This window comes from Apus apus, chromosome 16 (genome assembly GCF_020740795.1).
Source record: "Apus apus isolate bApuApu2 chromosome 16, bApuApu2.pri.cur, whole genome shotgun sequence".
NCBI lineage: Eukaryota > Metazoa > Chordata > Aves > Apodiformes > Apodidae > Apus > Apus apus.
The window spans coordinates 6,104,687-6,175,574 of record NC_067297.1 but is presented as its reverse complement, the minus strand read 5'-3'; the positions used below and the strand labels follow the sequence as shown (position 1 = coordinate 6,175,574).

The 70,888-nt window shown below is 45.4% G+C and overlaps 2 protein-coding genes across 7 annotated transcripts; one reads left to right on the top strand and one right to left on the bottom strand.

Moving 5' to 3' along the window:
• Positions 1–44,043: 44,043 nt before the first annotated feature.
• On the bottom strand, positions 44,044–48,607 carry SDF2L1 (stromal cell derived factor 2 like 1). The gene is made up of 3 exons (XM_051634484.1): positions 48,399–48,607; positions 47,503–47,699; positions 44,044–45,397 (listed from the first exon to the last, which is right to left on the bottom strand). Exons 1-3 carry the CDS (start codon positions 48,565–48,567, stop codon positions 45,119–45,121), a joined length of 645 nt encoding a protein of 214 aa, XP_051490444.1. The 5' UTR covers positions 48,568–48,607; the 3' UTR covers positions 44,044–45,118.
• A 230-nt stretch (positions 48,608–48,837) lies between these two features.
• Positions 48,838–70,601, top strand: YDJC (YdjC chitooligosaccharide deacetylase homolog). 6 transcript variants are annotated; one of them, XM_051634477.1, is made up of 9 exons: positions 48,838–49,061; positions 51,139–51,361; positions 55,179–55,538; positions 56,556–56,728; positions 65,025–65,184; positions 65,879–65,978; positions 66,840–67,017; positions 67,808–68,164; positions 69,083–70,601. In XM_051634477.1, exons 4-9 carry the CDS (start codon positions 56,571–56,573, stop codon positions 69,402–69,404), a joined length of 1,275 nt encoding a protein of 424 aa, XP_051490437.1. In that variant the 5' UTR covers positions 48,838–49,061; positions 51,139–51,361; positions 55,179–55,538; positions 56,556–56,570; the 3' UTR covers positions 69,405–70,601. The 6 variants fall into 6 exon arrangements, with proteins under 6 accessions (XP_051490437.1, XP_051490436.1, XP_051490438.1 ...); XM_051634476.1 differs by having other exon boundaries at positions 55,179–55,968; XM_051634478.1 differs by lacking the exon at positions 55,179–55,538.
• Positions 70,602–70,888: the final 287 nt, after the last annotated feature.

The window sequence follows — 70,888 nt, the reverse complement described above, 5'->3', positions numbered from 1 at the left end:
TTTTAGCTTAAACTTTATTTTCCTTATTAATTTGCTGTTATGAAGAAGAATTTTCTAAAGTTTTGAGGTTTTTTGTCTCAGATATTAAAGTTTTTGTTTGGCTTTTTTGGTTTTGTTTTGGGGTTTTTGTGTGTGCATGCTCAAAGAATATGGGTTGGCAATGCAAATCCCTTTCTTGTAGAGAGAGAAGGCATCAGAGCAGCAGCTCAAGTGACTTCAGGACTAGGTTATTGTCAGAATCTCTGCTGATACTACAAAAGTCCAACCAGCAATTTACACTGCATTAATTCATGCACTGTTTTTGTTAACATAATATGGGCAATAAATCCTTCCATTTCTCTCTCCTTTCTTTCCATAGTTAAGAATACAGGGCATTTGCTTCTGCAACAGCAACAAGCTGCATCAGTTGGTTGCAGCCAAAGCTCCTCTAAATGCTACTTACCAAGCACTGACCATGGATCTGTATTGCAAACCACATTTGTTTGCAGTGTTCTTAGTGAAGATACTGTCTCACTTTAAAAAAGTTTCACATTTCCCTTCATTATCATCTGCTGCTTCTGCCCATTTCTGGAAGAAGCCTCCATCCTGGACTGCTCTGGACTTTTCCTGTCTCCAGCCCAGTGCATGCTTGCTTTCAATGTGATTTCAGGTATGAGTGGCTGATTCAAAGGGAGGTGCACATGTTGGCCCCATCCCCGAACTGGCGCCTCTCTGCCTGGGAAACCTGAGAGTTTCTGTCCTTGCTTATGAACCGTGACATCTGCGCATTCCTCGGGTGCTGACCCCCGGGGGCCAGAGGTCATCCCAAGGTCAAGCAGTTTCCTCTTTCACCACCAATAGAGACCTTGACTAGAGGTAAATTATGTTGCAGTTTAAGGAAATAATTTGAAACACTCTTGTAATTATAATAAATTTTGCTGTTTACATTTTAATCTTCAACCCTTTCACCCTCTGGTTCTCTTGTTTAAGGGGAGGAAAAAAAAAAAAAAGTGGGGAATTATATATTTAACAGAAAGATTCCTGCCATGGTGGATAGTTGAATAAATAACTGTAGTTCAAACAGCTCCAGTTCAACAGCTCCAAGGTCTTTGTCTGCCTTCAGCATGAGCATGCACTTTTCAAAGTGCAAGATCTACCTAATCTTCAGATAAGTATGTCCATGCCATAAGAATGGAAACATAATATTGTGTTAGGAATGTCACGTGATTCCCAGTTCTCCATGTTGAGTAACTGTAAAGTTATTTGAAGAAAAATCTCGAGCACCTTACGCAGGCAGAATTCCAGTTGACGCCAATGAAATTTTGCAGTAAAACAGACTTTGACTCATGGCTATAGAAAAAGCAGCTGTTCTGCTGAGCATACACTGTCATTTGATCATTTCTGATTGCTGCTCATGAGTATTGGTGGGCTTGGAAAAAATTTAATTCAAAGGAAAATGCTCAAATAATCACAAGAATGCCCCCTTAGTTTTCAGCTGATTATCATTACTCCATTTGATATTTTAAAACAAGACCCTGCATACATACAACCATTCCTCATGTATCAAAGACACACCATTATCTGAAAACTGAATTTGGAGCAACACATGGAAGCAGCAGAATGACTACAGCTGTAAGGTCTATGGTGATGCTAAAAGCTCCAAGAACGAGCACTTGAAGAAAGCAGAGAAAACAACAGAACTACTTGGCACAAAACATGAATTTTCAGGACTGAAGCATAAATTTTTCCTTCCAAGGATACCCAGACTTTGTGCCCAACATCACTCCTAATGAGAGTGAACTAGAGCTCCCCTCTGTAGCTGTCAGGAATTCTGCAATCCTACCTCACTCCAAGGACCCTGTTTGTGTTGCTACGTATCATAAGCACAACACAATAAGACCAAGGGAGCAAACAGAGCAAGTGCAATTGAGAACAGTCCACGCTAATCTTTGTTCTGTCACAGATGAGATGTGTGTCCTAGGGCAGGCAACTTAACTTCTCTCTGCTTTAGCAATGACACTTGCAAAGCAGATAAAACAGTTACTTTCATAAAAAGCCCTGAGATTTACAATTGCGAGATGCTACTCTTAGCAATAGCATGTCTGCCTTAGGTATTGTTACAGAGTGCCACACTTTTTGAGAGCCTTGGATAACAACAGCTTATGAAGAGATAAACATTATCTTCAAAAACAGAAAAAAAAAAAGAAAAAAAAGAGAAATAACACAGGTTAAAGGTACTCACTCACCAGCAAACCAAGAGGAACCTGCAGCATGAAACAGTGACCCTCAGAATAAGAGTGAAATGCCCTAGACCTGCCAAACTTAAAACCTAACCCCAGTGCAGCAGGGGTTTCTGGGGAGGGAGTTCCTATAATGGGAGGCTCAGTGCAGCTGGACAAGTGCTAAGGGGGTTTCCCTGCTGTAATGAATAGCTGGCTAACACCAGGTGATCCTAAAACATGGGCAAGATAAGGCACAACACTTGCTCACTGGAAAGAGGAAAGGCAATATAAGGAACCACTGATCAGTCTATTTTTTGCATATTTATGTACTTGCTCCTGGGCTGGCTCGTATGAAAGTTCTCTGTCCCAGGAAACTCCTACCTGACTGATGATGCAGCTTTCTGCAACGCAGAGCCAAGAGGCAACTTCAGTTCCCCCCTTCCCAGAGCACAGCTCTGCTCGGGGCAGCAGCACAGCTCTGGCTCCCCCGCTGCTGACCCCACTCCAACCTAATTCAGTGAGTTACCCATTTGTTGGAGGCACAGGCAGCTGCCTTGCTGTCCTCAGCCAATGTAATCCTGTTTTGATCTGAAGGGGTAACAGTGGCAGGGAGTATGAGTGGACCTATTCCTTACAGGGCGAATGGGAGGAAGGTGTCTCTGCTTGATCGCACAGAGAGCAGCAAGACGCTGCTTTGAAATGTGGCAAGAGTCTGTAGCTGGCAAGCACCATCTTTCTGTTGGCAGGGCATGATCTAAGCCTCTTTATCCTTTTTTTTCTTCCTGGGGAGCCCTTCCTCAGCCAGCTGGAATAAGGTACCAATATCTCGGTCTCCTGTTTTGGCACAAAAATAATTCTCTTGTTTCAAGCATTGAGGACAGTGTCCTGTGCCTTTGAATATGTACTGTCCCATGAGACACACACACACCGGTTTCAGGTTAGCCAATGAAAACTGTAAATTTGTGTCCAGAAGCAGAATTTCAGTCCTCACACTGATCCATATAAATTATTTCAACAGAGGATGCTGTTGGCTGCATAGGAACTGGAAGGTCTCCAGACATCAGTTCTGGGCTTTACTGGAAAGTCTGTTTCTTTAGCACTCTGGTGCACTTGTACTGCACCAACTCAGCCTAATAATGTAATTCTACCTGCATTCAAAGTCAGCAGCAGAAGTCCAACTGCTTTCAGATGGAAACTGTTCCAAGCTCTTAATCTTCTTGAAGTGTTCAAATTAGAAATGAATCAGCCTTCCATATTCAAAGAGTTGAAAACAGTGACAGTCTTTGCCTTCCTGAAATATGACAAATGAACCATTTCTAAACACTGCATAAGACACTGCATAACACTGCACTGAGCTGGTACACAGATAGTAAAATAGAAACTTCTCTATGTTGAATGTTACTACTAAACTTAGTCAGTTCCCAGACCTGACCTTACTGGCAGTCCATATGCAGTATGGGAAATGAAACTTGGCTTCTGCACTGCTTGCTTTTCATTCATAATGCCCAGCTGTTCCTGAGAGATTTCTTGAAAGCAATCTCCATCTCTCAGTGCAGAGGACCTCCCAGCAATAGTTGCAGTTTGTCTACAGGGACTGTGAGAGGTTTCCCCATCCCTAGTTTCTATGAGTAGATTAAATTAGATTAGCATCTTGTTTTGGGACAAACCTAGGTAGATTACTCTTTTGATGTACTGTGGCCATGTCTGTGCTCCTCTAATGACAGGATATCACAGAAATTATCATCCTCCCAAGAAGTAGCAAGTATCTGTCATTCCTACCAGCAGTGCTCAGAGACCCAACAGCAGTGCTGATCCAGAGTCCCACTTCACAGATGTACAGCAGTGGAGGCAGCATCAGAACCAACAGCACAGTGAGACATTTTATTGTTTAACTTCTATGAGGCTTTAGGAAACAATACAAAGCAAGAGAAGGCATGTGAAAACCCGTCATTAAATAGGCTGGAGCACATTTTTGTCCAGCCCTGAGCTGAACCCAGAAACCCTCAGACACTTTCCCCAGAGAAGCCAGTGTCTTAGTCACATTTTAGAGACAGGTTTATCTGGGAATTCAGCCACAGGAATCCTGTCCCACATTAGCCCCGAACATGAGACAAAAGGATGCAATTGAAATCCACGAAGCCTGGACTAGGAACACACCAGATTATGAAAGCATCAAGGTACTGTGGTCATCAGCAATTTCAGTGCCATGTGCTAAGAATATATATTTAAGCAGATCCACCTTCTGAGGATTCACTCATTTATCTCCCTGTTGACCAAGAGAGAGTTTACAAGGCTCATGCTCAAAACTTAGCTCCTTCTCCCATTTTCTCTCCAGAATGCAGAGCTGTATGCCCCACACACAGCATGGCTATGAGGAGAAGAGAACAAGATGTTTGCTTTGCCAAGAAATATGTAAGTACAGGATAGATCAGGGTAAGACTTCTGTGATTTTAACTGCTGAGAAGCAAGCAAACATCCTAGTGACCAACTCCCAGGAATCCAGCACTACTGAGAGCATTTTCTCATCTTGCATCCAACACAGATGGTCATGCACGACTAAGCTGTAGTCATCTTGCAAGAGGGATGGAGGGACAGGAGGAGAGACAGGGAAACATTCCCTTGCAGAACCTCTCTACCCAGCTGAGCCAGGTGCAAGGTGCCAATGATGCCTGTCCAGCACAGGAAAAGGCAAACCAAGCTTCCCTCCAGGGAGTACCCAAGTTCTTCTGCTTTCTTAGGAGAACAGTTATAGGAACCTTCTCCTTCCTTCTGTAAAGACATTTAAGTCTATATTCTCCATGTAATCGTGTGAAAGTTTTTTGGCTGGTCTGGAAGAAATTTCTCAATCCCTCCTTCCTGAGCATTTCCTTCTCTTGCTTATGCTAGTTTGGATTCTTTTCTTACAACTGATTAGTGTATCTCTGACTTTCATTTTAATTTAGTGATTACAAGTCCAACAGGAAGGTCTTTGCACCATGGAGTTAAAAACTTAATCCAATTTATTCTAGCTACCTCCTCTTCCTTGAAATAGCAAAGTTAGCTATTAAAATATTTTGGTAGATATTCAAGCAAACCCAAAACTCATCTGGTGCTTAGGTAACCCCGTGAACCCCTGCAGAGCACTGCGAGGCAGCAAAAGGAGAGGGCAGCTGATGCATCTTTCTAACCTCTGCGTTTCTGTAAGTGTCTGGTACTCAGATGAGAAGTAAAACATGCAGCCTGCTATCCATGTGCTGTCCTGCTCACCTGAAAAGCAAAAAGTGGTAGTGCTGGGATGAACTCCTTGCCTGAGCTTTAAAGCAGTCCCAGGAGTGGGAACGGTTGGTCCCAGCAAACAACTGAAGGAAAACCAGAGTGCAGAGTATTCACCCAGGCACAGAGGAGCAGAGCTGACACACCTCATGTTCTTCTGACTACAAATGGACACTTTGCAGTTTAGCCAAGAGTGCTTGTGACAATAAACGGGCTCTAACCCCTGTGGTGCTTGTACAGTATAAACTGTGCCCACTATGTTATTTACTGAAACTACTGTTGTTCTCCTGAACCAGTAGAAGTTATTTGGACTCTGACATTTCTCTCACTTACTCTTCCTGCATGGCACACAGTTCACAAGCCCACTTCTGCTTCTGCTTGGGCAGTGCAGATTATTCACATCTCCATTGCCTGACTTAACCCTTTTTAGCTCCTGTATTTGTTCTGCTGTGTACAACAGTGCCGGCAGGAACCAACATCTCCTGATGCACTTGACATCTAAGGAAGGAGGGAACTGCAAATTTTCATAGGAACTGGAGAAACCACAGTAGAGAAAGGAAAGATTTCAGTCTTACAATGAACGTGTCAAGCACCTGGCACCAGAAGCCCCCACCTCATCTGCTGCTGGGAGGCACAGTGGTGATGCAGGAATAGTGGAAATATCACCAGGACAGATATTGATGCGAGTGACCTGTTCAGCCAGTGAAATCATTTTGAACATCAAGACAGCTTTTTTCAGTCTGAAGAAATCGGAACATTCACCCCAGCCACTATTTATTTTATAAGTGTCCTGCATATAATGAAAGGAACAATCTTTCTTACCATCTGCCTTACTGAAAGGCACATTCTGTGTGTCGAACAGTTTCAGAGAGCTAATGGCAAAGTGCACATTACTAGCCAGGCAGTGAAAGCATTTGTAAACATCATCATCATCATCAAAGAGGCCTAGAGCTGCAAAGGCTGTTTTTTGCCTTGTGAGTTTATGTCTGTAAATGACTAATTGGTAAAGTTTTATCTGCAGAAGGTGGTTGGTGGTGGAAGATATTTACAAGAAAGAAAAGCAGGAAATAATTCATCTTGAGAAGCTGAATCTAATCTGAGATGTTTGTGAATCAAAATGGGCTTTAAAAATTGCTTCATTTTCTTAAAAAAAAATAAAATTACAATTTTATTTTTTAAGAAATGGAACTGCACAGCCAGAGGGTGTAAAAAACTGGAAGACAGGTGAGGGTAAGACCATCTGCCTCTGACTGCTAAACCATGCAGGAGTGTTTTGGGATGCAGGAGCTGATTACTTGCACTCACTTGCTGCACTTGCCATTAATTTATTAAAAACAAACAACATACCAGATTTCTAATAGAACAATAGCCCAACTGTGGAACACAACCACTTGCATTTTATTGCTTTATTTAGTATAAACCTCCAAAACTAATTCTTCTTTGAAACAAAACCAAAAGGAAAAAACCCAAACTGGTCTTGTAGGGTGGAAAGCAGTACTTTCCTTTAGGCAATAAAGTTGTTAAAATAATTTCAAATGAGCTTGGTGTTTAGTCTTCACTGCAGGAAACATTGCTCTACCTGTCTGAAACAGCTCTTATCAGGAAAATAATGCTCACTACCTCTGCTGAAAAATCAAGGGGTGACTCTTTAAAACAGTTATATGACCTTTAAAAAGTATACAAAATAAAGGAACAACAAAGATGCTGGAATCCCCATTAGTTAAATGGCCTCCTAGGCTTTCATTGGGTTATGGATGTATTTAACTAATAGAAAACATCACCTAGTCCGATTCCTGTCTTAGAAGCAAAATAGGGATAATTTAGTATCAGGAGTGATTAATGTCATTTACTTACCCATTTTGTTATAGCTGTTACTGAATTTAAAATGCTACTCACAAATTAAATATTTTACAACCATTTTGCTCCTAATTGGTTGCAGATCACAGATTTCCTTTAAACATAACGGCTGTTTAGGTGGTAAGTTTGCAATGCACATTGTTTTTTTACAATCACTTTTGACATTTTCAGAATTTGTTTAATTTTGATTAATTTCACGTAAATGAGACAAGAGCCCATGATATCTTTGTCATGGTCTGATATTTCAAAGTGTGATTTAAGTTTGAAACATCCTTTAGCATATTAATTTGCACACTTTGCATACACGTGTTGGCCTTTAAGAGATGAATTAATGTAGCTTACAGAGATGCTAATCTTGATTGTTATTTGGATCAGATAGTTTAACATGCCCTGAATAAAAACAAATACTCTGTCAAAAAATGAGCCTAAAGTTTTTAGAGACTTCTTTTGATGATATCTGTTAATGAAATGTTTAATTCAAATGAGAAATAGTGAAGTATCAAGTGCACATACTTCATATGAGCAGCAGAACAAAGCTGGTTACTTTTTTCCATCAGGCTAACAAATTGCAATTTTTAGGATGCCAGTGACTTGTGAAAATGGTACTGAAACCAAGATAGGTTTGCCAAGAGCCAGGTAAGAGCAGTAGATAAATTTGAGGCTGTATTTGAGTCTATCCCATTAGACAAAGCTTATATGCCTACTTGGATGAAACCTTACTAGTTTGTTTTAAGTAATATCAAGGTGTTCTTCCCGTGTGGCTTGTTTTTGTTTTTTTAAATCACAGTTGACCTACACCTTTTTTCTCTTAAATTGATACATAGGAAAAGAAAAAAACTGTCTGACCTGAAACATATGGATGCCTGAAACTTCAATTGACAGGTTTTAACAGGGGATTTTTAATCTTAAATTCTTGACTTTTGAAAGGATTCTGGTGGTGTTCACAGCACGAAAGTAGCTTCATTCTAAGTTTTGGGTTAAAAAAAAAGTGCTATCTCTGGTTTCTGCCACAAAGTGCAAGTCTGCCTCTCTGTTGGTAATCTGACATCAAGTTTTTGGAAGAACTGGTGGAACTGATTCTGCCCTGCAGCCACTTGTCCTTTTCTCTAGTTCCCTGTTAATACTGTCCACAGAAAACCAACCCCTCCCTAATGGCACGGTTAATTCTTCCTAATTTTTCTCTGCCCAGTGAAATTGCCCCGTCCTTGAATCCTTCAGACATCCTCAGACCATTTGAACAGTGGTCCCTCCCCTGCCTTCCTACACAGCAGCTTTGCCATGTGACATCTGCCCACCTCAAAACATGTGATGTGCTACAGCAACCATGCACAGGCTGCATGTGCCCCTTCCTTTCCAAATTCAAACATTTGCTCCCTGATCATCCAAATATTGATTTAAACAGTCTTTGATGTAATTTGGGGAAACACATTTGAATGCTTAAAATGTGGACTCAGCCCACTAAAAGGAATACTCAGAGGATTGAGTCAAACAGGGACCCTTTGCACTCTGTTAGCTAATGTCACATTCCCTGAAGCATTTACTAAAATCATTTAGTCACAAAGATAACATCATAGATAAGGAATATTTTTTAAAATGTTTTGAAAAGACACTGTTGTCTGTTTGATCTTATCAGATTACTTCTACAATTTAAATTCCATCTTCACCGATAGAAAAAGCTCTTATTCTGTAATAGAGTGTTGATAGTGAACCATGTTTGAATTTGTCCTGGGTTTGGTCACAGGCTCCCAACGGGTTTGGGCTCTCATTGAAAAATTATTTCTTCTTGTGAGTTGTTCTTTTCCAGGTACAGATTTCAATTAGCATGAAGAAGCTCTCGTTCTAGCATAAATGTTCCCAGCTACAGATTGGTACATTTAACCAGGACTTCCCAGCTTCTAGGTGTATAAACACCAAAATTTCATTGCTATTTTCCCCCACTGACATGGAAAGAACACACAAACATGCTCAAGACCAAGCAGTGCCGACTGAAATATTTCTGAAGGGTCTTTTACACCTTAAGCACCCGCCACTTTCCTGAGGTTAAATGCACAATGTGTGTGAGACAGATATTAACGAAAAAAATTCTGTAATTGCAAAGATATTTTTTCAGTGTTTGTTAATTCATTTTCTTTCCTCTCCCTCTCATGCCAACAAAGTCTTGCTTAAATACTTCAGTATCTTTTATTATAAGTGATGAGGAATGTTAGTTTATAATTAAAGGTAGGTGCTCTGTTCGGTTAACCAGAGCTGCCTGGAAACTGGATGCAAATTAACAAGTGATATTTTAAATATAATTGAGCCACTAATCCTTGATGGATTTGAATAATTGGCATACAGCTTCAGATAAAATAATTTAACAAAATGCCAATATGAATTATTTCAGATTTGCAAGAAGAGCAAACCACACAAGTTTTAAGGTAAGGGGAAATTAATCTTGAAACAAAGTTTTTAATAAATGTTGTTTAAAAGTAAGCCTCGTTGGTGCTAGTGAGCAATAAAAAGATTAAATTTAACTTTGGAAGTATTCACGAAGGCTGCGAGCTTAAAATGAAGTTATATTGGTTAACAGCTAAACCCAATGGAAATGAGCTTTCAACTCATTTCTAGGATGCAATTTGGTAGCCATGCCAAGCAAAACTGTGAACGCTTCTTTCTGCAGTTTTCTATTTCATTTGAAAAGACAGTTTATGGGATTGTCAAACTAAGAGCACAGCCACATGTTCACCCCTCTCAAACCCCCAAATTTAAATTGAAGCTTCACAAGCTTTTTGAACTGAACTGTTTGTTTGATAATCAAACCATAATTTCATAATTCCGTTTGTGTAGAGCAGCTCCTTTTAAATATATCAGCTGCATCTGCACAAGTGTTTACTGGTGGTATTTCAGAGTTAAAAAAGGAAAGGCTGTTTTCAACATCTAGCAGAGAAACTAACAGCTCTGCTAACCCTGCCCAGAGACTGCACTCACACCTCAACACACAACTACCTTCATGTTTAGCACATATTTTACAGCTACCATAAGAAATCCTTTATCATGTTTTATTTTCATATTAAATTCTTAACTCAGAAGTTAGGTGTGATCCTTAGATAAATCTCCCATCATACCCTGCTGATTCCTTCCGTTTGGTCAGGGCTAACAGAATCATACTAATTGGCAACTCTGCTGTGGGGGTAAAGAAATGGGGTTTTTCTTCAGTTATTTTTCTTGAATGTCAGACAGATTAGTGCACTAAAATGTCTGGGACATAAACATGCAGCAGATTTCAAACAAATGAAATTCTAAAATTGTTCGTTAAGATGAATTCAGTGAATGAAGGAACTAACTCTCCTTTTTTCATGCTCTCTGAACTGCAGGTCATACAATTCTTTTTGTTTCAGGCTGAACTTTTTTGGTAACTATTTGGAAAAAAAAACTAAGAAACAGATTTTGAAAGAAGGAAAGAACCAAATCCCAGGTTTTGCTTTTGATTTAGTTTTGTGGATTGTCTTTATTAAAAAAAAATAACCTAAATGTTCTTCTTGACCCTAAAACAAAGAGTGAGATCCTGAAATACTTTTAAGTGTAGGTTTTGTAGCTGTAGTGCACTCCTAAAAAATGCTTCTAATCTTTCACAGCACAAATCTCTCCTCTCTCTGCATATCTGAAAGCACATTTTGTTTGATACAGCAAAATGACCCTTTTACTTTTATCCCAAAAAGCGTTTAAAGTACAAATGCACAGAATTTTGGAGATGAGCACATCCTAGATGTTTGAGGAAGGCATTTTATTTTGCAAATATTTTGTTTTAAAATGTACATGAAGTGCTTGTACAATGGTGAAAGGGTGAACTTCCTGAAATTAGCTAATCCTGGAAAAGATAATTTCTATTTAAAATGTTGGTTACTAGGAAACCAAATGTTCTCTAAAATTAAAAAGTCCTGGAAACCTTCCTATTGCATATTCTGGACAAGCTAGAAATTAGTGTTGCATATTAGTATGAATTAATACAAAATGTTTGGGCAGTTTGCTCTAAATAAAAACCACTTAATAAAATTAGTAAGCATTTGAACTGTAATTTAAATAAATGTTTACACTAAACTATCTAGAAATACATTCTCCTTAATTTTAATGGTGAGTGTAGGTACAAAAAATAATTCAAAGTACTCTTTGTGGTTTTGTTTTTTTTTTCCCATGTACAGCTCCACCTAAATTATCTCATTCAAAGTAGTGCACTTTTGAACCAGTAAACTCATTCTTAAGTTAGGGTTACACTGATAAACTAATTTCAAACAAATGTAACTCAGTGCCAACACACAATTTCAACAAGAAGCAGAATTACAACACAAATATCAAACAAACTGTTTGACTGTTTGAGCCTGTGTGAAATCTGAGAAAGGTGGATTTCTCAAACAATTATAGGAACTCGGTGTTGTTTGTTGGTTTGGACCTTTTTCTGCTCGATGAAGTGACATTACATTTTACTGATGAAACACTTCCAAGTTGGACTTTGTTTCTAAATTTTGGACTGAAACGAAGCTTCAAGGCACAGCTGGTAATTTTCTTTTCAATGATGACTAAGAATTACTTGCTTTCTAAGGAGAGAACACAACTATTTGCTTTTATACCCATGCCAAACCTCTGCAGTATTACTTTGAGCTAACCTTTATCCCCTTTCTGGACTTGTATTGGTCTCTGCTAGAAAGCCAGTCAGCTGTAATTACTTACAGGTGAGTTATTCCATACTAATGAAATAGCTCTATGAAAACGATGTTATTGAATTGAAACGTAGATGGCAGAAACACATTGATTTATTTTGCATGGATTTTTAAACGCTTAACAATCCCTCCCTCTCCCCTCAGTGCTAAAGAAATTAAGATCCAGCAGAGAGAGATGTGAACATGAAGTTCACTTGTAAGTTAGACTGCTATCATTTTTGCATGGTTTGGGGGCAGAATGAAAGAGAAAATTCGTTTCAGTTTTCTAGTCAAACGTTTCATTTTTTTTATTTCCAAAAGCTCGGTGCTGGACACGGCATTCAAAGCACAGCACCCTTGCATTCTTACCTTCCTCCTGACACTAACTGAAAGATGAATTTGTTTACTTTGTTGTGCTTTTTTTAAAAAGTGTGGGTAACTCCACCCATAGTTCTGCAACTTCCCACTCACCCAGTCCTTTTTAACCTTTTAAGAACTGCTCCTGACCCTCCATCCTCCCTGCCACTAGAGCAGGCATTTTCAAGCCACATCCATTTTTATTGACCAGAACCAGAGTGAAATCTCCAGCTCCCAACTGCAGCCCCCTCTGAAAGTGCCCCCAGCAGCTGTAAAAATAGGGGCTCTTACCACACCGGCCCGAAGTTGCTTTGGCCCTGGGTTGGCAAAAGGAGCCAACTGCCCCTTGCATTTGTCTGCAGGGAAGGGGTCGCTCTTATGGGGCTCCTTTTTCCCCTCTCTCTCCTTATATATATACATATATTACAATTTTTTTGAGGGGGAGGGACAGGATTTTGTTTTGTTTTTACAGCAGCCATCCAGAGCCCTGGGTATTGATTTTCGGGCACATGAAAGGAATTTTTTACAGGCCTTCCCTGTGGAAGGGAGCAGCAGTAAAAGGTGATACCACCCACTCCGAAGGAATGCTGTGCATGCAATTAGGAGCAAGCTCCCAGCCAGGGGGTTAGAATTCAAAGCAAGGCAAAAGCTCCCCACCTCCCACAAACAACAAATCCATTAAAACTACCAAAGCCATCAATACTAATCAATGCATCCAGGGACCATTAACTATTTCAGTGCTCGGGGTTGCTGCGTTTTTGTTTGTTGTTTTAATTCCCCCTCACACTCCTGGCTCCACATCCGCGGGGGCTGCATCCCCCTGGTGAAGCCCCCCCCCCGCCAAAGTTTGGGTCGGTAGCTCTTTTGGTTTTACCACTTTTTTCCCCACGCTCGGACACTCCCGGCACTATAACCAGCTTCATTAAATACCATTAAGTGCAACTGACTTCAAAAAGGACTGGTCAGGAGCAGGGGGGTGGCGGCCGGGGCTGCCCCGGGGAGGCTTCCCCGGTGCCCGGAGCCGCTCACGCCGAGGCTGGGGAAGCTTTCCCGGGGCAGCCCCGGCCGCTGTCCCCGGGGCAGGCGCGGTGCGGGGCGGTGCGGGGCTGGGCTGGGGGAGGCAGCGGCTGTGAGAGCGGAGGGGTAGCAGCGAAGTGGTTAATCAATACCAGGGCTGCAGGCAAGGGAGGGGCGGGGTGGAAGGGGGATAAAAAATGCAGAAAGGAAGGAAATGGAGGGAGTGAGAATTAGACTCACTATAAAACCTCCTCATTCTGATTTACAGAAGAGGGAGGGGGGAGAGATGGGGGACAAGTAAAGGCGGAAGGGGGGGAAAAGAAGAAAAAGAAAATGTGAGCCAAGAAGCACAATGCCCCTCTTTCCTCTAGCGGGGATATTTACTAGGGTTTGGGCTAGAGATGTTTTTAGCTACGAGTCCGCAGGGGCGGTGGGATCTGAGAGAAAATCAATATAAAACCTATGGAATTTAACTGATTTTTGCATTAACTGTCTCTCCTCTTTTCTCCTCTTTTTCTTTCTTTTTCTCTCTCTTTTTTTTTTTTCCCCTTTTTTTTTTTTTTCCCCTCCCATCCAATCCCTCATTCATAACTTGCATTTAGTGACTGGTTTTCTCATTCATGTTCCCCTCCCTCTCGGACACTGTCAAACCGAGCACAAGAGCCTGCTTTGTAGAGGTTTGATCAGCAGAGATTTGAGCTCTTTGGGCTGACTGCATTTTGGTGACATGCAATTACTTTTGAAGCTATCGATTGGATATGTTTATGGAAACACGTAAGGTATTTTTGGCCATCTGCTACCTAGGAAATGATCAACAGTGTTTATTTTTAGCAAAAGGAATTAGGAGATTTCTTTACCTTTCTTCTTTTCAATCCTGCAGATAGGAAAATGTTCTTAAGAATATATTGCACTTTTATCACATTAAAACGATTGCTCCACCTAAATAAAGATGAGGGTGGGAGGGGTGAGCTTGGGTGCATTTTAGGCTTTTAGAAATCGTTTCTGACGCTTTTAAATTACTAAAACATTTCAGAGGATGCCTTTCTGTTATGAATATTGCTTTTGTTTGTATTTGATAATTTAAAGGAAATCCTTTAGTGCATTTGCTGAAAAACTATAAGAATCTGGGAAAAAATAAAGAACAATTTGAATTTCATATCTATATGTAGATAGAAATACACATACATAGGATAATTTTAAACTGTTTTATTCTCATGTGTCTGAAAACCCATTCAAACATAACTTTTTTTTTTTTCTTTTAAGTACTTGGATAAAAATATGGGGATGGTGAAATCTCACACATTTTGGGGGCACATTCAAATCAGTTTTTAATTAAAAGGTCCACTTAATTTTTTGAGTTTGTGTGTTAAAAAAGAAAACTCAAGGTAGATGTGCTATATGAGAAGAGAATTATGATTTTATGTGAGCCCAGAGGTGACTTTGATTTCCAGCCTCTCTGAAGGAGTGGTAGTGATTTTTCTGAAGTTGAGGCAAACCAAAAGTCCAATCTGTTTAAGTTTAAACATTACTACTCAATGCTGCCCTGTGAACATTTTACAAATCTTTTTGTTCCTGTCTCCCATTCAATTTTATCAATTCATTTTGAATCCAGCCTTATAGTTTTGTCCCCAGAAGCAAATGTTTCTAGCTAGGGAGCTGGGAATAAAAGAGAAAGCATAAAAATCAAATCTATGCTTTCTAAAGGTAGCAATCTTCCACGAGGCCAGATTTTAAAGTTAATTTATAACAGCCTCTGTAAACAGCTTTGGAAACTTCTGTGAAATTTGTCTTGGTCCCCTCTCTTTGTTTCTGTCTGCACCCACATTCACAAAGCATGTGCATGTTCAAGACCTAATTAAGAAGGTTTGATAGGAGTTTGTACATGTGTTTTCACACAGACGATCACAGTGAAGCGTGTTACTGTGCTCTTCGTCTGGGACCATGTTAACCTTGTAGATGAGAAGAGTGTTATTAAAGAAATCGTAATTAATAGCATTAAGAAGCTGATTAAAATAAAAAACGCGTTATTGCAGCAGGGGTCTCATTAAGGAATAGTCATGCCTGTCTGCCACAGATTTAAGAACTTTCAGCCACAAGGCCTTGAGCTGAGGCAGCTCCAGTTTAAGCAAACGCAGCGCAGACTCCACCCCCAGTGACATCAGATTGAGTTACACTGCAAAACCACCCCAAGATCTGGAGGAAAGAAAAAAACTAAATAAAAAAAAATCGGCCTTTCTCCCTCCCCTCCTTGATGTTTAAAAATGATAAAAACGCCATTCTTCTCCAGCATTGGACGGTCGCAAGGAACCCTTCTTTAAAGCAAACCAACAGCAGAACTTCTCAGCCTTCCCTTCCAAAGGGAGGGGAGAGCACAACTCCACATTTGCAGCAAAACAACACAACTTCCCACCACCTCCCTCCCCTCAAAACCTCAAAGAATTCCCCAACGTTCCCCAGCCCTGAAACGCAAAAATCAAATCAATCAATCTGGCATTACAGCAGAGCGATCCTCCTGTTGCAGGGCAGGAAGGAGCCTCGTGGAAAGGAGTGTGACACACAGCGACAGATCCGGGGCTGGGGACCAAGGGCTGGGGAACTTTCATTAACTTTATTTGCAGTTTGGCAAAAATCAAAATGACAAACCCGTTCAGATATTGCTGTAAAGTTACATATTTTTCACGTAAACATCCAAGGCAGTCGCCTTTCCCTGGGATGTGTCATTTCCTGTGTAGCTATAATAATATATTAAGTAAAGGGATAGCAATGATTTTCCACATTTACATATGTATGGACGCTGTGCATATGGAAAGATAGCAGGATGCTGTGTATATACAACAGTAGAAATCGGCAGAAATAATTTCTTTTAAAAAGTTTGGGAAATGACCACACTGAAATAAGGAACATGCTTCAAATATTCTTGGCATTCAAGAAAATGTTGGCAAGGAGAGATTTATGGACAAGTCGGTGTGGGACAGGAAAGCTTCTATGTTGAAAGATTCGGGGAGGTGGATGTCATGCTCAGGACACAGGTCACCAAAAAGAACTACAAAACCAACTTAGTTCTTACCTGCTCCCCACGGGCTTTATTTTACTCTGAATCGTGCAATGATAAACATTTAGCAAGGCAGTCATAAGGAGACTCTCTGGCGACTGATAGCAAGCTGAAGGCATTAACTGTGGGGATACAGGGGTTCACCTTTGCTCCAGGAAGGACATCTTTCTTTTTGCTGCAAGATACTTACTTTTTTTTTTTTTTTTTTTTTCTCCCCCCCAGCAGTAAAGTGTCAAACCCACAAAGGAAGCGATATAATTAGTGCTGGTACTACTACAAACTCGGATCTCTGAAGAGAGACCAGTGCAGCTTTTCAAACGTCTACCATTTTGAAATCAGAAAAACATTTTCTAACAGACAGAAGAATCCCTCTTGAATCCCCCCTGGCCCTTTTGAATTCACGCCCTGCCTTACATCAAACGCTTTTTTGCTGATTAACTGCACAATCAGGTCCCTGCAGATCAGGGGAAGAATGGAGAAGAGAAAAGCAACCTCTTTTCCAGAGAACAATACCATTATTTCAGCTCCATTGGACAGGAATGTGTGATTTCACAGCCCACTGCCCTTCTCTCCCATCTCCAAAAACACTGCCAGAGATCCACTGCTCCATGTCCCCACCCATTAGTACCCAGACCCAGAATTTACAACTTGAGCTCAATATTTGGGGGGCGAGGGGGGGCTAAGCACACATATGCATACATATATGGAGAAAATATCCAAATCAGAACCAACTCCCAAGCCCAAGAATAGATACAAAGGAAGTTTAGTTTATTTTTAAAAATAGCTAATATCCTTTTTCTTGTATAACGTAAAATTCACAAGCACACGAGTTATATCTTGGGGTTGGATTTGGTAGGAAGGTAGTTAACAAATGAAAGGCAAAGATATTTTAAAACTAAAAGCAGTCAACAGTTTAGAGAGAAAAAGGATTTTTGTTGTTGTTTTTTTTCCCCTCAAGACCGATTACTTAATAAAATACCACTAAATACAGTTTAAAACAATAAATACAAAAGCCTTTTTAGCCACAAAAGTCTATCGCTTGCTCACAGCTTAGCCGGTTCCTTTGCTGTTAAATTTGTCTCATTGGAGTATGAAAACATTTTCATTTTACAAACATCTGTTGAAATCAATTGTCGATGAGCTGATTCCACAGGAGCAACTACGTGTTTTAAACGTGGAAGCAACTGCAGAGTTGTTTGTTAGTTAACAACACGGCAGAAATCTTTGAAAAAAAGAAACTCACCAAGACACTTCCCTGTAAGAGAGACTGTCAATGACTCTCTCAGCCTTTGTTTATTCATTTTTCAACGATTCCTGTGTTTCAGAATTTGCATGGCAAGAGAAATACTACAGAGCTTCTTTCCCTAGCCCTTAAACTTTGGTACCGCCTGACTCCAGCCCAACCGCGTGTACAAAAGGAGAAGCTCTCGTCATGAAAGTGCACTGAAGTGACCTGGTGTGTTTTAGTCGGTCACAATTAAATCCCTCTCCCCGCGGAGAGCGCGGCTGCGGGAGGAGCGGGAGGGAGCGTTGCTGCCCACGCCGCTGCCCGCCGGCCGGCGAGGAAGAGGAGCCGCCTCTCCCGTGGACACGTACCCACCGAGCCCCCCCCCCTCCTCCGGCGCAAACGCTCCCCCATCTACAGCAAAAACTATTCTAAAGTTGATCAATTTAGCGATTCATTTCGCCCGGGCTGGACTTGCTTTTCTACTCTCGGGAAAAAGGCTCAACCTTTGAAACAGAAATAGACACAAAATAGCTGTAACCTCTGGGGCAGCGCAGCCCCCCTCCCCCCCCCCACGACCACACCTCTCCCATCCGAGACCACTGGGGATCAGTTCTGTTCCCCCAACACCAGCGCTGCCGAACAAAAGAGAGAGAAAATAATATTTGCTCAGGTCCCCCCCTCTGTTAGCCTTTGATTTATCTGTTTACAACCGGGACCCCCTCAGTTGAAACAAAAAATCAATGAAAATGTAGTTGGAGAAAAGGCGGGCAAAGTACCGAGGGGGAAAAAAAAAAAAAAAAATTTGTGAATGGAAGAATGTGTTTGTGCATTCATTGTTAAAATAAAGAGCGTGCCGTGACGTCGGCAGCCGGCAGCCAATGGGCGACGGCATAATATTTTTAAATATCCTCCCCGGGAGCCAATGGGAGAGGCGGTGGCAAAGACTAGCGCAGGGGCGAGCCAATGGCGGGGGAGGTATGCTAATGAGGAGTTGGTCAGGCAGGAGCTGAATGTCAACTAGTCAAAGATGGAGGCTGGAGCGGGGAGGCCATGAGGTTGGTACGGGAGGATTTCCCCACGTTTTGATCCATCCGGGAGCCACGCCGAGGCGGCGGCCGGCGGCGCGGGGCGGCGGGAGGCGGGTTGGGGGGGGGGTGGTGGGGGGGGGCACAGCCGCGCCGCTCCCGCCGCCTCTTCTGGCAACTTTCCCCCCCGCGGCGCGGGGATCCGTCCCTCCCGCCGCCAGGTACCGCGCAGCGAGCGGGGCCCGCCGGCCCTGCCGCCGCCCGGGGGCCGCATCCGCCTGCCCGGGCGGAAATGGCGGGAGCTGCGGGCCTGGGGGGGGGCGGCGGGGCGCGCCGCCGCGCTGACAATGGCCTGTGGGGCGAGCGGCCGAGGGGAGCCCCCCGGCCGGGGGGGAGCCCGGCGAGGCGGGGCGGAGGGAGGGGGGGGGCGGCTGCCGGCGCCCCTCGCCCTCCTCCCGTGCGGGGCTCTCCGCGCCGCCGGCCGGGCGCTGCCCCGAGAGGTTTCCCCGCGGATCGGGCGGGTGCGGGAGCCGGATCCTTCCTTCCCCTTTCCGAACTGTAGCGATTTCCCCAGCGAAGTTCTCGCTGGTCGGTTTTGCTTTCTGGCGTGTGATCGATCCGCGGTGTTGGAATGAGCCGGCGGCCGGAGCTGCCCGGGACGGCAGCGGGGCTGGGAATAAAACTTGGGAGCAGCAGAAGTGGCAAAGAGCTGTCGGTGTGAGCCGAAACGGAGGGGAGAAGAGGGAACGGGTGCGGGTGCGCATCGTCCGTGCGCGAAGTACCGGAGAAGTATTGGGAGAGACGGTGCTGGCAGGCTTGGCTGAAAACCTCTAGATAGTGGTGAGCTAGCTTTTTTTTTTTTTTTTTTTTTTTTTTTCCCCCTCCTCTATCAAACATTTCACCTATGCAAACACTTCTGAGAAATCGAGTGTGATCCCGCGAGTCACATTTTCGCCGGAGCCGAGCCCGCTCCCTCCCCACCCCCAGCCCGCGCCGAGGATTGTGTTTCACGGGAGGGTTCGCGTGCGCTGCCCGCTCTCATTGTGCCACATCTCCCCTTCGAAAATACTGTTCCCTTTTCTAAATGCAGAAAAAACTCCTCTCTCTCTAGGTACCGCGTAGACCGGTTTGGTTTTTTTGTTTGGTTGGTTGGGGTTTTTTTTGCCAAGAGATCCTGCCTCAGCACCCTCTCTTTTTAGGCTCAAAACTCCCGAAGAGCGAGGCAATAAGTCACATGCTATCTCCAGCCAGTATTTCTATTGGCTTAATATTTAAATCTCGTAAAACTAATGCTTTGCTTAAATAGTCCAGAGTTTTTGCAATAAACCAGGGTGCGCAGCCCAAAGTGTTTCTTTGGCATTCTTGCACTTTGCCCCAATTCCGCTCCGTTTCCCTCCAGTGTGTGGTCTTCGAGTTGTGTGAGGAAAGCTCGTACCCTCGAACACAAACCTTGGGCTCTGGAATTAGAAAACTACTTCCTAAAGCTTAAAGTACATTCTTTCTTCTGGTGTTCTTTCCTTCCTTCTTTCTTTCTCTTCCTTTTTTTTTTTTTTTTTTTTTAATTTATTTAACATTTCCAAACTAGCCTAGGTTTCTAGGGATAAATTATTGTACAAAAAAAAGGAGGAAAGACTATTAAATCAGAAAATAAGAATAGTACAGTTTTGGATTCTAATTGGGTGGGGACATTTCCAAATAAATTGGCTTTTTGTTAATACTAGTCAGAAAAATTGACAGTCAGAATTAATTTTCGCACTCAGCCCAAACTCGCCCAGACCCGAATCAGTTTATTTCATTTTAGCACTTGGTACGATTCTTACTTGTCTGTGCAGTTTATGAAAAGTTCCTTTCAAGTTTGAATTTCTTCGCATAGAATTTCTTGACACTTTTGAAGTCTGAAATCCAAGTATTTTATAATGTCTCAAGTGATTCTGATTTAACAAGTAGTTAAATTTTCCAGGTTCAACTTTTAAATTGTTTAAAGAAAGAAATGGTAAACAGTATGAAACCTAAAGACTAACAAGTTGACTTGTTACTTATTGCTAAAGTTATTCGGAATGTCTGATTTGTAATGATTAACTGATGTTTTCTCCTTACTACCCATATATTCTTTTAGAAAAATGAAAAATTAAACCAGTAATGTTTTCATGATGCAAGGAAATGATTTTTAAAGGTCTCTCAACTCCTGGATGGCAGTTGTTTTGAAAGCTTGCTTAGATGCTTGTGTAAAATAGCAAGACTTCCCTGGCAATTAAAAATAAATTAAAAATAACTACTAGCGAGCATGTATGTAATAAATATCAAATATTTTAGCAGACAATTCAGATGAAAGCAATGGAAAGGATATGAACTTCTCCATTGTGTCTTTACAATAATGTTTAATCTAATTCATTACACTTACTGTTGTAAAATACTGGGGTGCTGAAATGCAAGGAGGACAATCTCAATTTTAGTCTTTGATTTCACATGCTCTGATGCAATACAGTTACAATTAAGAAGGGGGAGGGGGGAAAAAAGTCCCTAAAAGAAGCTTATCTAAATTCTTGCTGAAGTTAACTCAAGATACAGTTGTGAAATATTAAAATCTCATTTTAAAAATGGCATTGAATCAATGTGGTTGTTGAAGAAACTCCTTTTTTTTGAATGTAACAAATCTCTTTTAGAATAAATAATGCACAGAAGGCCATCTCTTGGAGAAGTTTCTAACTGATTTATCATTTATTTTGGAAAGTCTCTGAAGTATGCTGTTGTCCAGAGCCCTTTTTCTGTTGTACTACTGGCAATTATGATGAGCAGTGCAATATTAAAAGGGCATTGGCTGGCAGAAACATGACCCCCTTTAGCAGCCCACCCTCTTCAGAGTGGGCAAACAACCCTAAAATAGATGCCTCCTCCAGTGTATTTATGCACGTGTGTGAAATAAGGTTTTATACATGTGGGAGTGGTTTTAAATAAGGAGAGAGATTCTGGGTTATATCTCTTTATATGCCTTTCTATAGAAAGGGGCTGGAATAATTTCAACACATCCCATTTAAAACACAAGCTCCAAACATTTCTGGGCGTATTCAGGGCATCACATTACCTGATTTGTTTACCAATAACTTGTAATTAATTATTAATTTCTACACACTTCCATGCAGTATCTACATTGAAATTTTTAATAATTTCTTTCTAGTTTTTCCCACATAGAAACTTTCCCCATCCTGTTTAAGGTGGTCCCTATCAATGCCTACAGGGATTTAATGCTGTTGTTTTGTTTCTAAGAATCTGTGGTATTTACACTGATTTTTAAGAGGTGACACACACGGGGATGGGGAAGACTGAAGCACAGACACTAAGTATTTTTGTACACAAGTCTCAGAATTTCTGTAACATTTTTCACAGCAAATCAAAGCACTGTGTATTTATACCATTCTATACACAACACACAGTGTTTTTCATCTGTACTGGTCAACCAGCACAGAATACACAGCACAGTTAGCAAAACTTCTGAAGGCACAGGAAAGGGCTGGCACTTTCTGTGATTTATTTAAATTCTGTAGTTCAGATTCATTGACTGACCAGTTTGGTTTTTATGGAAACATACGTTTGGGGATTGTGAAATATGTCCCTTGTTCTTTTTTTCTCCATTACTGTAGCAAAAATGTTTTATTGTATAAAACCTTTATAACATACCGTGCCTAGATATACTGGGCATGTAGCAAAAGACTTGGATGGTTTGTTTAACAAGCCATACTAACAGTGGTCTTTCTCTCACTCTCTCACTCTCTCTTCCTTCTTTTCCCTTTTTTGTCTTTTTTTTTTTTTTAGCTAACTTTTTGTTTGGGTTTTTGTGTTTGTTTTTTTTTTTTTACCTTGTCTAATTACGATTGCAAATAAACTTTGTCATGCAGAGTTTTATTTGAGCTAAACATAAAAACGTTATTGTGGTTAATACTGTAATGTAACAGTCCCTTACAAAAGGATGCAGGGACAGCTGTGCAGAACGTGACAGTGGCTGCTGGTATCGCTGGCTCTGACAATGTTGCACTACTGTCTGCACAAATAAAGCAGTGCAATAATATTGTCAAAGCATTTGGTTCCAGTCCTAATACATCCTTTCTGATGAGTTACTGTTGCACACCCAGCCCCTGACATTGTGGGATTCTGTAGTTACTTAATGCATTTTAGTAGGCAGCCAGCCCCCTACTCTGATTTCTTCCCCCCACTGCAAAGGCTCGAGCGAGTGTTAACATGTCAAGATCATGTAGAAATTGCCTTAATATCCCTACCCTTGTGTTTGTTTGTTTGTTTGTTTTGTGTTTAGGTTGAGTGGTCTGTATGGAAATTCCTTGGGTTTTGTTCCCCATTTTGCCTGCTTCAGTGTACAAAATGGATTGCCCTTTCTGCCACTAGCGTGGGTTTGTGTGTCCAAGTTGTAAAATAAAAAGCTGGCCTATTCACATTTTAAAGCCCTCTTGTCCTCCTTTAGAGCAATCACTACTTTTTAAAATATCCTGACTAGGTTTGAATATTTTCTTACTATTGCTTTAAAAATTAGAGTTTTATGAACCTAAGGATGTTATTGTTGTGCATAGAATTCAGTGACTTTAATATATACACATGTATTACAGGCAATTTAATTTTTGCTTCATATTGATGTATTTTTCAAATTCCATTGTATTTCACTTTTAGATGAATTACTGTTTAGATTAAAGCAATATTGATACCTTCATTTAAAAAAAAAAAAAAATAGAAGCCACCTAAATAATAATCAATAGGTTTTGAAAGACAATCTTCCCTTGCACTTCCCAGTAGCAACATGGAGTGAGTCGCAGAGACACAGGGATGGTGTAGGCCTCGGAACAGGAATATTGCATTCAGAATTGATCTTTAAATAACAATATGTTGGTGACTGTCACTCGTGGTGTAGGTTGGAGGCAGATGTGGTATTTTCGCTTGCAGCTGCTAAGAAAGGGGTTTGGAGGGCTGGGGGATGGGACCTTCCTCTCCCTTTTTTTTTTTTTTTTTTCCTGAAGCCTTGAGCTGTTACCTTGGGAGCAAAGGGTGGGGGTGGGGAGAGCAGTCATATTGGAAATCAAATCTAGGTAGAGGAGCGTTTTCAGATTGCACTGCACATCCCAAGCCAGGCTGGGGTGTGCTAGTGAGCGAGCCATGGGGAGGCAGAAAATGGAGGACCACATCCTGGCGGCGGGAGGTGTCCCATTTTTGAGGGATGAGGGTCGGCCAAATCCTCAATTAAGCACTCCAGTTCTTCAATGAACGAGGGAGCAAACAAAAGACACCTTTTCAGACCTTCTATTTCTGGTGAGGAGCTGGAGCCTGTCTCCTTTTCACACCCAGAGAAGACTGAGGCTCCACGCCCAGAGCCGAGGCCCGGTGCTGGCAGGGGATGTGGTGTGGCTCCCAGGCCCCAGTGAAGGTAACCCGAGCCGGCATGGCTCCCTGTCTCCTTAGCTTTTCTTTTCATCCATCCCTCGGCATTGTAGCACGGTTGCCATTTTTACGTGCGTTAACGAACAGGGAGGCCTGTTTAGCTTTGGCACTTTCCTCTCCTCCTCCTAATATCTGACTAATTAAAAAGTAGGAGAGTGTGAAATCTCTAAGGGCTCTGATGGGGGGGTGTCACCCCCCCTTATCCCCCCCCCCGCCATCAGTAGAAGCACAAGAATGACCAGAGTGGAAGGATGAGGGGCCCATCGATGTCCCTGGCCAAGGAGCATGGGAAGGAGGGTGGACCAGCAAGGAGCTGGAAGCCACCCTGGAGCAGGGCAGCACTTTGCTCAGTGTGCATGTGCTTGTGGAGCCCTTCAGCGTGTGGAAATAAGTGCCAGTGAAAGCCTTGGTGGGGCTGATGCCAGGCTGTAAGATGGCCTCTCAGACATGTGAGCCTGCCTTGTCTGGAGGTGGAGAAATCACGGGGGGAATAGCTGCATACTTGTTTCTGTGTGTAAAGTTATGTCTTTAAAAATCATATGGTCACTACGCTTGAAAACCTCCCTGGGCACGGGGGGGATTTGAGACTGTGATACATGGAAAGGCCTTTGTGGTGACAAGGACTATCCCGCTCACAGAGGGCGAGGTGACACCTTCCGAGGCCTCCTGGCTCCGGCTGGGGCGGATGGAGCCCACAGAGGACCCTTCGCTGAGCACCAGCTCTGGAAGGCAGAGCCAAGGGGATCAGGGGGCGAGGACGGGGTTCCCTGCAGATTTGGGCCTGGGATGGAGGTTACACATTCCAAACCCTCCCTTCCCCACTCTTTTTTTTTTTTTTTTTTTTTTTTTTTTTACCCTGCCTGGCTGAGGAATGTAACAGTGAGGGGGGAAAAAAAAACACTGGAGGAAAGCAAAAAAAAAAAAAAAAAAGTTGGGGGGGGGGGATTCGGAAGCAAAGGCCCCTTCAGGAGTCTGTATTTGTGCAAGGGAAACCATTTGCATGTGTGTGGAGATGCCAGAGTTTGTCTCCAGTTGGGTCGGAGGGGGAGGGCGCGGGAGGAATGCGGGGAATCAGGTCGGGCTGCGGGGGGAAGGGCTCCGGCAGAGCCTCCATCCTGTTGTTGCATAAACTTGTTAAAAGAACCCCTCCTCTGTGGAGGCAGCACACACAGGGTATTAGTGTGGTGGAGGAGGCCAGACCTGCGCCCTGGCTACACAACCAATTGGAGCGGAAAGTGAAATCAGATGGTTTAAGTTTTCAGAGGGATTTTTTTTTTTTTTTTTTTTTTTCAGGGGGACTTTTTGAGTCATTGCAGAGTGCTGGAGCTGTGTTAAGGTCGCTCCCTGCTCTCGCTGCTCCTGGGTGGTTTGGGAAGGGAGGCGGCCGGGCAGGGGGGCAGGAGGTACCGCTTCCCCTCTGGCCGTGCCCCTGGCCCGGCCGCCCCGTGGCAGGCAGGGGGGCTGGGCAGGTTGTGGGCAGCTGGGGGAGAGTGTCCCCTGCCGTGGGGGAGGAGTTACTTGGGGGACCCCTAGATCAGCCCCACACATGCTCCTTCCCCAACCAAGGCGACTAAAAAAATCTTCCGCTCGCTGAGCTGTACATGCAGGGCCAGAAGTGGGATCGGCACTTCCAAGGTGATAGGATGTAGCCCTATTTTGCTCCTGCATTTAGTACCACAAGTCTTTTTTTTTTTTTCCATCAGACAGCAGAGCGCTGGTAAACACCATGCAGAAAAGCCGTATTGTGGGGTTACAAAGTCTAGGCTGTTTAAGGAGCTCTGTCATTCCTTTTAATGGAGCTCACTGACGCAGATCTGGCTTCTGCCAGCTGAGGAAATGTTGCTGCTGAGAAAAGGGTTATTGAAACCCACAAACTAAATATTATAAGCAAGAATCAAATGGCAGGATGTTCTGGAGTGTAATCCCTCCTGATTTCAGGAGAAGGGGAATGTATTGATAAGTGGCTGTGGGTGACAGAATCCCCAAGCTTGGTGGGTGAAACGTGCTCAGGAAGGTGGTGTGTTCAGAGAGGATTATCAACCTGGACAGGTTGACTCTTGCATGGAAGCAAGAATCCCCTTTTTCTCTGAATGGATTTGTACAAACTTGCTAGATAGACTTAAGGAGCCAGGACTGGAATGCTAAGAATTTTCTCTCTCTCTTAAAAAAAAAAAATAGAAGGGAAAAAAAAAGAAAAAGGGAATTAAAAAGTCAACACTTCCCAGTTTTAAAACAATGATAAAATTATTAAATAGGATGGAAAACTCTAAATCAGCTCTCAGCCTACAACTGTTTCCAAAGTGTTTGCTCAGACCTTTGGTAATAGTGTCAATTCTGCTGCAGAAAATACATCGTAGACTACAGAATGTATTTAATTGCAAGATGGCTTTTAAATGGTCTCCTTTCCTCAGGCTAGCGAAATGGCTGTGACCAGGGAAACAAGGCTGGACTGAAGCTTTGTTGCCCTGCTATGTTTTGTGAGGTTTCAACTGATGAAAATTTAAAACCCCACTTGCCCGAAGTAGCACCTTTAACCACAAGAGAAACAAACAAACAAACAGCAACAAAGGGAAGGGGAAAGGCTCCCTAAACTAAACCAGGTCTGATCTCACAAGGCCTCCAAGCTCCCAAGAGTCAGCTCACTACTTTATTTATCGTAAAGCTTCATCATAAGGACACTTCAGTCTGTTTGTCTGCTAACATCAGAAAAGGGGAGCTTCAACATACAGCAGTGACTCCACTACAGGAAGAAATTCCCACACACACTTTGCCAAAAGAAAAAACACTTCCATTATTGCGCAACATATAAAATGGTATTTCCATACTTGTCTGGGTGACATTTCCATTTAGTTTCTATAACTGATTAAAGGCGAGAGAGGTTTCTAAACATATCTAGAGATGCTGAGCCTCATGGTGTATAAATAGCATGCATTTCATAATCTCGTGTTTAAACATTTATTTTAAAATAACCCCCATATACATTCCAGAGAGTCTCTCTGCTATAGGACATAGTGCAACCCAGGCTTTGCATATTGTTTGCAAACTGGGGGACTCTTAATGGAGATTGATTCAGTCCTTATTTTTGTCTTATTAAAAAAAAAAGAGAAGGCAGCAGCACAGGGTGTCCTCTGCCAAAACACCACTTGGAGATAAGGGAATTTTTGAGACGCATCTAGGTTCTCAGCACAGATCCAGAAACATAAAGACAAGATTGCCTTTGCTTGGAACTTAACTTGTGGCTGAGGTTTTTAATTACATCCCTTACCCTCCTCTCTCCTGCCAGTTGTAGCTTCTGCAACTACTGAAATTCTTAAGTTGTGTGGAAATAGTCAAATTGTGCTCCCCCCACATTGATCACTTGATGTGCAGATTGTACAATTCCACCGTAAACTTGCTGGTGGGTTTTTGCCTCTTGTGCCATTGGAGAAGTTAAATTGTGTGTGTTAAGTATAAGTCTTGTTTGAGATAACATCGAGGCTGAAGAGTGGAAAAAGACATGGTAAACAATAAACAAAATAGAGACTGGACGGGAATAGATGGAAAGGTAAGGCCAAGCCTAGTTGCATCTTTCTTTTTATGTTCTGTCCAACTGGGTGTCTGGGTTGCAGGGATTGTTGAGAAGCAGAGTGGCAGGAGTAAACCTGAGGTTTTGCCAAGGTAATGAGAATACAGAAGTTTGATAAAACTCATTCTGAGCTGCTTACAGCAATCTCTGTGAACACGGCCTTTTAATTAGTGTGAGCAAAGGTTAATACAAATAAATAATGTGGAAAAAAGATCCCTGTTTGCTTCTAACAAGCATCACAAAGGACAGGGAGAGGGAGGGGTAGGCGCAGATTGGAGATTTTGTTTATCAGTCCATTAGGAAAACAAACAATTAATGGAGCTTCCCCCAATTCCCTATTCTTCGGCAAGTCCTAGGTTTTCTGCTGCTTTGGGCAAGTCAGGCAACATCAAAGGGGATGCAGGGCTGCCTCACACCGGCATGCCAAAGCCAGGGATCTCTAATGGCAAAGACCAGATCAATGTGGCATGCATAAATTAGCCAGGAATCCATGAATTAGGGGATTGTCTCTCCAGTACACTCCTATTTAATGCACTGGAAAGCAGGCTGAGGAAAAAGAAGCTTAAAGTGTCAAAATCATGACCTGGTTTGGGATGGCCTGGGAGTGAAGTTTCCTTCCTCTGGACTTTCAAGTGTTCCTACGTGACAAATGCACTGGGGCAGGTTAGCTGGGAGCCAGATTGCAGAGGAAGAACTTAGTTGGCAAAGCAGCCTTGAAGCTGGAGGTGTTTTGGCCCCTCCCTGGGAATCATTTATGTGGCTGTTGGTGTGTTTAATACTAAGCCAGCCCCAGCTGAAGATTGTGCCTTCCAGCCTAGGACAGAATAGGTGCTGTGGAGGGACAAGAGGAGGAGAAAAAGCCAAACAAAACAAGCTAGGGCAAAACACGCGTGCGTCTCCAAACACTGTTTAATCTGTGTGCGTTAATGTGAAGTCAGTGCTGGAGAGCCAGCCCTGGAGATCCTGTTTCGCTTTCTAATATTTGGTGTGTACTTAATCCCATGATTTCCAATCAAGGGAGGGATATTTTAAAACACTGTGCTCTCCAAGTAGGACAGCCCTAGAAAGGAAGTTCTCCAAGGGCTTGCTGCCTGTTACTAAGAGGTTCAAAATACAACTATCAGTTAGTCAAATAAATAGCACTACCCAGCCTCTAGGAGCTATGCAGCTAATTGACTGAAGTTATTAATAAAGGAGAGACATTTACACAGAAGAAGAATATGAGAAGTGGGGAGAGAAGTATTGTAACCTGAAGAAAATCTACATTGGAGTTAAAAACGTCCTGGGAGAAAGGGGTAGCACCCATGCACAGATTCTGTGGGGTCAGAGGTTGACACCATTCCTGCATCCCCACCCTCCCGGGAGCACATGGTGCTGTGATCCATAGGGCAGTGCACTGCTTTCTAACTTTTTACCCCTTCCCCATTTGCAGGCATGGAATGAAGCTCCCCTCCAGTCACCTGCTGCAAGACACATTATCCAGCTTCCTAACCTTAAGGATGAGACCCTATCAATATTGCCTCTGCTTTTGTGATCAGGGTAGTAGTGCAATATTGCTTATAGGGTCTTTTCTTTTGAGGGTTATTCTTCATGGAGAGAAGAAAGCCACAACAGGAAAAAACAATCCTATGTGCCCATCGAGTTAAGGGGAAAGTTGTGAAATGCCGAGCATTGTTAGATAGGCAAGTAATTGTGTAGAGATGTTATTTGTGACAAATATTCATGCTATTGTGGTGACTCAGGTTGTGAGTAATGGGCATATTTTTTGATACTATCACACAGGATTCAGAACGGCCTAATGTTTAAAATGAACAAGCAGTGATTGAAACCAGAGAAACCCATCATGGCTCCATTTTAAAATAGTTTGAAGAGACGTTTGAAGGGTGCCTATTTTACATAATGATGTAAACACCCACCAAGGGATGGGAGGAGATACATAGCCACACTTGCGGTTTCTGTGCCTGATCCCAGCCCGAAAACCAGTGCAGTGCGAAGCTGAGCATAGCACAAAGAGGCCGAGGCTCTAATCCCAGTAACCTCCTCGGAACAAAGCTGGTGCCTCTGGCTGGCGAGCACGGCCCGCCGGCTACAGCGCCGGGCTCTGCGGCTGGGGGCTGCTCCAGCGGGGCCGGGCACTGCTGCCGGCCCTTCCCGAGAGCTCTTCACTGAGGTACGTGGGAACGGAGCAGGGATGGGGGTGTTAAATCTCCCCTCCGCTTTGTGAGGGATCAGCTGGGGGCTGACAGCAGCCGGGATGGCCGAGTGGGTGGCCCTGCCTTCCATTTCAGGTGGTCCCTGCGGTCCCTTTCGGGACCTCAGGGGCCCAGGGAAAGGGACGGTGGGAGGGGACTGGGGGCCGGATCAGGGCGCGGCGGAGCAGCCGCTGCCGCGGGGCTTTCCGAGCCGGTCCCCGGGCGGCGCGGGGCCGCTGCGGCGCATCTCCCCGCGGTGGCCGGGGGAGGGCCCGAAGCCCTACAACGGGGCCGTGCCCACTGCCTCCCCGTTGTACGGCTGACCCTGCCGCTGCCCTCGGTTTAACCCCCCCCAGCATAATTCCGTGGGGAGGAGGAGGCCAACTCGGGAACAAAGCCAGAAACGCCCCCCTTCTGGGCTCTCCCTCCGTGCCCCCTAGCTCGGCGGCCGAGCTGCTGGGCCAGCGCTGGGACCACCGGGCGGGCTGCCCCTCTTTCCCTGTTGCACTACTGTCACGGTCGCAGCGAGCAGTGCAATAATGAAAGGGCGTCAGTGCGCCGGGGAGCGGCGAGAGCGGGGGACGAGCCGGTGACAGCGTGCGGGGACGGGACGTCCCGCCGCCCCCCACGCAAGAGCCACCTTAACGGGTTGGGGTGGCTTCGATTGTGCAACTTTCTTTGTTTAAACACGCAGCGGCGGCGACTGTGCGCGCAGGGACAGGGCAAGGTGAGCGGCTCCGCGCACCGCCCTGCCTCGGGCCCGCGGCCAGCGCCGCTCCCGGCCCCGCGCCCCCCGACTGGCCGCGGAGCCGGGGGCGGGACGACCCTCCGCTGTACCCGGCCACCGCCAAATAAATAAAGTGCCTTCCACGTCCCCTGTCGCTGCCTTTTCTTCCCGGTGGGATTTCGTACAGGTCATCAGCCCCTCCCGCCTCCCCAGCATCTACACGCAGATAAAAATCCCCTCGACGGGTATTTGTGCGGCGATCCGGTGTGCCCATCGCCCGTTTGGTCTTTGCGGGGAGAGGTCGAAAATACAAATAGGAAAACGAGCGTCTTCCTCCACCGTGAAGCCTGAAAAACAGGCTCGAGGCATGTCCCTGTGCTGGGTTCAGCAATGGGGGAGCGCGGGTAGGGAAGCGAACGTGCGGGGCGGGAGAGGAAGGGTTTGCCATAATGGAGATGAGAACAGCGCCCTGCATCTGGGAGCTGGGCTGGGAAGGCCAGGAAATAGCCCTTTGATTATTAGTGGCCATGGTGAAATGGATACTTCTGTAAAAGAGGGCTGGGGAGGGGTATTTCCTTTAGCAAAGGACCTTTCCACTCTGGCCTTTTGAACCGGCCCTTCTCCCTGGCACTGCTGCTTCATCATGACTTTTTGCAGAGGAAGGTGAGTGCAGAAAGCAGGCTGGCTGTGGGAGAGGGATGCAATCTAATCCTGACAAAAAGGCTCTTGCAGTCTATGCTTAATTTCCTATTTCTTTTAGATTCTCTCTTTCTTCCGTGTCTCACATGCAGAAGCTGATCTAAAAGCTGAATCCTTCTCTGCAGTCTCTCTCAGGGAAAAGTCAGCCCCCTCCCCAGCTTCACCTTCAGGCTTTGTGCACACAAAATGGCTGCAGCAGCCTGTGGGTGGGCATGGAGAGCTCAGGAAGCTGCCTTTCTTTTTCCCACCCTGCCTGCCCAGGAAGCCCTTCTGCTTTTATTTTCTGTGGCATTTTGCTCTTGCATAGCTCTGTGCAAATCCAAGGGGGTCTCCTGTGTGTAAGCTATGCATGGAATGGGAGCTGGGGATGGAAATGGCCAGTTTGCATGAGAAGGGGACCTGTCGGGCCCCAGTGTTTATTTTTTTGCTGACCTTCTGGGGATATGGTCAGTGAGAGCTGTGACAGCTGCTGGAAGCGGCAGGGGCTTTGAAGATTGTGAAGGTTGTGACCTCGAGGCCCCTTTCCTCTCTCTGTCCCAGGAGCTGCTGAGTCAATCAGGGAAAAGGGGAGGTGAAATGCGGGCTGCTCTTTAGCCATTTTTCAATCAGTGAATGAAACAGGAAAGGACAAATGCAAGAAGAAAAAAGAGCGATTACTTCCACTTTGGTGCATTACTGAGAAGGGGGAATCTCTATTTAGCAAAAGATTATAACAATAATGGGAAACCACTGTGCTCCTAAGATCCAGCACCTTGAATAAAGGATTTAACTGGGCAAGGAGCTGATGGCAGATCAATAACAGTAAATTAAGGGGAAAGCCTACAAACTCCTCTTGGTTCAAAGCAAGAGGAAATCCAACTCATTTCCACCTGATACCAGCTCTAGGTATAACAGCAGGTACATGTTCCCATTGGCCCACTAGCTCCCACCATTTCCTCGACCCTACTCTAACACATCTTCATCTTTGCTGAGCTCAGCTGAACCCTAGGGCTGAGGTTGCAGAGGTGACTGAGAATGGCTGCACCACACATGCCAAAATAAAGGGACAAAGTGCATTATGCAGGCCAGAATCCTTGATGTGTGTGAACTTTCAAATGGCACAAACTCCCTTGGCAATCCACACCCCCAGGCAGCCCAGGAGAGGGCTTTTACTCAGCCCCAGAGCCCTCTCTCTAAGCCCAGAGAGTGGGGTTTAAGTCTTTTTCACTTTCTGAATAACATGATCTTATGGATCTTTCCTTTTAAAATAGTAATCAGAACAGCAAACAGAGCAGACAGCTTCAGTTGACCAATACACAACAGAGGCAAAGAAGGCAAACAGCAGGCTTTTCAGTTAGTTTACACAGGGGGCACTTAAATACTGTATTGGTTACATAATACCATTTGGGGGTTGGGGTTTTACACATTCTTCTACTAAATATATCTGCGAGATTTGTTTTAAAGTGATCAACATAAATCCAGCCACAGCTTTGAGGGGAAAACTCCCATGATTAGACCTAATACCACTAGGTAGCTCCCAGCATATTTACTGAAACCCCAGGCAGAACAGAATTCTTTTCCTCAACCCGCTGGTCATCACTGCGCACACTCCACTGCAGTAGAGGGTGTGCACTGCCTCCAAAGGGCTGCCACTGACAGCCACTTCCCTGCAGGAAGCACAAGGTGCTGGTTTTTAGGGCCATATCCTGCCATTGCCCCACATCCAGTCCTTCAGGATTGATCTCAGCACTGACTGAAGACAGGCTGTGTTCAGGCAACTATGACAAACTAAGTGGTAAGGGGATGAGGCATGTAAAAAAGTATCTAATCCTAGCTGCAATTGATTAGAAAAAACCCAAACTATCTGCTGTTAATTATTCTTGAGAACTCCATTCACATAGGATACCTGAAAGTATATTCCCTTCCTCGTAAGCCATCCAGTAAGCATCCTGTTCCCCTCCAAAAGGAGTAGCAGGTGGCCAAACTGCTCCACTGGAGGCTTGACAATGGCATTATCCACCCAGCTTTTCAGCTGAAGCCTGGCTCAATCTGTACACAACTTCTGAGACTCCAGCTAAACCCTTCCTGGGAATGGCAAGCTTCCCCAGGCAAGGCCTGGATCTAGCAGTCCTGCGTCCTTGCAAAGGACTCATCCCTCTGCTCAGAAGTGAACAGATGGGAAGAAGAGTCTGAAAGCATCAGTGCTCTAAAGCCATGCTCTTGTCTTCACTGTGTTGTCACCAGAAGCTCTGCAGGCAGAGATCTCTGCCATAAGGAGCTAGCAGAACAGCAGGTGGGCAGCTAATTGAGAATGGAAGTTCCTTGGAGCAAACCAAAATAGTCTTTGTGGCACTGCACAGAGCTAGGTACACTGCCTGGGCTCAGCATCAAACACCAACTCATAAAAAATCCTGCTTACTCACTCACCTGGGAGGTGGGCAAGCCCTTGTCTTGCAAATCTCCTTAGGTCTTGTAAACCTCCTTAGACACACAGAGTAATCAGGTGACAACAATAAGCTGCAGCACACAGTGCAAACTCGAAGGTACCATTTTGCATGGGAGTAATAAGTCAAATATTTTAAAACGTTACCCTGTTTCTACAACAGGCAGCAGACCCCTGCCTCCCTCAAACACTGATCTGCTGAGAAGCAACATCTTTGCCTGGAGTTGCTACACCTTTGTGAGCATTTTACCCAATTAAAACCAACAGGGAGTTACACTGAGTACAAAGGCACCATCACGTAGCACTAGAAGACAAACTGATTTTTTTCCTCCAATGTGAATCCCCATCATATTTCAGAACAAGTTTAGGGTGACAGCAATCTGGTTTTACACAGCTCACTGGCAGAAAATTCTGTTGCTTGGTTTTCCTTTTACAGTAGTTACATCTTTAATGCACCTTCAAATTATTTTGAAAAATTCAAACAAAAGAGAGTCTCTGCTCCAAGAGAAGCAGAAACTGAAAGACTTCCCGATCTGAAGGAAAAGGTGATCTGTCAACAGCTCTGGAGAAGCATGGAGGCCATCTTCACATGCGAGCTGTTATAAGCACCAAGCACAAGCTTCATTGACCACCTCCAAACAAAAAAACCCCACCACAAAACAACAAACAAACCATCAACTCCAAGAAAAAAACGCACAGAAAAAAAAAAGCAGGAATAATTTAAATACGGACAGAGGGAATAAGGATAATATTTAATCGGGAAAAGTGAAGCCAACTGTTTTCCATGTGTATCTTTTATAGGGGAGCCAGTGGGGTAGAGGATTTTCTTTAAACACTCGACTAGGTCTTGGCACTATAGCAGGACAACCCTTCGCAGGTGGCTTAAAGCCAGCAGCCTGCCTCCCCCTCTGACAGCGGAGCAGCTTGGAGAGCGCGGGGGGAGCTCCCCGAGCAGGCGGTACCGGGCGGGAGCTCCCGCTGCCCCGACAGCGCAGCGAGCATCCGAGCGGGCGGGACGGGCAGTGCCGGGCGTCTGTCTTCGGTGCTCGGTGCGGGACGGAGCACCGCAGCCGGCCAAGCCCGGCAGCTGCTGCCGAGACCGACCTCCGCAAACGGATTGCATGGGGATTTCGGAGGGTCTATGGCTGGTGGCTCTTGAAAGGACCCCGCTGACAGTCAGCCCCGACGCTTTGTTTGTACGGCTCTGTCCAAAGGGAAGGCGTCCAAGCCCGAGGAGCTTCCCTCGCCGAGCTAGAGGGTGCAAAAGCGATCCTTCTGTCGGAATAGGTGTATTCGAAATTACCGCCTTCCCCGCTGTGGGAGGCTGACACACACAAAAAAAATCACTCCCACTGGCCCTAGCAGAGACGGGGAGGGGGGCTAAGGGAGGTGCACAGGGGACATCGACTACGGCCACTTTTCGACACAGAGGTCTCGAAAGATTTTTATTATACAATAAAATAAATTAGACGGGAGGAAAGGGACATGCAGCAGGAGAGTCTCAGAAAGTATTGCTCAGGCTAATCATTCACACATTTCCGATTATTTCTGTCTAAAATAGCCCCGGAAGCCAAGCACATCCTTCCCTGGCTCTTCTCTATTGAACTATAAACTCACTGATGCACAAAAATGCCACCGGAGAGCCCTGCTTGGGCATCCCGGGGGGCTGGGAGGTGAGCGGGGTCCCTGTCGCCGCCCTTCCCGCAAAGGAGCGAGCGCCGCGGGTCTTCCACCCGCAGACAGTCGGTCCTGGAGGCGAAGAGGCGGAAAGCACCGGGCGGAGAAGGGGGCACAGAGTGGGGAACCCCTGTCACCCCGCAGTGCCAAGCAGGGGCCAGAGCAGCCGCGAGAAGGGCGCTGGGTCCCGGCGGGGCACCAGCATCCCTCCGCCCGTGCCCCCGGCTCCCCCCTGTGCCCCGTCACCCCGGAGCCCCTGAGCGGCCGGGTAGGGCCACGCAGACGCTGCTGCCTTCGAGGAACGGGGTGACCGTCGCCATTTTAACCTGCTTGGAGCAGGCCCACAGGACCGAGACAGCGGGTGATCTTCCGCCGCTCTGCGGAGCTGCGGAGGAAGGACACTGGGGAGGGCAGGGGTTCATCTGGACAGTCCAGGGCATGTCACCCAGGCTTCCTGCTGGCTTCCCGGACACCAACCCCGGGCCCCACCGCACCCCTCATAGTCAAGGAAAAGAAAACCGAAGAGGTACCGGACACGTTGTTTGGGATCACCTGGTTCTGCAGCTGTGAGCCCAGTGATGGTCATCAGTCCCAGTCCAATACCTTAAGCATAGCTCCACCTATTGCTACCAAGATATCCCTCGATTTTAGCTACCGCTTTATTAGGATGGATTTTTTTTTTTTTTTAAGGTTGAGTATTAAGCCATTATTTCAATATGAGCCACAGCGTCTCAGAGTGAACAACAGGTAATTTTTCTTCGGTTTCCTAAGGCACCAGATAGAACAAAATATGACCTAGTGTCAAAGTGGTTTTCTGCCAAGAAGGAAACTTTCCTATTAAGAAGGGCGCAGAAAGCGGCTTGGAAACAGAGGTTCTGAGTTATTATTTTCGCTTCAAAAGCACCTTTTAATGTACCGTCCCACACAGTACCAGCCTTCGTGGCGCCGCCCCGTGCACGCCAGCACCCCTTCCCCACCGAGCGCTGTCCCGCCGCACGCCGCCGGCAGAAGCTCCGCTGCCGGTGCTCGGCCGCGGGGTCGCAGCCAGGAGGGTGCTACGGAGCAGAGCAGGGGCTGCCCCGGCGGGCAGGGAAGGGCTGAGAATGCTGAGGTACCCTCCTCCGGCCAGTCCCATTGTCGGTCTCCCCCAGGCGTGCGCCCGCCTGTCCGGCACCCTCCTGGTCCGCCCCTCTGCTGTGCTGGGGACCGCCGAGCTCGGAAACACTCCTTCCCCGAGGGAGCATTAAAACCCCTCGTTTCCTGCCACCGACACTTTGTTCTGATATTTTCCACATTCGGGGGGATCCACCTTCCCAGTTTCCCGTGCCCGCAGAACACCAGCCGCCACCCCCCAGTTCTGCGGGGAAACACCGCCCCGCCGGGGCTCGCTCCCCGGCAGGGCTTTCGGGTGCCGCTGGGGAGGAAGCTATAAAAGCCGCATTGTGGAACTTCCAGTCTCGGGAGGGTTTTCAAGGTTTTTCTCCCCTACCCACCACAGCTGTGCCAGAGAAAGGTGTCCCTTCCACTCTAGCTGCCATTTCCAAAAGTCACGCTTAATTCTTCCTTTTTGGGTATGCCAGAAGAAAGTTGTACTGACCCAGCCAAAAATTGCTACACTAAGGTAACTAATGCATCTGTTCTGGCCAGTCCGGTCACCCCCCACTTTGCCGAGCATTATCTCTCCTGCCTTCCAGCGCCCGGCTCGCCCGGCTTTAGCCCCAGGAATGGCAGCTTGGCTCAGGGATGGCACGGAGCACTTTCACGCCCAGAGCCGAGACCGCGGGGCTCCGAGGGTGCTGTCGAGTCACCGCCGAGACTTATAAGCAGGGCTTCAGTTAATGACTCGCAGTGAACAGCCTCCCATCTCATGATGAAAAACAGGAGCCATGTAGGGAAACAGATTTTAACATTTTAAGCTATTTTGCCCCGGAGGGTGAAGTCTCTAAGCTTGGCTGAGAGCCACCCTCACCACCGTGGGTTTGTATTGCTGGGGAAACACAGCAATACAACATAAACGTGTTTTGCTGTGCAGCTTTACAGAAAATTGCCTCCAGCTCTACAGTAATCGTCCCCACATCCAGTGAAGGCAGAGCACAGGTAATGCATTCAAAAGTATAATATTTGCAAGAGAGACAGCAGATGGTGCTCCCTTGGGTGCAATTTCAGGAGAAGCCTCGCATTCTGTACTTCACCTGTGGTTTAGCCACAGGTTTAATGCCACAACAGCCTTTCTTAGCGGTGGAGTCACAAGCTCACACGACACAAGCCCAGTATAAGATGCTGCTGGCACGTACCAAGAGCCTTCTCGTTTTGAACAAGCGGGGAGGATACAAGTGGAGTAGACCGGTGATTAAGTAAGTGCCTACACAATTATTTTATCACACCACACTCCGTGTGCCCATCCAAGCCGGTTACTGAGCTAGATCACCTTGTAGTGGGATGGGAACTGATGGAGGTGCACTAAGGCGTGTTCCCTCACAGCGTCAGCAGCCGAACAGGGCTAGAAACCCTCTTTCAAGCCCTACACAGAATCGCCACAAGCACCGAATTCTGTGGACATTCTAGATGCGGGATAAGCGCTCAGGGCACCCGGGACTGCCTGTGTGTCCCTTAGCTTCCTCTCCGGGCAGGTACAGACGCGCTGCTGTTTTCTCGACACACGGAGGCACCGCTCTCCCAGCACAACGCTTCTGTTTGTAGCCTTTCGGGCTCTTGAGCTTCTGGGCTTCTTGCCGCCTGGCCAGAGATGGAGGCAGCGGAAGAACTGGGAAAGGACCAGCCGGCGACGAGCTCTCCACGGATGGACGGATGTGGGACCAGGCGGGGAGCGGGGCTGTGCCCAGCGGCGGGGCCGGTGCGGGCTGACAGCGGCGCCACACATGTGGCTCAGGGCTGCGCACATGAGAGGGGTCCTCCCCGCTGCCCCCTGCGCCCCGCTGCTCAGCGGAAAAGACAGGAGCCAGGGAAAAGGAGAGTGTAGGAAGAGGGGAGGGGGCACAGTGCGGCGTGAGGACAGCATCGTCTACGGGAAAGAGGATTTGGGGAGGAAGCCTCCTGCCATCACCCGAGGATCCCCGTTAGCAGAGGCTGGCTCCCACATATTGGTACCCGGGATTGCAAAAGGCTCCTACTCGAGATCATCTTTACGCTACACACGAGGACTATCGGCGGCCGCGTGATGCTGAGAAACCGAAGCTGCACTGCCGGGAGAATTTGCAAAAAAAAAAAAAAGTCTACGTCCATCTGGTGTATGAACGAAGCCCCCGGAAATAACTACGGCAGCAGGGAGGGGAGCTGGACCCGCGGTCCCACCAATGACGGCTGGCGGGGCGCGACGCGGGCGACCCACGCAGCCAGCGGGAGCTGCAGCCCCGCAGGATGGCGGGGGGATAAGCCGACGGGTGCAGCCCTCCAGCGCCTGGCAAACCGATACTGCCTCGGCAAGAGATGGCAGCTCGGCTCCCCTTTTCCTAGCGTCGTGGGGAATCCACGGCGGATGGCACAGGATCAGCTCCAAGGGAAGTGGTCCAGGGGTGAGCCGAGGAGAGGCGGGTGAGTTACACTATGGACGTGTTCACGTATTATCACTGATACTGTGGTGATACTGTGTAAGATACTGCAACCTACCTGACACTGGCAATAAACGGGTCGGTTTATTTTAGCTTGTGCTTTCGAGATCTTGCAAAATGCAACGGGATTGTTGTAGACGGGAGGAGAAAAAAAGCTCCCTGTTTAACGACCCTTGTGTCTTTCCTCCCCCCGCTGAGAGGAAACCAGTATTTCATTTTATGATACAGGTAATTGCCTTAAACATCTACTGTGAGCAAACAGACTTCAGCCTTGACCGCACTTTATCGATCCTATAGAAAGATGGTAAACAGAAACGCCTAAAGCATCGCTTTATAGCCTGCGCTAATGTTTTAAACTTCCCTTTCAAATAACGGAGTAGTACACGACTTGGCAGAGCGCACTCAACGCGAGCCACGGCCGCACAGGAGCACTTACAGCAGTTGATCGCCTTAGCAGCGCAACGCAGGGGAAGCGGATGTTATTTGTTTCCCCCTGAAGAGCATACATTTACAGGCGATCAAAGCGACGCTGCTGAAGCATCGCCGGGCTGCCAAAGGCGTCCGATTCGCAGGGAGCCGGCCGGGAGCGGCGGAGCAGCGCGGACTAGCGGCGGCCCCGGCCGCTCGTCGGGCTGCAAAACGGGGATGAGGAGAAAGACGCGCCCGGTCCTTTTTCCTCAGGACGGCCCTGCTCGCGTCTTCGCATCTCCATTTTTACACAGATCATCTAAAGGGCTGCTCTCTAGGCGGGGGGGCAGACATCTGGGTTTAAGCGAGCAGAAAACAATTCCTCGTGGGAAGTGCCCTCTGTGAGGCACTTGCGAACCCAGGGAGCAGTGGGATGGCGCCTGCAGTCAGCCCGACCCTTCCAGCCTGCAGTCAGCCCGACCCTTCCAGCCTGCAGTGGCTGGGCAGGTAGAGGTGGGGCCGAGAAAGCATCGGTAGAAAAAAACCTCATCAACATCGGGCATCTATTTTGTTTTGTGTTTAGCTGTGGCTCGAGTTAGACTAGATTCACCCCAGCTATTTCTATTTTCAGCACACACCTGTACTACTAATCGGTACTCTCAGAAAATGACAGGTGAATAAATACATCACTATCATGAAGATCAAGCAAAGAGACTTAGATCCAAGTCCAAGCCCCACAACCTTCTAGCCATGCAAAGCCAATACCTGCACATTTTTACAGTTAAAAAAAGAAGCATATAGGAACTAATTAGCCAGCTTTATAGCTCACACACATTCTGATTAATTTGTAATGTGTTTCACGTACCCTTGAGACATTATACAGCTTCTAACACTTCTAACCCTAATGAAGCAGGACACCATTTTCCCAAAGGACTGAAGACAGCTGAATCCCTCACAAAACAGCTGCTTGAATCAGTATCAGAGCTGTCATAGCCGTGAACTTTATGCTAATTTAGAATTAGTACAATAGCAATCATAGCAAAAGGTTTAGTTTGCTGCAATTTAGAGAGAAAGAAGCATTGAAGTCTGCAACTGCAGACTTTTAAAAGTCTACTTTCAAGGTGCTCACTGTATTCTTTTCTAATCTCATACACACCCAAAATAATTCAGTACTGTGCTCAGGAATTGCCTGACCACTTTCTCAATTCACACACCACTGAAATTATTGCAAGTTTGGTTAAGGAAGCAGATTAGAAGGAGGTAGCCCTTATGTTCCATCTTTTGCATAGACTAAAAAAAATTACTAGGTATAAATCCTTAAAGTCCTGTTAAAGTATCTATAAACATGGCAGCACTGAGATGCTCAGAATGTTGGTGGGAGGAGAAAGTATAAAATATTTGTTCCTGTTTAAAACAAGCTTAGGAATCTAAGTTTATTACTGTTTGTGATTTGCATACCTAATAAACACTACATACCCTAAGGTAAGTTTGAATTGCCTTGTGTTTCCAATGCAACTCCAGGTTGGTAAGGTTGAACATTTTATTCCTTTTTGAGGAAGCAAATAATCCTGTGTGCTTCCTACCCCACAGGATAGAATCAAGGAGACTGCTGGAAGAACACTTGTTTAGTTCTAAGTATTCCCATTTAAGGGTAATTTTTTTTTTTAAAACAAAACTTTCATTAAAAAGCTTCATGACACAACCATGGGTTTTGCCTTGTAAGCCCAAACACATGGGTTCCTGAAAGGCAGTTGATGAAACAGTCACATTATGAAGCAATTAATTATCAAAGGTATTTGAGTGGTGGCCCAGAGCTGGATTACTGCAAGGTGTGTTTGAAGAGAGAACTGAAAAATCAAAAGGGCACAGATATGAGAACCCAAAATTAGGAAAGAGGGGCAGGCAGCACCATGGCACCCTGCACACCAGACCTTTCCAAGAAGGCTCATAGCTAGTTTCCCAGCTGCCAGTAGGGAACCCAACCAAAGAGCCAGCAAGTGTGCATGCCAGGGGTCAGACACCCAGCAAGATGCTGCTGCTGGAAGGAGATATTTCTAAGGCTCAGCCTCTGCCTAAGCACAGGTACATTTACACTGACAGCCAGTGCTGCAGTGCTGGAGAAGAGAGGAAGAGGAGACAGAAGATGCAACAAAGCTAATAGGCTTAAAAATACTGCTGACTAAGCACCATGGTTACAGGGTTCATTTGATTACAATGTGTTTTTCTTTGTTTTGATTTTTAAAGACATATGCTAACTTAATAAGAGCAAATGTATGCAATTACTATTTACAAAGATAATCAATTACATTAAAACATTGGTTTATCTTTAGCCTTGACATTCAGAACAAAGAATCAATGGCCAGTACATCACATCTATCACTTTCTAGGAACTAAACCCAGTTCTCATTCATACTGACCAAGTCAAAATGTGTGGCAAGTGTTCATATGCTGAGCAGTTGTACAGAGCTTTAAAATGCTTCAGGAAATAAAGAGTAAAAAAAGTTTTTAGACACACAGACACTTGCCTCTAAAACTAACATGTCTAAGGAACTCTTATTTTACATTGAACTAGATACCTTCATGTCTAACGTGGTATTTGACTGATTTTTTTAAAGTAGATTGTCCATAGCAATTATTCCCACTGAACACAACTATAAATAAGGATCCCTCTAATTCTTTTCCCGAAAGTCTGTCTAGTTTATAAAAGGAGGAGAAACAGCATTGGTGCACCTATTCTAAGAGTTCTTGTAATAGTAGTGAGCAAAAAATTGGAAAGCATCTGTCAGTTATATGAAATAATTATTTTTGCTAGGATCAGAAGCCAAAATAAAGAGTTTTCACTTAATCTTGAAGTGTATAGATAATTTTTACAAGAGCTATTATAAAATTTATTTTATCATCTTAAAATAAAGAGAAAGTAGCAAAACAGTGTTCCCAGCTCTCACATCTAAGTATTTCATGTTCTACTCAAAAGTTCAAACATCTTTAGGCACATGATGAAAATGATCCAGAAAACAAAGAACAAAACCTGGGATTCTCCAAGTCTCTAGCTCTCAGCTTTGAAGGGAGGACTTAAAAGTTGAATTGTAGGCAGCCAGAGTAAGTAAAACTACCTGAATCAGATTCTGAAATCCCAGTACTTCAGTTCAAAGCATAAAATGAAAGCATGTAATATGACATTAAACAAGTCTTGTAAATCTAGAAGCTACAAAGAAAGGAAAGCACATTAACATTTGCACAAAGCCACCATTTTCACAGCTACAATTTCCTGCACTTCCTACATTAACTGTCCTACGTGACTCTTGCAGTCTGCGTTTAAGCATGATTTCAGTACTGAAATAACTCCTAGTACTTGTATTATATCCTTCCAAAGTAAGATGTATTTCAACTGGCCTTAGTTAAGTCATTTGGCAGAAATTTTACAGTGGTAAAAATCGGGGAAAAAAAAATTCTATTGTGACACATGTACAAGTGAAACATTAAGGCCAAGTGAATTCTATACTGTCGTTAGAATCAAAAGTCAAGGAAACTCAGTTCACAGGAATATTGTTGAAAATGTCTTTAAATAAGGTATTTGTGGCTACACATGTGGACAAGCTTGGTTCTTCATGAACAGAAGATAACAAGTGTTTGCAAAACTGAGATCATATGAGAAAGTAAGCAGTAAAAACTAAAACTCACTTCTTTCTCAGCCTCCCCAAATCAACTTGGCTTAAATCCAGAACAGAAAGAGGAAGGTCCAGTAAGATCCCACTCAAGCATAATATATAGGACTGATAAATAACTTTGCTAGGAACAGAAACATCCAGGCAGAAACAAACATTGGACAGAGCCAGTACCTGGCACACAGACAGAGATGAGCCATCCAGTTCTATCCCTTCTTAGACAACTCAGTATTCCACAGGTGCACAAACACTAAAGGCCGTTTGGTTTAGGCATAAAGCATTTAGCTCTCAGTGGCAGAGAACTCATTGCCAAGTTTATTTTTTCCTTCTGCCAAATGCTATCACTCTTCTTGCATTCACTCATATACCAACTTAAAAAGAAAAGCCTTCCTTTTTAACAAAGGAAAAGTCATCTTGTTTATGCAGGCTTGTTTTGAAATAGTTATCCTTTATAGCTGTAACTTCAATACCAGTTAGTCAGGACTACCAGTGAACCCAAAACATTAATTGCATAAAAGTTTACTTCCAATACAAACAGCAAAAGCTAGTCCACTTAATCTCCAAAAAACTCATAATCCTTCAATACCCACATGCAACTAAGATTCATAGAAAAACAGTCTTACCTTTTTCCTTGAAGAAAAATAACCAAGTATGCCAAACAATTGTCAGAGAGGCCCCTTGTTCCACAGGGTATGAAGGATCTTCACAAGCAGTAACCACTTAAATAAAAACTGAAGCCAGCGTGTAGGGCACAACTGCACCAGGCACCACAGAGCACAAAGCACGTATCAGCAGGTGTATTTATAAAGTTAACTGCAGTTGCCTGTTGCACCTTCTCACCACAACACTTTCAAACGCTGCAGCACATGACTGGAGCAGTAAATCAGTTTCCTGCTTCTTTAACTGATTGACTAATTAAGACCATAATCAGTAAACTATTTGCACATGGAGACAAGAACACCTGAACCCAAGCTGTCACACTGATTTTGTGAGCTTTTCTGTTTAAAGCAAGTAGAAAATGTATGGTACTTTGAACTTTAATTGGTATTTCCAGTAACACCATGTAACAAACACATTCAAGAATTAGTTTTATTCTCTTCACAGAGGGGGAGGAACACGGAAACTAATAACTCGTTCAGTGAAGGTTCCTTGCAAGCACTCGAGAGCATACCATTCTATCAAAAATCCAGGACCAAAACACTGTCTAAGATCCTTTTTTCTCTTCTGGATTTACACAAAAAACCTCACATGGCTATACACCCCACCATTTATTCATCTGGATCCTCATACTGATCCTGCAGAGTAACATGCAAGTATAACATAAATCAAATTCAACTGTTCCTTCACACTACATGGAATTTTATAAAATTCTAATATTAATAAAAAAAAGTAGCTTTCTGCATGAGTTCACAGAGCAGAGCAGTCTTAACCATTTCACAATCAGCAGTATCACCATTACCAGAAATTCTGAACTTCTTGGAGAAAGTGAATAAATTAAAACTTTTGCCTTCTTACTCCAACATACAGTATTTTCAGCTCTTCCAATGAAACTCATAACAGTCACTGGAAACAATTTTCAAATGTTTTCTGGAAGGTCAAAGAGCTGACTTCAAGCCATTCAAAAGCCAACATATTTGAGAACTGTTTTTCCCTTTCTAGACTTACTCATTATTAACTTTCTGTTCCTAAGAACTAGGAATCAGTTTCCAAATATTTAATTATAATTGGAACGTGATTATAAAATACAAAGTTGTATGGTACTGGGGGTTACAGAAATGTACTACTTCCATTTTTCCATTTCTTTTGAATTTGAGAAAATGTAACAAGCAAAACAAATCACAGCCAGAACTAAGAGATGTATGAACTAGTTTCACCAATTGAACTTGAAAATTCAGAAAGGAATTTGTCAAATGAATTCCAATAGCTGAACCTGGCAGATGTCATTCCCCACAGAAGTGCTGCATTCCTAGAATGAACTAATGCCCTTCAGTAATACAGAAAGTCAGTCACTTAGGCAAGGCAGGACTTATAAGAGACCACGGACAAGCACCTCCAAACATCGGAGCAAGCTGAAGCATTTTGGGTTCTTTGTCAATTCAGAGCTCATCATGTTTTGCAGGGTCCATACTGGGTTTGATGAAGATCCCCTCCATTGCTTTCCAATAGTTGTGATGGTTAGCAGTAGGCATGCCATGAACTTCCCGTTGGCCTCTAATGGGGTGGCCATACTGTTCCCCTGTTATTGAAAGGAACACCTCAGTTCCCACGTGCTTGAAGCGCACCGCGTCCTCCCGCTCCCAGTAAGTCCCACTGCATTGCACGATCCATATATCCAGGTCATCTCCTTCGCCATCATCACCAAAGGCACTTACTTCCTGTTAGAGACACAAACCTCCTGAAGTGAAAATGTAAGCAAACACCTCCGACACACACACACAAAAATATCAACCACAAAGTCAGCAGGCTTTAAAGGCAAGGATGGAGAGGAAAGGAACAGTGTTGCTTTGTCAAGTTACCAAATCCAGGAGCAGTAACTTTCTATGGTGACAATCTGAACACAAAGTGCCAACAACTCCAACATGTCATCTGAGAAAAAAGTGCCAACAAAACCCAACATACATTACAAATTAAATGAAAGAGGAACTGAGCAGAGAGATCAGAAGAACCTCGCTGAGCAAAAGCTCAAAAGAAACAACACTACTGCTGATACCAACTTTCCTCATGCAAAAAAGTTTGCAACTGTAGACATTCAGGTTTGTAGTATGACCATCTTCACAGCTACCATGGCAACAATTGTTTTCAGTGTTTTTATCACAACATGGCAACAATTTAGCATATTAAGTAATCATACTCCTTTTTTATTTAATTATACCAAGCTTACAATTGGACCAACAACTATTGTGGTTTACACTCTTTCTTCAGACAGACAGATGAATACCTCTTAAAAAAACCCCAAACACCTCAAAAAACACCCTGAAAAGTAAAAGAAAATTAATTTCTGCTAAAACAAAAGTTAAGATATTAGATGACATTATGCACCAGAAGTAATTCCAAGCATCTGCAGAAACCAGACAGGCTAAGCTCCAACTGTTTAGGACTCAAGACAGCCTTTAATTCTTAAAAATCTGATAACTAGAAGCAATGAACAACCTGAAAACAGAACTGCAATAGTTGGTACCTAGCAACCTAAAATTTTAGGGTCATGTTAATTCAAGTTTATGTAGTCCAAAAAAGTGTGAAAGACAACGTGCTAATTGAAAATCCAATTTCTGTTAAGAATATGAAATGAAAGCTGGTTTTCATAACTACATCATTATTTCAGTGATGTTGTAAGTCACAGTCCTGTCAATCTCTGAAAGGTCATGCAGACCTTCCTTTCATTTATATCCTGTGCAAACACACAGCAGAGACAAGCACTATGAAAGTCACTGAACTTTTATATTAATGACACTGAATTTTTATATTAATGACAACATTATACCCATTGTCTAAACTGAAAAATGAGATTTGGTGGGAGGTTTTGGAGTAAATTCTTCTGAAATGCTATTTTCCCATCACTTCTTTTGTTTCAATAACCAGCTCATCTAGACACTCTACAGAATGTACCTTATAGCTTCAACCACTCACGGTAAAAGATGAACCTTTTTCAGAGTCAGGTCTTCCAACTTTGACAGTAATGACCAGAAGACTAAAATTACTACTAATGACAAACTTCCAAGTAATTTGCATTACTTATTTTAAGAGATTTTCAATCTCAGAGAAGCATTTGTTCAAGGGCAAGACTGTGGCCAAATTACAGTAAAAAAGCACACTCTCCTAGATATGTACAAAACAATAAATACAGATACTTGTTAGAGCAGAATAATGTTTCCTGTGAAAAACAGATAAGTAAGAACTAAAACAGATAAAAAAAGAACTAAAACAGATTTAAAAAGAACTAAAACAGATTTAAAAAGAACTAAAACAGATTTAAAAAGAACTAAAACAGATTTAAAAAGAACTAAAACAGATTTAAAAAGAACTAAAACAGGGATTATGAGAAGATGACATAGACTAATAGATTGGATCACCAAGGAACTTGGATATAGGAATGCCTAGTGTTCGAACACAACTCACTGCCTTGCTCTAGAGCAGTCTTCACAATGTTGATGAAGATTCCCACTTTCAAGTTCAGCACCTTGAAAGTGCTAAACATTTCAGAACAGTCTTCCCAGTAGCAACGGTGCAGAATGAAAAAAAATGCATATTTAAGAAAAATAAAATGAAATACTGATACATGTTACATTTTACCACTGTCAAGAACTTAGATACATTATTCCAAAATGCAGAAAAGCATATACTTGAACTCTGGATATGCACAGACATATTGTTTCTGACAGCTGGTACTCAAGCCTGATTCTTCAAAAACATGAAAAGTGGAGAGAATATTGACAATGGCACACACGACTTACACCAAAGCTTAAGATTTAAAACAACTCACTTGATTATTGGAGAGCGGTGATGGGAAGTGGTGAGTGTGTAAATTTTTTCCTGTGTTCACGTGGGTAAGTCGGATAGCTTGCCCACATTTCACTGGTGTTCCACGCTGGCAACTGCCATCACTCTTCCCACGAATCCTCCAGTAACTGTTGGCATCATCTGAAGCTTCAACTCCTGTCACTGACTGCTGCCCGCTTCCTGTTTGAATGGAATCAAATGGCAGGAGAGGTAACCCACTTACCCGGTTCAAAAAGTCCTGAAAAATAAGCTAAATAGATTTTCTGTAATGTTCTCCTCTCTTCATGTTGAAGAGATGCTTAATTCTTGCAGTCAGTTTACTGACTGCAGTGGGAAGGTAGGCATCAAATCTTTCAGACTGAAGACATTAAACACAGCGTGTGTCAGGAGATGCAAACTGTCAAAATTCGTGGTGAACACATGAGAAGAAAATCTGATCCATGCTGGATTCTGTTCCCACCATCCTGCCTTTCTCAAAAAGACTACTTTGCATCCCCAAACAAACCAGCACCCTTCTTGCCAGAAGGGACCCTGGGAAGGTACAGCTGAGGCCCCAGACACAGAGCAGGGCTCACCTCACGGCTGAGGGCAAAGCATTCCTGTCACCGTGGGACATCCCCGGCCTGCTGCTCCTTCCGCACCAGGGACACGAACCTCAGCAGCCTCTCACCTCCTCCTCCTTCCCTGACACCCCTCGCTGCTTGCCCCTCACCCGCCATTTCCCGGCCATCCCGACAATTCCCCGCTCCCCTCACCGCCTATCCCCCCCCGGTCCCTGCCCCTTCTCACTGCCTGGCCCCCCGCGCTTCCCAGCTCCCGCCATTTTCCAGCCTCCCCGCTCCCCGGCCCTTCAGCGCGGCTCCCCCCGCCTCTGCTCACCGGAGCCGTACTTGACCTCGTGCGAGTGCAGCCGCACGCTGTGGCGGGTGTTGAGCAGCTTCAGCACCGAGCCGCACGTCACAGCGCCCGGTGCCGGCTCCCCGCCGCGACAAAGGCCCGGCAGCAGCGCCAGGAGCAGCAGCGGGAAGAGGCGGCGGCCGCCCCGCATCGCGCCGCTCGCACCGCCGCCCTCAGCCCAGCGCGCTTCCGCACCCTCCGCGGGCACAGCCAATCGCGTCGCGCCAGCACAGCGGCCGGCCAATCCCCGCCCGCCCGCTGCTCGGCCTCGCTCTCTCATTGGGCTACACTCAGTGACGTCTCCGCCCTGAACCCTCCCGCGGGAGGAGCTGATTGGGCTGAGCGAAAGAGCTGACCAATCAGAGCGAGCGGCGTGGCGCCTCCCCGCGCGGGCGGCGGGGGCGGAGCGCGGCCCTCCTTTCCCTCAGGTCGCCTCAGGCGGGCCCGGGCCCGGGAGGCCGGCCCGGCGCCCGTCGGGGCCCGCCGTGCTTCTGTCCTTCCCCCGAGCCCGGAGCGCTGCCAGCCCGGCTGCCGGCCCCCCAGCAGGCGACAGCCTTGAGCGCGCCCTCCCGGCAGCAATCTTTGTGCTTCTGTCGCTGGGAGTTTGCACTTGCTGAGAGTTGGTGTCGGAGGAGAGCAGGCCAGGTTTGTTGCAGCAGCTTTCTTGTCTAACATGTCGTCTGGGCTATCAGAAAAACAGTAGCCGGGTCTGACTGCTAAGGGCCTTGGGGAAAAAACACTCTAAGTGGGCACCTGCCTTGAGCCCTAAGGCTTTGTAGCAATGGTTTTCTGCGTGTGCAACAGCAGAGAACTACAACACTGCACTATTATAGGATGATTGAGAAAGCACTTCAGTGTTGCTGGCTAGTGGAAACGGCTTAAGATGCTCAGATGACTGTTTTCCACCAGTCCTGGATCTGCAAGGTTTTTACCCACCTGTGGGATTCCACTCAGTGGAATATTTTGGTTTTGTTATGCTGGTTTTGGCCTATTTTATACAGCTATACCTACACCTAAGAAAAATCTCTGACTGAAATGTCAGGCCTGCATTAAACCAAGCCCAAGTACTAAACTCAGTCATGTACATGCACAAGTACACACACACAGACTGTTCTTCTGAGGACTAAAAACTCACTTCCCAGTGTCAGAGGTATAAATGTTTGCTCACAGAAAAGCAAGAGATGACCCATTGATAGTCAAATGCCGTATTTTTATGTCGTTCTAAGAAACCTTACTGTCCTAACTGAGAAAACAGTTCACATTTGCTACTGCTGTTATAAATGGGGCAAAACCAGATGTCTGTGGTTGCCATTTTAGCCGTGGAAAATCAATCATATGGAGCTTTAGCTGGCACCTGTCTGTCTTTCTGGGAGGTCGCTCAGTCTCGGTGCATTTAGTGCCATTTACATGGTGCTCCCTACAATGCTTTTCAGTCCCACTTTAGAAACTTAATCGGGTTAGAACGGCTGCCAACAAAGAACCTCATCAATGCCAAACACCCATGGCAATTAATAGCCACCTCATTGCTACAGGGCCCACTATTGTTTCTAGTAAACTGCTGCAAGCTATGGGTAAAATTGCCTCAGAAATTATGTGATGGTGTATATTGGTAACACCAATATACAATATACAGAAACACCAGGTTTTTTAATAAGAATCCCATAATGATTATCATTTATGCACACAAGCAAAATAATTCAACAGTGCTGTAAAGGGTGAAAATGTAAAATGCAACTAGAATGGCTTCTGTCTTCAGTCACTTAACCCTGCAGTCCTTTTGCACACCTGATTTTCACGGATTTTGAAAATACCTACCATTCCCACTCTGGTGCACCTGTAGGGATAACTTGTTCCTCCCTGAAAAACAGGTTTTAGTGGATTTGGCAGTGCCAAATGCTTTTAGCATACAGGAATAAATCCATGGCATAAGAAAATTTTAAAGGGTGTAGCCTGGCCCAAAGCAACATATTAAAGGATTTTGTTTCTTTTTATATTTGCCTTTGTTAAACATGTTTTAAGGTTTCTGTTTGCTTTGCATGACAAAAGTAGTGACTGACAACTACATCCACACCCAAAAAAAGCACTGGTGCATCTTTGGGTGCATAGCCCTTCATTTGTGGTGAAAACTGTAGTAACATTGCCTGGACTCTTTCTCAGACTCAGGGCACATTTCTGAAGATATTAGTACCTGACACAACAGTAAGTCCACATGAGCTCTTCCTTTTACTTTTCTCTGCATTTGGTCTTTTTCTGATATTAGTAAGGTGAGCTGTACTAGAATCAAGGGAGTAACAATAGAAAATTAAGCCTGTAAATATTCTGTGGTTCTGTCTGCTTTCACCCCACACTGATGCACTAATGGTTATAAACCTCACTTCAGATCAAACATTTGTATCCACTGGCATATCTTACAACAAAGCTCTACTGTGACCCCTAAGCATAATACAAATAGTAAACAGTAGTAATAACAATAAAATGCAGTCACCCAGGAAGAAATCAAAATTGCAAAAAAGATGGCTTGCCAAAAATTTACAGAATTACAGAGTTTCTTATCACTCACTAGAGACCCAAAATCAGCTATTCTGGGATTTGCATTTGGTAGATAGAAACATAATGTAAGAAAAAAAAAACCAAAAAACATACACATATTTAAATTTAATACTTTTTCATCTGAGTTAGAAGATTTTATGCTGAGTTATTGATTGCTGTATTCTATTTGTAGTCTTTGAGGAAGAGGGGATTTCCTTGAAAGTTCTGCAGAGTCCTGGCAATCTGTGTCTGGTAACATGGTCAGAATCTCCCAGCTACTCTCCTTGAGTGATACTAGTCCTTCAAGATGATGGGATCTCTCCTCAGAGCTCCAGAAGAATTATGGTGCATTTCCATTCAATCAGCTGAGATTTTCCAGGTGCTTTCAGTGATGCTGAGAGACAACAACAATCGCTGTAAGTGATCTGCCAGATTCATTTATCTGTGTAGTAACATTGCTGAGGAGCTCCCAATGTTCTCACTGGTAACGCTAGCTCCTTTGGAAAAGCAAGTCTTTTGAGGTGACAAGAAATACTCATGGTTCTGCAACAGTCTCTTCTTCCATGTTTGATAAAATAGTCTCACTGAAGACCAGAGGGCTGCCATCTGCATCAGGGAAGATTTGAGTTTGGTACTTCAACAGTATGCCATAATTTAATGCAAGTGTCAAGGTCATGGTGGTAAATTTTGTCCTTCACTTTCAGTCCCATGAACCTTGCGAGTGTGTACCTTAGTTTGCACTGGTGTAAATTCAGATGATTTCAGAAAAAGGGACAGTGACAGGTGTACCACCTGGCTGGCCTTAAGTGGTGTGCAGGGAAGCCTTGATGCAAATGGAGGAAGCTGTTACATGGAAGACATTAGAAGTCACAAGTAAAGGGACTAACCACAGGATTTTAATGTTTATCCAGCATTATGTGACAAGTTTTTAATTAATTTGGAGCAATGCTCTTTGCTGCTTTCATCTCAGGTAGCAGCACTGATGCAAAGAGTTTAGAAAAGCCACTTCTGGGCAGAACCCATCTGCCAAACCTTCTGGTTGGGGTTTAGGCAATCCACGCCGTGCCTTACCATTATGCACACCTAGATTTGCCCATGAACTGCTCTTTCCAGTCCCCTTCCAAGCTGGTGTGGCAGGACAGGTGTGGGGGAGGTGTCCCTGCCCTGTCCAACAGCCGCACACCCTGCCCCGAGCCTGGGCCGGTACTCTGGGGGAGTCACTGACAAACACAACCGGTTGGCAGGGAAGCCGGCACAGTGAGAAGAGGCTGCTCAGGGAAGGTGCTGCTGCCCCCGGGGCTCCACCGCCCCGCGGCCCCGCAGCGCCCACCCCTGCCTCGCCACAAAATGGCGCCCCCTGCTCGGCGGGAGGCGCAGCAGCCGCCCCGCCGCGCGGCACGCCGGGAGTTGTAGTGCGGGCGGTGCCGGGAGGGGGCGCTGGCCCCGGCGGGTCCCCCCACGGGACCGGGTCTGTGCCCGCTCCCAGGGCACGGCGGGACCCCCCACGCGTGCCCTCAGAGCACCTGCCTACACCCTCACCCCTGCCCTGGCCCCACACAACACACGAGGTTCATGAAAGACTGCGGGAACTCGCTTTTCTGCCTCACCCAAGGCTGGTCACGTCTGGCAATTTTGGGAAATCCTATAGGTCTCCTATAGCCACATTTCTTCTAGTCAAGCTCACTTAGCCCACACGCTGAAAATTACAGCTAATGAACACGTGCTCCTCCAGCACTTGTGCATATCACTTATGCTCTCCTTCATCTCCTGCCCTGCCCCACTGACCAGCCAGTTTTGTACTTGGGCTACAGATAATTTTGGGCACTGCAGCCTCAGAGCTACATGCTACATCAGCTTGTTGCATGATCTCCATCCATATTGCAAAGGAGGCTGGAATTATCCAAGGCATCCCACTGCTAATAAGAGAAGGCTGAGATGGGCACAGACAGCAGGAACACAAATAACATGTTTCCTCTGCAAACCAGCCTCAGTAGAGGGATCAAAAGGCTTTAAGTTAAGCATTTCTACAGAAGCCACTGAACTTCCAAGATATTGTAAATCTTTGAGGCTGAGAAGAAAATGCTAACATCCTTTCATTTAATAAATGGATTTTACTTTGTCTCATTCAAACATCTTTTACAATTCACACTTTCAACAAATTTCATGCAAGAAAAAGGCAAACCAAGTCCTACTGTGCTACCATTGTAATCCCAAATGAACTAACTCACTGCAGCCAAGGGAACAAGAAAATGAGAATACATTTTTTGTGTCAACATGTCAACAGATGGCCTGTTGGAAGCATCAATTGTTAGGAAATGCTTTTGTGAAATACAGGAAACCTCTAAATCTGCTACTGAATAACTCAAAGTTCAGAGAAAGAAATTCAAGCTCAAAACCAGTGAATCACTTGAGGATGGAGAAAGCTCATGTTGGCTTCTGTGCCTAAGATAAAGCAGGCCTGTGTTTTGTTTCACTTAAGCTGGAAGATTCAGCCTGTGCTTAGTACATGTCCTGGCTTATGCAGCTCTACCCCAAATGCTGGCCAATATTCTCATTCATATCTTCATTGAAGAGGAGGGAATAGCCAGAGGAAGCCTGCCTTGCCTTTCAGCTCCAGGTTGAATTTGTAAGAGACTTTCCTCTGGACTGTGCAGGGTTGGCTGCAAGGGCCCTTTTGACAGCCAGCTGGGGTACTCAGGCTGCAGAGGAAACATTGTTCTGGGATCTGAGAGGGATGTGTCACAGTGGCAAGATTTGCTTGCTGGGGAGTGTTTTCTTCCAGTCACAGGAAGGAGAGCTGGATAAACAGGAATGTAATCAGAAAAGAAAATCCTCCAGGAACTGCATTCAGTATTTAAGAAGGATGTAACCATTAATAGCATTAAACATATACTAAGGTTAAGGGGGCTGAGAAGCCAAGCTTTGTCTAAGATACTAATGTGGTACATCTCACCTGTGCAGAGACAAGAAGCATAGACAGTACTAGAAAGAGGAAGAAAACCCCAGAGTTTGCAGTGGCAAAGGCAGGAGGTACTTGCTTTTCATTAATTCCATTACTTCATAGTTGTGCTGGTTTAATCTGTTATAGTAATACCCCTCATCAGTAACTGAAGCCTTGAGGAAATGTGGGCAGGCTGCAAGGTTCATCTCCCTGAAGGGGAAATAGTAGTTGCACAGATATCCACCCTGAAATGCCAAGGACACTGGAAACCCTTACAGAGCATGAAAAACATTTCTGTAACAGAGACATACAACCATTAAATGATGGAAATGCTCACAGGAATTGCTAAAACAAAGATTCTATGAAATTGAAGCATTTTTTTCTGCTTCAGAGCAGTCTGAGGTAGCAGGCAGAGGCCTTCCCTTCCCAAGTCCCACAGCAGTTTGCTACATGGACTGTAATCAGTGAGGGCCTAGAGATGAACAGGGCTGCAGCCTCCCTCCGTTCACCGATTCCAAATTCCTTGTGAGGAAACAGACCCAGAGAACCACTGGCTACACTGTTCATGCCCCCAAATACAGACACCTCAACTCCAGGTGTGAAAGTTCCCTCTGCTGAACTGTTCTGCTTTGTCTCCGCAAGCTGATGGTTCTTCCTTTGCCAAGAAGGACAGACAGTCTGTGGCTGTGCCTGCACGTCACCTCCTTGACTCTGGGGCTTGGGTGCTCTGGCTGTCTTTTAGGAATTTAATTCTGCAGAAAGAGGAAACACCTGAAGGCTTCATTTTTTTAATGCAAGGACCGCCCAGACTGAAAACAGGGTTGCAGTTGCAATGAAAGAAAGCCAGGTTACCATAAATTTATGCCTTAACCATGAATTAAGCAGCAGGATGGTCAGCCTGTCCCCACAGAAACAGCCCTTGAAGGCCTTTCCAACCTGTTCCACCCCATCTGCTCTTTCCAAGAATCCCATCCTTGGCCTGGCAGCTGTTTCTTCACTTCCCTAGCCCTCTTACCTCTACATTGGCATGAGTTTAGACGTGGGAATCACCATCATCCATGCAAGGTTCCCAGTCCCAGTGTGATCCCCGCTTCCTGGGACAGGTTAACAGCAACCATCAAGACAGCCACTCTGAATCCATGGACGTGTTAACCCAGCACTTTCTAAACTGTCAATTCTTTCCCTGCCCCAAAAATCAGTTTGTTTTTTCTCCTATGGGTATTTTGGAACAGCATTACAGACTAAGAAGGGGCACATTTACTTTGATAGAACTTCAGTTTCTCCTTCCACAGGTGAAAAGCACAGACTGATGATATCTCCCACTCAACACTGCTAAGCTGCTCAGTGGTTTCACTTTCATTCCGTTAGACAAAGGATGGCTTTTCTGCAATAAGAAAAAGCAGCCGTTGAATGCCAGGACAAACAGGATTTTATGTGTCACCTGATGGAGCCGACGCCCAGCACTGAACAACACTACCTTAGAAGCTGCCCTCCCTGGAGCTCTCCTCTGCACTTCTCCAGCCCAGCATCAAGAGCTGTGGAGGCTTCCCGACCAAGGTTTATGAACTGCAGCTCTGAGCTCACACCGACTGCAGGCTGCCAGCAAACCAAGCTGGGGGGGAAACAAGCAAGTTTGGAGGTCACGGATTGAGGTACTATCTATCAATGGCATTGTTGGGATGATTCATTTTGGACTGAACCAGCCACAGAGCGCAAGCTGAATTGCTTATCCCACCTGCAGCTCCATGCACAAGTCTCACCGCGGGGGCCTGAAGCAGCAGAGCCTCATCCTGGCGCTGCTGAGCGCGGCGGACACCGAGCTCCGGCGGCGCAGCCGAACCCCGGCCGCGAACGGCCCCCCCGGCGCCCGGCCTACCCTGGGCCGGGCCAGGCCGGCGCTGCGGAGCCGCCGGTCGCCGCGGGCGGGCGAGCTGCCGGCCGGGGCTGCTCATCAGCAGCGCGGGGGCAGGGAGGACGCGCGGCGCGGGCACGACTCGGCCACCGGGGCCGTCATCCCCCCCCACCGCGTCGGCTGCAGCCTCCCACACCTGGCGGCGGCCCCGGGCACGGGCAGGAGCGGAGGTTGGCACCGCTCGGGGTTGGGGGGCGGCTGGCGGGGCAACCCCTGCCCCGGCCGCAGCGGGAGGGCAGGGCCTGAGCCGCCGGCCGCCGCTCCTTTCCGGTTCTCCCGGGGCCGCGGGGCTGCGGCGCCAGGGCTCGCACCGCCCCCGGCCGCGCTGCGGGGCTGCCTCTGGCGCTTCGCACCGATCGAGTTCCACCGGGCACCGCGGGCGAGGGCGTGCAGCAGGGTAAGGAATCTGAACCCCCGACGCGCTCCGTCGATTAAATCAGCCCACGGAGTCCCGACCTTTTGCGCGCGCCTCGCCTCCAGCAGTACAAAGTGCGGGCAGGTCAGGGCGCCCGCAAAGCCAGGAAGGCTGCGGTGCCGTGACTGCAGGAGCAGGCAGGTGTGTGAGCCAAGCGGCCACACGCAAATCCGGCTACTGTGCAGGCTGCGGGACAGCGGCGGGCTGAGGTAGAGCAGGAGGAGTTAGTCAGGGGCTGAGTCACGGCTGGGTTCGCCCCCGTTGAGCCTGGCTTTTCCTGATCGCCTGTGATCTGCAGACTGCTGATTGTTCCCATTTTCCCTCCTTTACCTTCTTTGCTAGGGATGACCTCTAAGGATGCTTCAGGTGAAGCTTATAGTAACTGGAGATGACTTTGGCTATTGTCCTCGGAGAAATCAAGGCATCGTGGACTGCTTCCTGGCTGGTGCGGTATCTAACGTGTCCCTTCTAGTCAACGGAAGTGCTGCAGCAGATGCAGCCAAGCTGGCAAGGAGGTAAGCTACTTTCTTTAGCTCCTGTGTGGACAGCCTCCTCTGGCTATCTAGGGGAAGCCAAGCTGTAAAATTTAGTATTTTGTAGCCCCATATAAACACTGTATCATAGCCCAGGCTGGCATATAAATACTGGATTCCAGTCATTATTTCCTAAGACCCTTAATAGTAAAACCACTGACCTGCCAGCTATTCCCATAATGGCTCTTCCTCTGATATTAGCCACTGCACTGCACATTTTGCTCCTCAGGATAGAAAGACACACAATTTGACTAGTAGAGTTTTCCCCCTACACTTCTACAAGAGCCATCATCAGAATGAAAGTTCACGCTATATACCCAGACCAAGCTGCTACCCCTGAAACTATTAGACCATAAAAGCACAAATCTTTAAATCTCGTTTAATTTTATGCATCTCAGCCAGACTGAACACAGAGTCAGCAGGGTTCATTGCAGAATAAGAGAAAGTTATGATTCTGTGAGGCCTAAGTGATAAATCTGGGAGTGGAAAACTTGATTTTTCCATCCAAAAACCTTATTAAAAAAACACCTCAATATTTCTATTAATGCTAGACTTGATAAATTCATTTTTAAAAACTGCATACATAAAGAGGGAAACAGTAGCTTGTACCTACCACCTTTATTCCTTTGTGAAGTTTTCAGAGGTTGCTGGCAGCTGACTCTGTAGCAAATCAGTGCTGTGTGTTCTCCTGGACTAGTCCAGCAAATCCTCTAATAGGAAGCATTACTTGTATTTAGAAAGCAAAACTCAGCTAATGCTTCAGCTCCACTGTAAGCAGGCACTTGGAAGCAGCAGTTTGTCCTGAAAGAGAGAGCAGTAGGGCTAAAAAACAATATAGGAAAGCAGAAAGGGAAAGGAGCTGTACTGGAAGAACAGAGTCTTATGCTTCAAATCCAGCTCCTGCAGGGGACAGTTTAATGAGAGTCAGGCTGTCCTTGTTCTCTTTGAGCATGTTTCCTCATTTTGGCTGTGATTTTAGGGGTACTCGGAAATGGTTTGCAGCCTGTAGCTTCTTTGTTGTTGAATGGTGCAGGAAAACCAGGTGTAGTGTTATTGGCAAAGTGGTCTTCTGTTGAAAAGGTTAGAGATTACACACAAATGCTGAGAGGAGCTGCCTCTGGGATGATAAGTGGAGAGGCAAAGGGACACAACACTGTTGAGATGCCTAAAATCCCATCAGAAAATGAAACAAATGAAATGTAAAACAAGGAGATAAACCCAGCACTTATCTTGGACACAGGCACCATGAAACTCTTTAAACCCCAGTGCTCTGGTAATGTTGTCAGCTATTTTAGCTGTGTTCTTCAGCAGGCTTTTAAATATAGAATCCACCTGGCCTCATTTCCGTAGGCCCTGTAGTCAGAGATTTGAATTCAGGTCATGACACTTGTGCTGACATCTGATGCAGGTGTGAAAAGCCAGGTTGGAGAGTAGGTGACAGCAAAAGCTGCAACTTGCTGCTACGATTTCATTCTTTTGGGTGTAGTTTTGAATTGTAAATTGGAATGAAGTGGATTTAAATCTATTTCTGAGAATATAAGTAAGGTGACTTTGGGAACATAAGTCAGCACTGGAGGTCAGCAGCCCAGGTTCTGCAATTCTTCATTTGTGTAACTGTCTGCAGCTGTATTCAGCCCTACCCACACCTGGGGGGAAGCATTTGCACGTTGTGGAAAAACGATTCCTCATCTTCTAATGCAAAACTCACTGCAGGTGCTGCTGATATACATGCACTTAATGGGCACCTGTGCCTGTAAACAAACTTGTGTCACCTCTAACATTTGTTCCTTTATTGCAAAGGTTCACAAACTATTTTTAGACACTGGTGTCTAAGAGGTCAGACTTACTAGAATTATCATTGAATCCTCCTCATCTTGAGGTGCAAAAATGGGAAAGTATCACTACTGCTCGATTGCCTTGCCCCTTGCTTGGTGTTCTCTCCCATCCCACTGTGCATGTTGAAGCTTTGCATCTTTTTGTGTTTTACTGGATGAAAGCCTGCCCTGTTTTTTTTTTCTCCCCATGTTTGTCTTCCTCCAGAGACACCCAATGAAGCAAGTACCATATATATAACATATATACACATGTATGCTTACCTCTGTAACAGACATTTTAATCTTGACCAGTGGTGTAAGCAGGGAGCTTGTTCATTCCTGTGGTGCATTCCAGTGTTGTGGGGTTTGGTCTTTTGCATGCATGGTGCCCGGATTGCCAGACTGCCAGGCTGTTTCTATGGCTCCTATAGTGGAGATTATCTGGGTAGTTCTTGATTAACTATAACATGGTTACTCCTCACTCCAGGTCTTGAGCTGTCTTTTCCTTAACTGGTTTTCAGTTAAATAAGCACAAGAAAAACGAATTAGTAACAAGACAACTTTTCTTGCATGATAATCCTTAAGTGTCTCATGCTGCCCTGCAATGCTAGGACTCTGCATCCTTCAAAAAGGAGCACAGTTCCTCTGGAATTTCATTCTTCCCTTCATTTTCACAATAATTCTGTAGGCATCTGTGTATACCATCTGTTGACCTCTGTTTAGATAAGAGGCCTTGGCAGAAATGTGGTGGTAGTCAGCAGATCTTTGTACCCACTCTAACACAAACTGATTGCAAAACTGCAATCTGTCAGTAAATAATACACCTTCCCTAACACCTAGGTTCTGGGTCGTGGGCTTTTCTTATTCAGTGTCAAATGGGCTAAAAGAAGGGACCCACTCATTTCAGGCAAAAGAGAAGTTTCAGCAGAGGCCCAGTTCATCACCAAATGATAAACCCATTGATGCCAACTGCTAGAGCAGTGCATAACTAGAACAGCAGGTGGGAGAAGAGTCTTCCACTGCAGGTTTTGTTTTGTTTTTCAGTAACTCAAAACCTCTCTCTTTATGGGATAGAGACTTCCTGGTTATCCATATAATATAGTCTCAATTTTCTACTTTTCAAGCCCCACCTTGAAGTCAGCCAGTCTTCCTGATGCTTATTCCAGAGTCTTTCCCAGAGACTGAAAGGGTTATTTTGTTATTTGAAATTAATTCCTTCATTTTTCCTTAGAAATATGAATATAGCAGAAATAAATACCTAAGATGGTTTGCTGCCATATTTTCCTTCCCTTTTATCAACCAGCTCAGTTTTGACTGAGTATTAGGACCCTTTTCTGGATGATTTTATCCAAATACTTGATGAAGAGCAACATATTTCAGGATACAGCCTCAGCCTTCCTGGGTATTTTGCAGTTTAAAAGCTGAACATCAGCTACACAAAAGCTGAAGCCCCAGCAACATCTGGGTACATTTACCAGAACAATCTAACAAAACCACATTTAATTGCTGTCTGTGTTTTCACTTCCTTTCCTATCAACACTAATTGCAAAATGTGTGTGTAAATTGTGACTTAATTCTGACCCTCCCAGTCACCATCTGACTAATCTAGAAGTCTCTGATGCTTTCTCATCACTCTTTTATCTTACTATTAATCACAAGGCAGAGAGTTCCACTGCTGGACTGTGCTTGGATTAGGGGTGGGGCCCAATCTGAGGCTGTAAACTAGAATACCAGATCATATTAACTTTATTGGTAGCAGCACTTTCTGCTGATTTAAAGTCATGGACACAGGAGCTTCAGTTGATACAAAGATGTAATTAAAAGGAAAGTCACATCCCTAAGCGATGTTACAGTACCAGTTTTTAACACTACAAAGGCTTTGAAGTCTTTCTTCCAGCAGGAATAAGTCCCTAGCATAATGGAGCAAGACAGGATTCTGTGTGAATGACACAGAATGATGAAAGACAGTTAAATCTTGCAGTTTGCTGAAGGTTTTAAAGTGTGTGTTTTAAGTATGAAAATGCCAAGGTGGAAAAACTAAGAGGTGCCCTTTTTGCACAAAGCATAGCCTAGCCTTGTCTGGCTTCAGATACTCAGATGTTTCCTGAAGCAGGATGTCTACATACAGGTATTTACCTGAGGCTCTTAATTGTGTTACACTTGGGCTGAACCCCAATGAACCAATAGTGTCCAGGATAAGGATACAAACAGGCTGCTGAAGGTGAGATCTGTCTGCCCATCAAGGAAGAGGGTAAGTGCCATGTTTATGCCAGAGCATGCAGCCTTCAGCAAGAAAATTTGGACTGGACTCAGGGAATCACATAATTCACACTGCAACTGCTCCCAGGGATGCAGGACTGCACAGGAGTCTGTACTGTGGCTGGACCCAGGGCACTGTTCCTCATCCACCAAACTCAGAAACTTGCAAGGCTGCTGGGCACTTTAAGGAGTGACTCAGTATAGTAACAGTCTCCAGGGCCCCTTCACTGTTCAGGATATGAATGAACAGGGATTGTAGCTGCACAAAAGCCCATTGCCTCAGCAGAGACATTTGTTCAGAGCACTCATGTGGCAAAACAAGCAACTACTTGAAAAGGAAGCAGTTTAGCTGATTGTATTTCCTCTCTCTATTTGATAACTGGGCTGGGCTTGTTGACTCAAATCTTTCCAGATCAAATTCCTTGTTGCTCCTTGTAGCATTTGTTGAAAGGGTATCTCCTCCCTCCCACCCCTCCATCTCTACAGTGGATGGTGAGCAGAGAACCACAGAGTCAGGCTGGCTTTAAGAGGCAACTTTCTGTCAGTGGAAACAGCTCATTAACAGACTAACCTTAGTGGCTGCAGAAGCTACTGTTCTGAACTTATCAACAAGGTCACAGACAGTCCAGTCTAATGCTCCCTATGCTGTAGGAGCACACTGATAGACACAGTCCTTTGGCTTGATCAGTGAACTGAACCCTTGTGCTAAATCCTGCTTCACATCTGTGCATTCTCCAGGGCAGTGGAACAGACTTGCAAAACACCTAGACGTGGGCCTCTCCAAACAGATTGTGGAAGACATATTTCAGCTTAAAACAATGACCAGAATGAGTTGAGAAAGACCAAGCACATTCCTCAGCATAATTTTGTGTTGGCAACAGTAGCTGTTACTTCAGTGCTTTTATTGCAGAAACTAAACTGTTGCTTGAAGCTCAATGCCAATCCTTTTACTTTGAATCCTGGGTGAAGCAATTAGGAGTTGGATTTGACTGGCAATGACTAGCAGGGCTAACCCTGTCCCATCTATAAAGGACTTAAGCAGAGAAGTGGGTATGAGGCCAAACCCAGAACAGCTGAGCTCTGTTTCCAGAGTGGCATCACATGCTATATAAGCTGCTTGAGCTGCTGGTCACTACTTCAATATTTCAGCCAATAAAATACTTTACAGTCTTTGAAAACAAAGTGAGCAACCATAAAGTATGTTTGTGTAGCAGAAACAATAATCTGCCCTTTGAAAAAGAAGCACTTGAGAGCAAGAATTTGTCCAGCGTGTTTAGTAGTCAGTGGGAAAAATGCCTATTGGTTCAGTCTTAAAGCCTGAACCTCTGGTGAGGATAGAGCACAACTGGAGCTCTGCCTCCCAAGGTGCAGCCCAGCTAATAATTATAATGCTTTCAGTTTTGTTCATGTTGTCATCTCATTAAAACTTACATGTCAGATACTCATGCAGTGTCAGGACTGTTAGGCATGAATACCAGGTGGCAGGACATTTGGTGCCAAAGAGGAGCATCATCTGGTTCATTCCAGAGGCAACACACATATAGGTACAGGAAAACACTGGTTGGCAGCAGAACTCTGCCATGCCCACTGCATTGTCCTCCTCCCCATATCCTGACAGCTTTCCCAGCATGCCTGCTTCTGTGTATCTCCCACAAAGGAGTATTTCTGAACAAGTTTCTCATGTTCTGCATTTTGAGTTTTGGTGCCTGCATCCCAGAGCTGTTAAACACCAGCAGTTCCTCTTTAGATCCCTCAGCATGGACAGTCTTGTCAAACCAGCCAGGACTAACTCAGAGAGAAAACTATTAAGATATTCAGCTGGTGTTAGACAAATCTCCGAAACACTCTAATGTTCCAGTCAGAGTCTCCCCTTACAGCCAGAACAAGGGCAGCTCTCTCTGCACTTCCACATTCTGCACATTTTCCAGCTCTGGGGCTGGTTTCAGCTCAGGAGGAGGAGCAGTTCTAATGTTACACAGCACAGAGCTTGGCTCCTTGGTGTCCCACACCTGTCAGAGGGTCCTGCCTTTTCCTGGAAATAGCTTCCCTCACAGCATTTGAGGCATTGCACAATTGGAGGTGGTTTATTTGATGCCCCTGGGAGACAACACCAAGAGGCTCAGCTGTTCATCTCTTGCCCTCCCACAACACATGAGAAGCAGAGTGCTCAACAAAAAGTCTTCATCTGCTGATTCATGGTAACATGTGAATCCTTTTTCTTGCAGACAGCAGTGGCTGTGGTACGAATAATGCTATCAGCTGATGCAGTTAGAGCTTTCCAGGGACATGATAAGGAATCTGGGCTGGATTTCCAAAAAAATCCAAAACAAACTCACAGGCTCCCCTCTGCCTTTGAGCACATGCAGGGTACACAGCAGGTCACAGGACAGAGGGGAAACCCCCTGCCACAGCACCCCTCTGCCTCCTGCCCGTCAGCTGCCTGCTTAAGGACTCCCATTCCCAAAGACAAGATCCTCCAGTTCTTGTATTAGTAAGGACTTAGTGTGCACACATCATGTACCATGTGAAAACCAGATGAACATTTATCATCAATTATACAGTCAGGCTCTGCTGCAGAGAAATCACCAGATCAGAAGAGCCAGGAAGGACATTTCTCTCCACAAGCTGCTTTGCTCCACTATGCCTAATCACACAGTGGACTGAAAAGACAGAGTCATTTTGTTTCACAGACCTGTTCATACAATTTGGCTCGTAACATTTACATCTTTGAGGAGGAACAGTATCTGTCAACAGGCTACACCATCCACCTGAAGCACAAGACATGGAGGAGCCAGGAAAAGACTTTCAGTCCTGCAATGGCCAGAGCCTTAGCACCTGAAGAAACTAAATGACTGACTTAGCCCAATTCATCCACAATCCTGTCCCCAGTGACTTGGTGCTTCACTAATCAGCTTCATGGCAGCAAACAGAAAGGGAAAAATCTGGTTTTTGCACACTTTGCCTAAATGGAGATGGCTTTTACTTCCTTCCTTTTGGTACAAGGGCTGTAACAGGGACAGAGCATGCTCAGTTTTAGCAGCTCCATGCAGAAGTTCCAGGAAGGATTTAAAGCATCACAGACTTGTAGCCTTGAAATTAACTCTGCACCATGACTGGGCAGCACAGGAAGGATATTATAGTTCTGTCATTTACTTACTGGGTGAGCCAGAGGCCAGGGGTTGTCTTGGAAAAAGTTTCAAAGCATCACTGTGGCCATCAATTCTAAGGATTTCCAGAACTGCTAATGAAACTCACAAATCTGAGCACTCCCAGGCCCTTTTTTTCTTGCAGTGGAACCCACAGCCACACACCAAGAAGAAACACCAGCACTCTGCAAAGCTTTGCGCCTGAGAGGAGCTTTGCAGATATACTAGCTCCATAGTTACTTTTAAAAATTTAAATGATGCAGGGTGCAACTAGTTAATAAATTGGACCCTTGTGTTTCCTTAGCAAGGGTTTACACTTCCACTGCCAACCTCCCTGCAGTAATCCTTCCTCTGTGCCACAGAGATGCTACTTTGTTCAGCTTAGCTGTCACACAGTGAGTGATCACCTGCACAAGCAGACAGAAACCTGGCCACTGCGGGCAGTTTCAGCTGCCTCCTCTTGGATTGGGAAACCCTTAAACTCAGACAGTATTTACACTTGCAGTCTATACTGTTGCCATAACAGCTGCCTTGGGTGCTGTTTATATATGGCTGGGTTCTACTCAGGGGCAGCTTTTTAAGTTGTCAAGTAAAACTTGAATGTATTATAAATGTAGCATCTTTAATAGGGTAAATGACTCAAGGGAACACCTAGCAAGGGCTAATGAAGTGCTTTAGAAACGGGTCGCAAGGTTCAGATTTCTCTGTTAGTCACTGGTGACTGCAGGGCAGTTACCAGCAGCTGCAGGCACAGCAGTCAGGGCAGTTACAGTATTTACCTTGTGGCTGCTCCCTCCACACTAGTCAGAGACCGGAGCTGGGTGAGTCTCACACATGGGCCCTTGTCAGACTGCACAGGCTTGTTACTTGGGAGACATTCTGCTCTGGTTAGTGTCTGTCTGCTTTCTTTTATAGAAGAGCAGGGATAAGAAGATGCCTTCCAGTGAGTACAACACTACTTTTTAGCTCAGCCTAGATCTTTCACTTAAATCTCCCCCTTTGACCACAGTAAGGGAGGTAGAGGTACAGAGCTTAACAGATACTTCATTCCTGTTACAGACACAACATCCCAATAGGCCTGCATGCCAACCTCTCCGAGGGCTCTCCTGTATGCCAGGTGCTCAAGACCAATTCTTCTCTGCTCAACGAACGTGGATTCTTCCATGGGAAAATGGGATTCAGAACAGCTCTATCAAAAGGTCTCCTGATTATGTCAGAGGTAGGAGAAAGCCACACACAACCATACCACGGCTCACTTATCCCAGCACCTAACAGCTGAAGGTCTTCCCTGGGTTCCAGCAAGCTCAGAAATGAATCCTGACTGTGCTCCCTGGGCAGCTGGAACTGGCTTTCTGAGTCCTGGGCCTGATTCTGCCAAAGGCTCTGCAGCCATTCAGAACTCATTCCTTCCTGCTCACTGCCTACATGCACTGTTGTCCTGTTAACTACTCATATGAGGGGGCAGAAGAGGCATTGGAACAGATATTTATGAAAAACCTAGAGATGAATAAAGAGAAAAAGCCAGAGAAGTGCTAAGTAGGCAACAAGCTTTTCATTACCTTGTGAAAGGCTTTTGTGCTCCCTGGAGATGGCTGGATTTGCCCCATGAATAAGGATGCATGTGTTCAGGTGATCAAAACTGCCTATGGGATATAAGCACCCATTTCCCCATTAATTTTGAAGGGAAATAGATATTACAATATCCTCTGTATTTTAGAAAATCCCAGGATCAGCACCATCCACATAACTAGTCCAATAAAGAGACCTGCACCTAGAGGAGGTTCTGGTCCACCCAGCAGCACTGCATGTCCATTCACACACCTCAGCAGCCTGTGCTCCCAAACACTGGCCAGCAAGGCCCCTTGCACCCTCCTGACCCACAGGCCTTGCTCTGACCCTCCTCTGCTGCGCAGGTGAAGCAGGAGCTAAAGGCCCAGGTGGAGCTGTTCCGTGAGCTGACAGGTCACCTACCTCCTCACATGGATGGACACCAGCATGTTCACGTCCTCCCAGGTAAGAGGGGATTCCTCTTCTTCCCACCACCAAGCAGATGAAAAGTGGAGAATCAGCTCAGAGGGAACTCCCCTCACCACAACTCCCTGCTTGGGTAATAAACCTCACCTTAAGATACTTTGCTCTACAATTACAAGTTGAATGTTCCCACCTGGCCCAGTTCCACCTTTTCCTCCAAGGACTGATAACTATCCTCAGCATCCTAATTCCATGCTCTCACCCTCATCTAAGGAGGTAGGCCAGGGCCAGCAGCAGGCTGGCCAGTTTAAACTGAAACACTTGGATTTAATAAAGCTGATTGTTCTTTCACATTATAGCAAAAATCCATTCTGTCATTTGTGCTTCCACACCCCTTTCTGTCTGCAGGTCTCACCATGCTTTACAGAGGTGAACAAGTATCTTTGTCCCTGTTTTGCAAATAATGTCATTGTGGTACAGAGATGGGAAACTGAGTGAGCAGAAACATCCCTATTTCCTCACTCCTGCTGCCTCTGGGTGACACTGGTCTTGGCAGTTTCCCCTCACTGTGCACATCTGGCTGTGCAAGGACTTGGTGAAGAACTTGTTCCTGAGAGTGCAGCCACCTCTGGTACACTCTAGGACCAGAGTCACTAACTTAGAAGGGGTTGCTGCACTAAATGCTCAGCACTGAAGGGGAGACATGGCACCTACAGCAGATGTTGAGGGAGTAACATCTCCAGTGTATCAAGGGACTCCCATCCAGATGAAGAAAACCATTTCAGCAGAAGGCAAATGGGATTACATTCTGAAACTTGGGAAGGGAAGACCTCTCTGTGCTAATAGCTTGCAGGGCACATGAGGAGCTGGTTATCTGACTGATGTCTCTGTTTTTGCTTACAGAAGTCAGGCATGTATTTGCAGAGGTGTTAGAGGAGTATGGGATTAAGTACACACGTGTCCCAATAGAGCCAGGCCTTCATAACTGTGACTGGATTCCACCATCCCTGATGGACTTTTATCTGGGAGTAGAAGATGACTCTTTTAACACAGTGGATGTGTTTACAAGGCATGGAATAAGGTAAGACAGGCATTACTCATCCTTTTTGTAGTAAAGGTTCAAGATCTTACCAGTTCTTGATAGCATCTCCACAGAACAGAGCACTGCCTTTCCCTTTCCACTTCAAGAAGGTTCAGGGGGAGTACAAAACTGCTGGGGGCACTCAGGCTTATTAAGCAGATTTGTCTGAACTGAGATGACTCACTTCCCACCTGAAAGGATGTGTTTCTCAGCCTTTCCAGGGAAGCAGCATTACCCTGGCATCTGGGATGTAGGAGGCTGAAGGGCTGTGTCAACACTGGAATTTAGAAAGTAAGATCTTTTCATCTCCCTGGAATAGAGAAAGGGTTTTAAGTAGTAGGAAGGACACTAATCAGAAACAAGGTTTTGTTGTGAAGGGGAGGCAGGGAAGCTCAGAGCTTGCAGAGCTACAGCAGGTGATCACTGCTCTAAGCAGTCTCATCAGTGTCCTGCATCTCAGGAACAAAACCCAAAAAGCTCAACCCTTCCCCCAGTGACAGACTTTTCTGAAAAGCTTAGATCAGGTAGTGTTCTATGGATTAAAGACATTTATTCAAGACCCTTACAGTCACTTGTCCCTTGGGGCAGATTACTTTCTCAGTTTACAAAAGTTATTTTCTTTCATTTCTGGGGGATTTTAAATTAAATTGTCCTCAACATCAGGAGCAGGCTGGCATTTCACCATGCTTCTTCCAGCTGGAACACACGGGCTGTACTCCAACAGCCCATTTCTGAGGGAGAGAAGAGCACAGCAACTCACAGAGACAGAAAAACCTCTCCTTTTGGGCAGGTTCCTGGCAGGGAAATCCAGAGGAAGCCCCGCACGCTCCAGGGCTACCGGAGGGAGGGGGTGGTTGCGACCTTCCCCCGGGAGGCCGCTGCTCCGGGATCCGCCTCCCCAAGAGCACAGGGAGGAAGCGGTGGGGCCGTCCCGGGACCTGCTCATTTATCCCCCGCGGCACCGCCCCCCTGCTCGGGCACGCACCCACCTGGTGTCCGGGGGAGGAAGGGGCGACAAACTGACAAAAGAAACACGTACGACGGGGAAACCAAGAAAGGAGAAGAGCACGGTCAGCTCAAGTCACAAGCTGACCACCTCGAGCGGTTTCAGCATCTGTGCCAAGAGGTACCACACCGAGCCCCCGAGGTCAGTGTGTGACACCAGAGAGCACCAAACTGAGCTGACCACAGAGCTGTGAGGAATTAGCAAGTTCTGTCAGTTTACAGTTAAACTTTTTTTTCCTCTAAGTCCTGCAAACTCTTCTCAGGGCTGAGTGTTCAGCTGGGCTCTCACCAAGCAGGTAAAGACCCCAGCCTTGGTTTCTTCCAAACAGTGCCTCACTCTGCCCTGGCATACACTGGCACAGCCCTCCTGGGCCTGCTCACACCACACCAGCAGATCTGAGGTCTGCAGCCAGGCTTGAACAAATGATTGTGTTGAAGCTACATATGAAACAGCCTCTAGCTGTACGTTTCTTCACTGTGTGCTCTCCAGTAGTAACAATGTTTTGTCCAGTGTTTTCTCTTTATTAGAGCTCTTTGATGCATTCCAGCAGAATGGTCTGTTAGAAGGGAGGTTTCCATTTTATTACAGTAATTTTTTTGGTTTTCACTTAGCTGAGGGTTCTTATTGAAAGACTGCTACTCTTCAGGTTTTAACTGGCCTAGGAAGTTATTTTGATATGGTGGCATTTCTCAGTTTAGCTCTGCTTTTTCCTTTTGTGCCAACAAAATGCACCTGTAAGCTCAGAAATGCCAAACAGCCCTTGTGCTGTGACATGGGACACGTAAGGAGAGCAATAATAGCAGCACTGGTACTGCAGCTTTGCTGGGACTGTCAGACTGGAAAACTGCTGCTTTAGTGTTCTGGTTTCTCTAAGGAAAGAGTGTTACTGGTCTGCAGTTCTGGTTTTACTTTTGTTTACAGTTAAGAGTTTTACCCCGTGTCCCTCCCTCCCCTCCTTTCTATCCTAAGTTTTTTTGATTCCTAATCCACTGGATGTAACACATTCTTTTCTACCTACCTCGTCAGCACTAGTATCAGTGTTCCCTCCTCTGGCTACAGGTGGCCAGACATTTACATAGGTTTGAGCACCATGGGCAAGAACATGTCTGTCAGCAGCATCTGGAGCGCCATCGACACGGCCCTCGTGGGGTTCACCACCAAGGCCCCCTCCCCTGCACCCCCGAGCAGGACGGTGACGATTGAACTGATGGTGCACCCAGGGTACCCCAGTGTCCCACCCGTTGGTGGCTGTGGGGAAGGACCAGATGATTTCTCACAGTCCTGGGAGCGCCTCCATGAACTCCAGACATTAATTAAGCCAGAGCTGCAGAGCCATTACAAAACCAGGAACATTCAGCTTTGCTCATTCAAAGATCTTTGAGTGAACCAGCATGTGCACCTCTGCACATTCACTCATACTCTGAAGACAGGCAGTTGCTAATGTCCTGAGAAGCCAGAGCACTGTTATCAGTGTGATACTTCCTGGTACCACTGACAGGAGCTGGGAACAGCATTACGATTTTCACAGAAGAGCAACACCCCGGGAGCAGCTACAGGGAGTACCTGACTGGCAGTTTTTTAGCCCACACCATCTGCTCTGAATGTGACCAACCTCTCCTGCCTCACCTGCTCACGCACCTTTCCATTGCAGCGTGGCAGCCAAGGGCCAGCCCTGCTCCCAGGGCTCAATTCCTGCCCGAACTATGGTGAGCAGCAGGAAGACAGGCCTTGCTGCCAGACCCAGCGGCACCACAGCACCCTCTGGGTTCTGTCAGTTCTCTTTTTGGACCTCACAGCAAAAAAAGAGAAAGATAATGGGGAGCAGGTGCTGCTTTGGAACAACTGCCCAGTGTAGGCTGTCCACAGGAGGCCTGAAAACATTCAGCATTTGGTTTTCTTAAAGCATCCAGTCGTGGTCCCTCCCCCTTCCCCCACTGCAGGGGCACAGGCACGTTACCTGTGAGTGTTGCTCTGGGCAGAGCAGCAGGATCACGGGTCCAGCCCAGTGGTGTCTGCAGCCACATTCCATGTGCAGCCTCAGCCAGCAGTGATTACAGCTCTTCCTATTTACGTTGCCTCTTGGCACGAAGCCACTGCAGGAAAGTCCCATCAGCCACAGCCCTTTCAGAGAGGCTTTTCTTCTTTTTTTTTTTTTTTGATGACTTTGCAAGAACAGCAACTGTTGACCCATCTGCTATTTCAGTAGCTGCACGAGGGCACATCAGCAACTGTTCCTGTGCTGCCTCTCAGGAACAACGTGTGGGGTGGTTACATTCCAGCTACGGGCAAGTTTTAAAGTGGACAAGCTCATCCATTTTTATTCCTGTAATCAGAGCATTTGAACTTCAACAAGCCCTAGTAACACTGACGCATTTCACTGCCTTCTTACCTGTAGCCCTGCTGCTCATGTATAAGTTTCACATGGGAAAAAGTATTTTAGATTGTTTCTGCTCATTTTCTGCACAAAAGTGATCTATTTAATGTAATTGTTTTTGTTAACTTTAAAAAAAATATGACGAATTCCAATGTGATCATTCTTTTAAATGAAAAATAAACTCAGGCCTTTTTCTACTGTAAATGCTTCAGGCTTTTGGGTTTAGTTATAGCTGGAGGGCAAACTAAACCCATCACCTCTGCTCTCTCAGCACTGGAGGGACAGCTCACAGATGGTTCACAGGAACCATCTGACCTTCCCTATCAAACATCCGAGGACATTTTTGTTCCGTGCAAATATGAAAAGCATCAAGGATGTTTTAGGAAATACTTTTCCAGGTTCTTTCCTAAATTATTGTCACATAATTAAATAAAAACACCTTGTCATTTATCAAATTATGAAAACCCATCCACTGTTCCATGCGTGTGCTC

What these genes read in the sequence shown, in the direction of transcription:
- SDF2L1 (XM_051634484.1), bottom strand. Translation starts at nt 48,567, where the DNA reads ATGCGGGGCGGCCGCCGCCTCTTCCCGCTGCTGCTCCTGGCGCTGCTG. An exon ending in CGAGGTCAAGTACGGCTCCG is followed by an intron (nt 47,700 to 48,398) that starts GTGAGCAGAGGC and finishes CCATTCAAACAG; the next exon opens with GAAGCGGGCAGCAGTCAGTG. An exon ending in CACCGCTCTCCAATAATCAA is followed by an intron (nt 45,398 to 47,502) that starts GTGAGTTGTTTT and finishes TGTCTCTAACAG; the next exon opens with GAAGTAAGTGCCTTTGGTGA.
- YDJC (XM_051634478.1), top strand. Translation starts at nt 56,571, where the DNA reads ATGCTTCAGGTGAAGCTTATAGTAACTGGAGATGACTTTGGCTATTGT. An exon ending in GTCTCCTGATTATGTCAGAG is followed by an intron (nt 65,185 to 65,878) that starts GTAGGAGAAAGC and finishes TCTGCTGCGCAG; the next exon opens with GTGAAGCAGGAGCTAAAGGC. An exon ending in TACCACACCGAGCCCCCGAG is followed by an intron (nt 68,165 to 69,082) that starts GTCAGTGTGTGA and finishes CTCTGGCTACAG; the next exon opens with GTGGCCAGACATTTACATAG.